The sequence below is a fragment of the Vanellus vanellus genome (assembly GCF_965231255.1).
Source record: "Vanellus vanellus genome assembly, chromosome: 3".
In the NCBI taxonomy this organism is placed as follows: Eukaryota; Metazoa; Chordata; class Aves; order Charadriiformes; family Charadriidae; genus Vanellus; species Vanellus vanellus.
In genome coordinates this window covers 65,943,712-66,014,279 of record NC_138907.1, presented here as the reverse complement: position 1 = coordinate 66,014,279, position 70,568 = coordinate 65,943,712, and the positions used below count along the sequence as shown (strand labels likewise).

Below are 70,568 nucleotides of genomic sequence, written 5' to 3'. Positions count from 1 at the left end.
GAGAAATGCTGCCAACGCCAGGGAGAGGGCGAGGATGAGGGTCCTTAGCAAAGCATTCTCCAGGCTTAAGACCACCCTGCCCTGGGTGCCCCCAGACACCAAGCTTTCCAAACTGGACACCTTGAGGTTGGCCTCCAGCTACATCGCTCACCTGAGGCAGATCCTGGCCAATGACAAGTACGAAAACGGCTACATCCATCCAGTCAACCTGGTAAGTCACAGCCCGCCCGGGCCAGGCACTCTGTGTGGCGTGCATGGGGAGAGGTGGGTGAGAAGCCGGGATGGGTCATGTGCAGGGAGAAACTTTTGCTGTGCTTCTCACGGAAAGTCTGGTGGCAGTGGGGTGGCAAGGGGTACTGTGTGAGGGGACAGGCTCCCAGCTGCCCTCCCGCCCTGCGCCCCGACAGCGGAGGCTCCCGGGCCCCATCCGCTGCTCCTGGCAATCCCCTTCAGGGGACAGGCAGGGGCCACGCTGGCCACAAACAGGCAGGGACAAGGCTTTACTGCCCCAGAAATGCCTGAGAAACCTCAGCAGGTTGGTGGCAGCTTTCTACCTGCAAGCGGGCGGAGACAGGAATTTGGGTAGAGAAAGGTATGTTTTAGGAAGGACCAAAGCCAAGGACCCAATATTCTTCTTATCCCTCCTCTCTATCCCAACATTTCCTGCCATAATAATCCTCAAGCCCTCGCTTTTTAAAGACAGAGCTCTTGGGGCTCTACGCTCAGCCGCTCAGATTTTCTGGGTCCGGGACATTTCTCCTATCCGTGTAAACTGGCAAAGGAGAACTAAATACCAGTGCAGACTCCCCAAGGAGGGTGTCTGCCCCAGGCACACTCCACAAAGCCTCCCTGGGCTGCACAGTGTTCCTCCTGCGGCTCCCACCACCCACAGAAAGTTTTCCCGAGCAGTCCAGGGTCTCCCCGCCATACCCAGCCGCCAGAAACATCCAGCTTCCACCTCTAAAAATATGTGCAACTGATGCAAACCAGGGGTGGGCAAGATCTGCCTGGGCTCTTTTTAGACATACAACCTTTACATTGCGCATACATGCGGACCCTGCCGGATAAAGGGATGGCAGAGGGGGTCTGGCAATGTTTCCCTGGGGTCCGGCTCTGCCTTTTGAGCTCTGGACTCTGGGGGAAAAGTACATTACCCACTGAGTCAGCTGATAGGGACCTGGGAGATATTTTTTTTGCTAAAACCAAAATCCTCAGCACAACAACACGGGAAAAAAAAAATAAAGTAAACCAATACCAACACTCAATCCAACTATAACCTCCTCCCCTCACACAGGGACACCAAAATTTGCCCCCCGAGCAGCGGGACACCGGGGGCAGGGGGGCGGCCAAGGGCGCCGGATGGCGGCGACGGGCCCGCGACAGGCCGTGGGGCGGCTCCCGCGGGGAAGAGCCCCCCACACCGGTCACGACCGAAGGCGGGGGGCGGCGCGGCTGCAGCCGGGGTGCCCGCGGCGGCCGCGCCAGTGGGACGCGGATGCGCCGGAGTAGCCGCGGTTCCCTTCGCCCTCCCTCCCGCCGCGGATCAGACGGGCTCCGCCGCCCCCGGGGACGTCCCGGGGGGAGCCCGCCGCGGCCGGGAGGCGAAAGGCAAAAGGGTCCTCGCCGAAAGCAGCGGCGGCTTCCCCGGCCCCAGCCCCGCTGAGCGCGGCCAGAAGCGGGCTCCGGCGGCGGATGGCGGGCTCCATCCCCCGGGATGCTGCCGAGCCGGACCCGCTGGCGAAATAAGCGTTGCAATGTGCATTTTTTTTCCCTATGTAACCCCCTTCCCACCCGTGTCTTTTCCTGGCTACAGACTTGGCCTTTTATGGTAGCCGGCAAACCCGAGAGTGACCTGAAAGAAGTGGTGAACACAAACCGCTTGTGCGGCCCGACGGCATCCTGAGCCCCGGCGGCCGGGCCAGCAGCCTCCCGGCGGGGGCGAGCAGCGGGCGGCGGGGCGGGCAGGGACACGCCGCGGCCCCGCCGCTGCCCCGGGCCCCGGGGAGAGCCACGGGGAGAGCCGCTCTCCCGGCGCAGAGGAGACCAAAGGTGCCCTAGCAAAGACTCCACCCCGAGAGATCCCGACTCTATTTAACTTTATTAAATGCGTGTACAGTCGAGTGTCCTGCAACAAGAGCCTTGCTGGTTCAAGCGCTACTAGAGAAAAGACAGAGATCAAACAAAACCTACCACGCGTGTATCTTTTGTCTGAGACCTGTGAAATATGTAGATGCCTAGAAAAACTGACTTTGACAGTCATCTCTATGAAGTAATTCACCCTAAAGATATATAGATATATTTTCTTCAAGCAGGTTCTGCTCTATTTCTGTGAATAAACCTTCCTTTCCACTGAACACGGAGCGGTGTAATGTTCGTTTCTGACTCTCGGGCTCGGCGGGGGAAGGACCGCGCCTCCGCCGGCCTCCGGCCGCGCTCGCCCAGAGCGCTGCGGGGAGCCCGCCTCTCCGCCCCGGGCCACGGCGAAGGCTGCTTCCCCCGGAGCAAACCCCTGGGGGACGGGGGGTGGCTGGCCCCGCAGCCGGTCCTCGCCAGGGGAGCCCGGGCCAGCCCCGCAGCCCGGCTCCCGGGCGCTGCGGCAGCCGCCCCCGCCGCCCCGCACCGCCTCGCCCCGCACCGCGCCGCCGGGACGGGACGGGACGGGACGGGAGCAGTTAGCTATTGATGAAGTACAGTCGGGACGGAGGATGCCCCTCTGGCCTCGGTCCTCGATGCCGGGAATTTTTAACTTAAACATCTCCCCTCTATCGATCAGCGCGCCCGTGGGAGATGGGGCTGAGATAAACAGGAGTGCGGGGCGCTCGCCCGGCACCGGCAGCGGCCGCCGGCAGCTGATGCGCCAGATCCCACCGCGCTGTTTAATGTTTCAGGGTTATGACCGCACTGTTTACAAGACGTCTTCGGTTATTTATACTGTTATTATTAGCAGAGGGGCTTTAAATTTCCGCTTCACTTGCTCTTTCAATACGGTCCCCCGGTTCCGTTTGATACCTGGGTACTGTCTGGCCGAAAGCAGGAGGGAGGCAGCGGGGGCTGCAGGGCCGCCCCGGGGTCGGGGAGGCATCGCGGCCGCCCCCCGGACAAGCCCTCCGTCCCGGCCGGGCTGCGGAGGGGGCTGTGGCTCGGTGACGGCCAGCGTGGGGGCCCCGGACCCTCCTGGGAGCTGGATGCCCCCCCCCGGGCAACCCCGCGGGCGGGCGCGGAGCCGCCCCGGACAGCCGTGCAGACTGGATTATGTTTCTTCTCATACCCTCCCTTTCCCCCCGAGATAACTGGGTGAGGTAGCGCGTCCTCCAGGCGACCCAAATTCACCAGTCGGGTTCATGCGTGGGCTAGGTTTAATTAAAGCGGCTCGCTGTGAGCCGAGGGCTGTGCAAACATCTCGGCCCTCGTTATGGAAAGGGCCAGGGCCTGCTGTAACCTAATGGTTTAGACGGGGAGAGCTGTTTCATTTCACTTTTTCGCAGCTTTATCTCCATCCCGCACAATTAAAAGCAGACCTCCTCGCCTGCCCTAACCACTCACAACTTCACTGTCGTGAGCGGGGCTCCGCCACTTGAGACACGCAGTTACACACAGGGGCTTGACTGGCTTTGCTGCTAAACACATCACCTTCAACAGCCCCAGCTCTTGCTGAAGAGATGAGCAGCTCTGGTAAGCTCAGTTGAAAGGGCTGATCTCTTCACCACAGGCATTGGGAAATTCAGTGGGAATTGCTGTTCTCTTAGAGGGAGACAGAATAGAGCCCTCCTCCGACCTTAAGCTAAGTGCAAATGACTGATACAGCAAATGCACAAATACCATTTTAACCACTGAGTTTACCCAGTGAATTGAAATTAACTGTTGGATTTAACCCCCCAAGATCTCGACTTAAATCCCTACTAATGCCTGCTCAAGACTCTTGGCAAGGTGCTGTTTTCCTTCTAGAAAACAGAAATTGATAGGCTTCTGAGATACGCATAAAAGTAAGAGATAAATTCCAAATATTCTCACACGTGCTTCTTTGCCACCCTGCTTTGCAATGCTTGCTAACTGCACCCAGCATCCTTTCCACCCTTTTGAATTAGCCGTGTTCAGTGTTTATTTGCCAGCTGAAGCACAGCATGGAGAAAGAGAAGGGGGAAATGCAATATTGCCCTGTGAAATGTGAGGAACACAGCCGTAACCATGTGGCAAAAGCTGCGATGTAAGCGGAACAGTAAGAGGAGGCTGCAGGCGTTATTTCTCGTGCTGCTGTTCACTTTATCTAGCAGTCTAGATTGCAAGCCTCTTGGGAACTAAACTATTCCTCAAGCATCCTCCACCTTCCTCAGCCCTTGCCTCTGAGCAACAGCTCAGCAACAACCAAAAAGGCAAAAAGCCACAAGCAATAAAGAAAAGTGACCAGCAGCACACAGAAAGGTAAATAATGGCTTTGCTCTGACTGTAAAACAACCAGTGGCTTTATCTTCATTTTGAAGACAACGAACATATTTCCCACAGGTGTTTATGTGGCTGGGAACCCTTTGGTCCACTGACTTCTTGCATGAGGCCGCAGCCCTGACAGTATTGGCAGTTGGCTTCAACAGCCCAAGTTTCTTAGATTAATTCAGAGTCCTACCATGTATCTCAGGAGAACAATGAGTGAAATAATTCTTCCCCGCTGCGGAGTGCAATTTTACAGAAAAATATTTGCAAACAGAAAATGTATGTTTAGTCTGACTGAAGCAATTGATGATTTTGAACGGAACTCACAAATATGCTAAGGGAAAACAGGGAACCCCGTTTAAATATTAATGTCAAAGATTTTAAAGAAAATATTTTGTCTGCTTTCTTGTTTTTCTGTAATAAACTGATGCATTTTAATATTTACCAAAATGTACCCCTTCTCCATGTGGAAACAAAGCTGACTTGATTTATCTTTCTGTATCTACATGGATGTAGATGCAGCTGCATATGTTTCCTCCTAATAATGTTTGAACTCATTGCCTGATTCCAACTGAATTTGACAGAGGTCTCAAAGATAACTAAATTGCTATCTTTTTTCTTTTTTTGTGTGAAAACAGGCAGCTGAATAGAGAAAAGAAAAAAAATCTTTAAATTCTGCAAGTAAAGGAAAGGTTTCAACATGAACTCAGCCCTTATCAGATAGCAGAGCATACAGAGCAGAGTGCCAGCTGTAGGTAAAGCTTCAATCACAGGATACAAGTTCATAGAAAACCTGCTTATGGACCTATGTATTTTAAGATAAGAACTCTCTACAAATAGTTTAGTCCCTTCTGACTTTAATACTATTATTCTTTTTTTTTTTATTATTCTTTTTTTTTTTTTTTTGAAGGAAACCTGGTTCCACCCGACTACTTCATTACCATTTTTCAGTTCAGCTAGGGACTAGAAAATCCTTTATTTGGAGAGCTGCACTCAGTGCTCAGGCTCCTGGGTTTGGTGCTCATGTTGTACTGCTTAGCAGCAGTTTTCACAGTCCACAAGATCTTTAGGAGCAAGCATTTTTCTGTCCCTTACAGAAAATACATTTTCAGTTTATCCTCTCACTGGGATGGAAACCTGCCAGCCTGAAACATCGCATAGCAAGAAAGCCACTTTGCAGACACATCCACGATGCCTTGCTGTCCTGGGCGCTGCCTGGGGCAGTGAGGCCACAGGGATGGTCATGCCCCCAAGCTGCAAGGTGCACAAGGAGAACGTATGCTAGATAGCTTATCCTTCAAAGTGCCTCCAAGGTTGAAATTCCCAGCTCACCTTGGAAATGAAAAGACACAGAAAATCGGTGTGGTTTCCTCCGTAGGGAAGCTGGTTTGAATCCCGGATACAGTGACAGGATCACAAGCGCAAGTTTGTTTAAAGCATTTGTATTGGTAACCCCACAGCTGTGTCTGCCTGGAAAAACATGCTTCCCTGTATATAAATCGCATATATTTTTCAAATGGTAATCTTTCCCAAAACCCCATTGTCATTGCCATTCATTAGTGTTTGTAGTAAAAAATATGGATATATATGCAAAAGACATTAGCTAATCACGGGTAATAAGGTGTCTATAGGAGAACAAAACTTGCATATATCTGGTGTACAAGTGGAGAGTATAACCTAATAAAAGTGCAGGGTATTTCTAATTTCTGTCTGCATATCTCAATGTTGATTATCACTCATAGTCTCCTAAAAGGGGCAGGTTTTCAAATGAAATTTCAATGACATCGAAACGAAATTCAGTTTCAATGAAATTGAAATTTGTGGTGGCAAACAACAGAGCATTCTGTAATTTCCATGTATATACACACCTAGAAAATTCTCCATACAGAATTTCTCCCATCAGCCAGCGATTCAAACTGTCCCTATTCATTGCTAGCCATGGACCACTGACTATTCCTGTATTAAGACTGTGCTGCCAAATGCAGGCTCCCAGGGTAAACACAACTTTGTGCTCACTATTCAGTCACCGATTGCTTCGTGGCTCTTCAGCCCAATGTGCTTTATGGATGGGAAGTGGCACAACCAGTAATAATGGCGTTTTTTGTCCGTAGTGTTGCAAAGCTACTGGTGTGTTACGGCTTGGTGAATTTCTCCAACCCTGAGGCGATGTCGTAGGTTTGACCTAAAACTTACACTCCAGGAGGGATGGGAAAAAAAAAAAAACATGTTACCTTTGCGAGGACTGCTGCCGGCAGACTCCAAACCCAGCAAAGTTCTGCAAGTAACTGATTTTTCTTCAGTTCACTTCAGACACTGACGTATCTGAGCTAGCTGTATAAAACTGACTTCGAGTAGGCCTAGGCATACAGTCATCGCGTTTCCCAACTGCAGTGTGGACATACCCTAGGGTCACAACAGTCCTGAGATGACGCATTTTCTTTCCTTAGGGTTTTGCCCTTAGACTGAAACTTGTAAACAGATGAAATGCATTTTCAAGCTGATGCGCATGCGTGCAGAGAGCTACGCAGTCCTCGCATGGGGAGTGGAGAGATCCAAACCTCCTTGGAAGGAAAAAAAAATCATAACAGAGGCAGGAGAATAAAACCAGTGCAAATCCTCCCTTCACTTTAAATTCTAAGAGGCCATTTTCCTTAAGCAAGGAGAAAAAACCCAACCCTTATTTACATCTCAGGCTGCTGTGTAAACTGTAAGACCATATCCGACTGTAAATATGGATTATCTACACACTCAAGTTTTCTCTCGGTTGTTTACATGCTGTTAAGAAACAGGGATCAGAAACACTAGGGAAAAAAGGGAAGGGTAAAGCTACACAGCCAGGAAACAACAGGAATGGGGGAAAAAGGCATAGAGTAATTTCTCTTCCTCTGACTACTACTGCTCAATCCTTGTGAAAGGATGGGCCGGGGAAGGGAGGAACTATCAGCAGCTCCATCACAGTCGGGTGGAGCCAGACCACCGAGGAGATGGAAACTGGGAGGCTGAGAGCTGCAGCTGCCTTCTCTGGGAGGAACATCTGCAAAATCCTGGGTGGCAGCAGCCGGGGAGAAGGAGCGGGCACAAGGCAGTGAGCATTCCCAGGGATGCACTCGCACAGATAACTGTCCCACTGGATGGCTTCCAAGGCTGCTGCAGCGGCACTTCCCTCCCCCATCAGGGATGAGGCAAAGACCATCGTGTGCGACGAGCAATCCAAGTGTCAGCGCGGCCTCTTGCTTCAGCATCCTGTTTCTTGTGATATTTGGATGGCCGAGCTAACCAGAATGGGAACAGTTCTTCCTCACCGCTAACAGGTTGCTTTGTTCTTACATACGGACTTTTACACTGCTGGCACTTCAGAGTCAAAGCTGAAATTAATCAGAAGACGGCAGTTACCTTGGAGCATTTGCCGTCACCTCATGACCAAATGTTTGTCTAGAGGAGATTGCTATCATTATACAGATGGGAAGAAAAAGAGGCACTGAGGTGGCAACCGACTGGCTGAAGGTTCACACATAAGCTTGGTATAGCCTTAGGGCACCCACTCTTCTGTTGCACAAACTTCCAAGCTGTTCTCCTAGGCACACTGAAATCACCAGGGATCCTTGCTCTTTGAATTCAGTATAAAGATAGGAATGAGGAGGGCGTAGGGAAGGATCCTCTCTCTCAGGCTGTATATCTATATCTATATGTACCCTTGCTGGTATAGATAAAACCACTCTCTGGCTCCAACAGCCAGTGCTGTGGCCGGAGTCACATCCACACGTGCCTGCGTTTTATTCCACTCTCACCAAAGGGTGAGAACAGTCCCTGGCACATGCTATTCCCAAACTGTGCTTGGACACTTTCTGGGAGAAAGCTAGTCAGACAGGCCAAAGGCATGCCAAGGACCCTTGCTAACAACAAAGCACTCTGAAAAACAAACCTTGGCCCCATTTTATTTATCAGTGTGCCACTGCAGCCTCAGAAGCCAGAGTGAAAAAGGTACTTGATGCCTTTGTCTCACCCCAGCCTCGTGCTCTTCTCACTTGTTTTCTAGACCAACCTGCTGTCTTCTTTTATGGGCCAAAAAATTCTTAGTGGGACCTTCTTTGCTATTTCTATCTCATAATTAATATATATTTAGAGTAGAAGTAACCAGAAGCAAGAGGCCAAGTTCAAGAACAAACATAACACAAGATCTAAACAACATTACATCCTAAATTATGACATTGAAAACCTCTGTTCATTTGTTGCCCAACTCTACTAAGCTCTGCAGTACCTTTTCTACCTGAGTTGTGAGTTCCCCAATGCCAAAATTTGACATATGCCTTCAGAGTATCTTTCTTGCCACTGCTAAGCAGCATCATGTTAACGTCATGCCAGGATCTGGTACTGAGATATTCCCCTACTTAAGACCACAGGAAGGCTTCAGACAGTGAGTAGGTGCTGCCTCTGCACGCTGAGCATCTTTCTGCTGGGGTACGAAGCAATCTGGCAGGATGAGCCAAGGCCAGCACTCCCTCCAGGGCAGGGAGACGGCTGAAGAGACAATGTTACTATCTTCCTGATATTTTTCTCCCTGATTTTTCTCACACTTGGTCTTCTGATTTTACTACTTTGATCATGTTTCTCTATTACTGCCAAAAAAGGTCGGTATGCATAGTCTGTACATACCATTCAGTTGTAGAGGCTGAAACTACAGATATGTCTTAAATTATTGTAAAGTTTACTGAAGAAAAAACTCATCCTGATCATTTGACTTTTATTTTGGGGTGCTTCACTGCCATCTTCTTCATTTGCTTATATTAAATAATATATCTAGCTATATATATTACACAATATATACATGCACACACTATGTAATATACATACACTATATAAAAATATGGCATAAATATTTACATAATGTATAGTATCTATAGTTGGTTTTCATATAAATGCAAATATATAAAATAATATATATTATAAAATTAACGAGAATATTTGAATATTGTGGAGCTGGTTTAAGTGCCACTTACAGCAGGGAGGTAACAATTTAACAGTGCTGGCATTAGTTATCATACTGTACATCATCAGAGAAGTGTGAGAAGGCACAGTTGAGTTTACAGTTTTGCCTGATAAACTAATCCCTGGAGCCAAGGATTCCCTTCCTGACTGATCTCCTGCCACACATTTAAACTCATTCCCTGCTGCCTGCCAGCTTGGAAGATGTCTCACAATTAACGTGCAGTATCATATGCATGTAGATGACGACCAGATGACGACAATGTCATTTCTATGGAATGTGCGAGGTACAGGTTGCTCCTAGGTACCACCTCCTCAAACACAAATACTTCAATATGGTCTTCTGTACAGAGCCTGCAGTCCTTACGACACAGCTGTATAAAACTCTTTATCTAGCCTTCACTGCGGGCTGACTCAAGGGGCTGTCCAGCTTTCTCCTCTCCCCCCAACACTTTCCCACAGTCTACCTTGCACTGGATCTTTTCTGATTGAAAATCAACCTTGTAAGAATAGAAAAATACAGATAACCAAGCATTTGCTTCAGTTTGATGAGTGATTTTTTTACAGAAACCTACAGTTACAGCTGAATAACAATATAATGAAATTGCATCTTTGTGCACTCTCACTGCTGTAATTACAGAACAAAAATATGTGCAGTGTCCTAAAGTTCAGTTTTCCTTATTTTTACTGTGCTAGTACTGATGGTCCCAAGCAGCCCACAATTCCAAGCACAGGAAACAGCCTTCCCACACCTCTATCTGCTCTTTACTTCCCAAACAAAGGACTGAGAAGCAAAGGCATAGGAAAATGCAATCACATAGTAAGGAAGCGACAGTGTCAGAAATGGCCTCTGTGCCTTCCCTGTTTGATGTCAGTACAGCATCTGGTAAGTTGGAACAAATAGCAAGAGGCAGATGAGGACACAGTTCTTGCAGGTGGGAAATCCTTAGCATCATACTAGTCATACTAGTGGAGGAAGCCACGGAGCCAAGTTAGAGTTGCATGGAGGGATGGAGAGCATAAGGACAGGATTACCGGTTTTCTAACTATACAGGTGTAGAAAAAAATTGCAGGCACAACTGATAAACTTAGATGTCAAATTAGGTAGGTGCCCAATCACCTTATTTGCATTCCATGTTAATGTCATCATAACTACTTGCATACAGTTGCACATTTCCCAAATATATATTTAAAGATGCAATCTTCAGAACATGTCCTAGTCTAAACAGGAAAAGCTTGGACTGACAAAGCAGCCAAAACTTTGAAATGTGTAAGGGTTCATCTCCTCATCAGTAAAAAAAAATTTTCTTCGTGTCCAGTGATGACTGCAGATTTGTGTGGAACACCTGCTAGAAAAGTTAGATCCTAAAAAGAGCAAGCATGTGGAGATCGACAATGCATGTATATTTGATAGAAAAAATTTGCATCGAATTTATGTAGACCTTTATTAGTATGCTAGAAAAACAGAAGCTCAGTCAGAATTCAAGAAAAAACAGGGTTTATAAAGCTTCTCTTCATAACTTGCCTATGTGATCAGCTATTAAAAAAAAATTCAGCACCAACTGTGATACAGCTATATAGAACCTCAAAAGAACTGCCAGGGAGAATAACAATCAACCTCACATTGGCAGTGTTAATTGTAATGACTCGAACTATTTAGGCTGAAGCTCATAAGGAATTAAAACAGCCTTAAAGCACTCCATAAAAATGCTTGAGATCCCGTGCAGACTTACAACTGGTAACAGTTGCTTTAAATTCAGAATCCCTGTTTACAAAAACTCGCCTTGCTTGACCATCTTCACCTAAAGGCGGTGGATCTGTTTCTGTAAGAAGCCGCAGGGTGGCAGCGCTGCCGCACACTGATGTGAAGCCGGCCTGCTAACAGGAAAACAAAACCGGCATTAACAAGCCATACTGTCACTAATGTACTCGCAGCTGATTTAAAGTGAGAATCTGAAATAATTATTCTTGACAAGTGAACTTAGTAATGCATTTCAAGGATTAAAATTGCATCTAGCAGAGGAAAACATCCCAACTCTGAAGACTTCAAAATTTAAATTTCATACTGTTCCCTCTATCCTAATTAAAGCTATTCTGCTATCACTTCACACACGGAAAATACATAATTACAGAACCTCCATTTCAGAAAATTGTCAATCCAGTGAATACTCTGCACTAGACACATATAAATAGATATATATATATATTTCATGTAAAGACTGATATGTCTTTATAAGCCTATAGTCAACCTGACAACTTTTATTTCATTCTTCAGTCTGCGTGGTGTGTCTTTAATTGGCCATACTGCAGACACGCTCATTTGTTCCTTGGTTCCCAAGTGAAGCACTACAAAGAGCTCTTCCAAGAGAAAATGTAATATAGCTGAAAGTTCATCACAGGCTCTGCTCCCTACAGACACCATAGGTGGGACAGTGCCAAATTTGGAGGACTGTCCTCCACAGAGAGAACCAGTACCATCCCTGCTGTGTCCTCGTGTCCCCTTCCATCTCTCGTGTACCAGGAGCCCACTTTTCAATGATTAAACAAGCTGCATATTGGGAGACTGCAAAGCAGCACTTACTGCCATCATTTTAACATTAAAACCACCACAAAATGTTGAGGGCCACACAGTCCTCAGGGGACTTGGACATATTTCAGGCTTCGCATTCATCTGCTCATATTTTTGTTTCACTTGGGGTCAGTAGTTTGTTCACACCCCAAGGTACCAGAGTTTATGGCTGTGAACTATTCCTTCAGTACCAAACAATGTTGCTTTAAATTTAAAAAAAAAAATCTTTGAAGCATTTGTAAGACAAGAGGCAGTGACCAGAATACTGCTGCAGTGCAACATGCATGTGTACAGCAGCAACAGTAGCAGCACGTTGTTGCTGCAAGTCCTAAATAATGATTGCTGGATTGTCAAAACCAGTGCTGACCACTCGGTTTGGTCAGAGTGCACATGGAGCAGACAAGGCAGCCATCAAAGGTGTGTGTAGCAAGCTAGAGGTCTGAGGGCGACTACCCTCACAGAAGCACCAGCTACGTGCTGTGACCCTTCACGCCATCTGATCTGCAAGCTGGATAAGATCTCCAGCCAGTTTGCTGGCAAAAAGGGCTACCTCAGACGACGTGGTTGCGGTCAAGCCTGCAATCAGTTGACCAAAAGCTGCCTCCCACGGGCCCAGCGGCACCAGGTGCCCAGCCAGAGGTTGCCAGGGTGGCCCACAGCCGACCCTCCCGCTCCACAGCCAAAAAAAAATTCACCACAAAAGTTCCCCGCCTGCTGCGCATCCCCGGCAGCTCTGAAGCAAATCGGCCGCTCAGGGGCTGTTAACGACGAGGTGCCGCGGCGCAGCTGAGGCTGAGGCCTGGGGCGCCAAGCCACCGCCAACACTACCACAGGCGGCAGGCACTAGCGGGCCCCAGCTCCGGTGAACGAAGACCAGCGCGGTAAGTGCCCGACCAGGCCGCGGCGGGGCGGCCCAGAGCCACCCGTCCGCCTCCCCCGCCCCGGGCAGTGCCGCCGCCCTCAGCCCGCCGCGCCTGAGGGGGCGGCAGACGAAAGCGGAAGTACGCTGCTAGCGCGGCCCCCCCCTTTCCTCGCTTCCTCCCCTCCCGCCGCCGTGACTTCCGGCGGCCCCTCTAGCCGGCGCCGCGTCTATGCCCGCGGCGCTGCTGGGGGATGTTTATTGTCGCGGGGAGTCGGCCCAGGACCCGGACCGCCGCCGGGCGCCAGCGGCGGGGCGCCTAGCTACCGGCACCCCGCTCCGCCCCGCCCCGCCCCGACCGCCGCCAACCGCCCCACCGCCCGCACGGTAACGGCTGCCGCCCGCCGACGGGCCGCGCTCCTACTCCACCACCCCCTCGCCGCCGCCGCCACCGCCGCTGCCTCGGGGAACCGCGGCTCGGCGGGCCCGGCCCGGCGGGCCCTGCAACCCCTGCCCGGTGGGGGGGACGTGGGCCTCGAGCCCCCCTCCCGCTGCTCCCGTCCCTTCCCGGCTGAGGTGAGGGAGGCGGCGTGGGGCCTCCCCCCCGCTCCTGGCCGCGGCCCGGCCGGCTCCTCCCGCCGCGGTGCCGTTCCCTCTGGGGCGGGCGGTGCGCGGCTGGGGCCGCCGGTGGCGGGGCGGGGACGGGGGCAGAACGTCCTCCGGGGGAAGCGGCCCGTTCCCCGGCAACCGGCGAGGCTTCCGCAAGGCGCACCGGCTGCCCCGCGCCCGGTTCCCCGAAATAGCGTCCCCGGCCCTCGGGGGCTTTGTGAGAGCCGCGGCCCCCCCCCCGCCCCGAGGCGGCCGGCGCCGCTCCGGGCATAACCCGTGGCTGCCGGGCAGCGGGGACCGGCGTGGGTAGGCCGCCGCCTGCCTGCGCTTTGTTTGTCCTGTGCTGGCCGGAGAAGTTTTTGGCTGGGGCTGAAGGGGAAGGGAGAAATAGTAATAATAATTTGTTAACCCGAGTGTTGTGGCGCTGGTACGTGTAGGGGCTTTAAGTGAGATTCCCAGCTGGTGAATGGGAAGAGTACTGCTGTGTCCTCAGTCGAGATGCAAATGGTAAATGTTTGACTGGGAGGGGGTATGAGGGGCTTACCTGTTGTATTTAAATATTTTGTAACAGCGAAACAGATTTTTGGGGGTTTTGCAATGTTTTATCGAGTTGTAATGGCCACCTAACCTGTTGGTTCAGATTTTTGTCGTACTTAGGACAATTTTCCACGTATCATAAAGACCTAAAGGATTGTTCTTAACACCTGGCATCTGACTATTGCTGGATGTTATAACGGAAAGACAGCACAAAACTGGATGCAAGTGATTCTTTGCTTTGAATATGAACAGATGTTTTTGATGAGAAAGATTTGAGGAAAATTGCCTGTTATGAATTATTTAAAAATACGCTTCCGGGTCTTGTTCTACAAGCTGTTTGGCTCTATTCCTGCAACTGGATTTGTGTTGGAAGACCCTAGGTCCATGGGGCTGCAATAGGCTTATCCAGGAGATTTGACAGCAGGATTGGGCATTCATGTCCTACTTGCTTATGGTATAGTTTCATCTTTCTGTTCATTGGTTTAATTGGACAAATCCCTACTTTGACACTGGTTTTATGCCTGTTTGGAATTTGTCTCCTTCTCCAAAATACATTCATTTCAGTTCCGTAGGAAATAGTCATGACAGTGTAAATCTCAAAAAATGAGAATATTCGCTTCAAGATGGCCTTTTGCTTTAGGGGCAATTTAACTTGCCCCTGGAGACAACAGAAAATAAAAGCATACCCCTGTAGCTCAGTGGCTGTAGCTAAGAACATTGTTTGATTTTCTATACAGACAATAGTAGCTATGTTGCTCTTGGTTCTGGGGGGTCATCCACCTACCACTGTGACTGTATGGTATCTAAGAATTCAAAAAAAAATCAGAGATCTGTCACCTGCAGTGTTTCATATGGACCTGTTTCCTGAGGTGCTGAACACAGATACTAAAAAATGTACCTTCAGTGGAAGGATGTAATCAACTGTCCTTGTTCTGGTGGGCTTTATTTTGTGCATTCTCTGTTCTCATATGGAACCCTCATATGGAAATTCCTGTTAACTTCTTCAAAAATGCTTTTCAAGCCATAGTTTGATGAATACCTATGGGCACAGTAGTGACAGCTATCCCTTCAGGTGGGCTGTTGGAACTGTTTGTGGGGTTGGTCACTTGGTGAACTGCTTTGGAGCAAGGTTAAAAATAGCCAGTAGAAGTTGCTTATACTTACGCTGCTGCTGAAAAAGGTGTTTATTAAACTGTTCTGACATTAACATAACCATTGTTAGATATCCTTCATCTACCTTTATAGCTCTGAGTTTCTCAGATCAAAGGTAACCAAAAGCTTAAAATAATACTTTGTTTATATACCCCATCCCAAGTGCCTTTCCTCTCTCTTTGATGATGATGGTGTGGTTTGGAGTTTTTCGAAGACAGAGATCACTGGCTTTTTTTAGATTGTAAGATTTCAGAGCAGGGAGTTTGTCTTCATGTGTGTTTATATAGCATCTAAAATTGTACGGCTGTGGTCCTAACTGGGGATGTATGGGTAAAGCTTTGTTTAAGAACTTGAGTGCTCATTCTTTCCTCCGAAGTATTTCTTGTTCTAGGAAGTTTCTCTAGTTTCTGTGTAGGATACTTTACTTTACAGTGTCAAATATCATTGAGTTAGCTTTTGTTGTTTTTTATTTTTATGTTCATTGTCGTGCTTTACCTATCCACTTTTTGTTCCTTCTTCTTCTTCTTTTCTTCTTGGGGTAATATTCCAGAGGTATTCCGGAAATCTAAGTTGAAAAGAAAGAACAAACTTTTAAAATTTCCTTGCTAAAATAAAACAATACAAACTTCTACAGAGATGTATTTAAACTTTTTTTTTCTCTGTCACGGTAGATTGTGTTACGCTGGTGCAAGAGAACTTGAAATCAATTTGGCTGATTTCTTGCGCTGGAGAAAGCTGAATGAACTACACAATTTAAAATAAATGCTGCACATATAGACAAGTAAATGATTTTATTTTCAATTGTGGCGTATTATTAAATTAGCATTAACTGGCAAACTATAATTTTAGAAATGAGATTTAAGCTGCTAAAATTTTGAGGTTCAGATGAGAGAAACTTTGGGCAAAATTAAGTAACAAAACCTAAGCTGAGCTCAATGAAATCAACTTAGGCATTTGCCAATCCAGAACTGGAAAGAACCAGATGTTTGGTTTCTACTCAGTCCCTCTGTTCTGCAAGAGTAACTGCATAAATATGGAATAGTAACAAGCTTATATGTAAGGCTGTTGCTTGATCTCAGAATGTCTTTGTGAAAGCATGGGAGCATTGTTTTCCCCATTTTGCAGATAGGAGACAGAAATGCAGAAACCCAGGTTTTGGGAAATAACATAATGGGTCAGAGCTACACAGCAGGGATGCAGTAGTAAGTGTCAATAGCACAGAAGACAAGGGAAAATGGGAAAGAGGAGTATCAGATGTTTAGGATTCCTCTGTTCTAGCTAGTCATGCTACTGGATATATAAATAAGAACAGCATCCACCTATCGTTCTTTTTTTCTGAGAACTTGTTAGGCATTTTTTATGAACGTGTTCTTCAGATTTCTAATTTATATATATATATAGTGAATGTATTATTTTTTTTTAAATGCTTAGCTTGCTTCTGTTCACATGGTTCCTATGAATTCAGATTTCTGACACTTCCCAAAGAAAGGTAGCAGGTTGTCTTTTCTGTAGCTTTTTTTTTTTTTTTCTTTGTTGTCAGTGTAGTGTGAGACATTAAAATGAATGCTTAAAGCAGAGGTTGTAATAGGTTATGCTTGATCACTGCTTGGACAGAGGTACCCATGTCTAGAAACGTTTTGATTTACCCAGTATTTCTAAACCATGCCTTGGAAGAGGTTGACACTGTATTTGTATACCAAACAAAACAATGAAATCCTTCTGTTAGATTAGCTAACATTAAAGTAGAATAAAGGCAGTTTTTGGTATTTTTATGCTGTATTCAGATGCTGCTTCTATTAAAAAAAAAAAAAAGTCCCTTTTTAACTGAACATCACAAAACATAGTCTAGAATATTAACTACAGCTCAAATTAAATTTGAAATTAAAAAGCTCCTCTCTCAATATCTGTTGTCTTGAACTAAAAGAATATGGCTAATGAAAATGGGGGCACATTACAGCAATGTTGTGTAATTTTTCTCCCATTAAAATCTATGCAAGTAGATTGTACTTCTAACCAAGATACGCCATAATTGCTGAAAATGTCCTTACTGACAGCTCCACAGTACGTTAATGTTCTTTTTTTTCCTGTAGATCCCCATTTAATGATAGATCTTTTCCCTTGAAATTGTAATTTTCCTCTGTTTCAAACACTTTTTCCTTTGTCCTGAATGAGCATGTGTCTTTTCAAATCATCGGTTTTATGGGGACATTATCATACAGTATTGTGGTTTGCTTAGAGGTTAGCAACCTTTCAAGGGTGTTATGCATGATGGTGTTACTCTTTCAGAATGTAGAGATTAAGGACGCCAGTAGAAACTTGCTGATAATTGGGAGACACTGCTGATTGCAGGTACCCTGTTTTCTTATACGGCAGTCGTTCCTGGGTTCCAGTAAGTGAACTCAGCGGAAGCCAGGAGTTGGAGCCAGGGTGGAAAACAAATGCCTGGCTGAAGATGCCATGGGTTCCAGCTCCCTGCTCTGTGCTCGCCCTGCCTGCATGCCATTCAAAATCTGTACATGTGCTATCTTTGGATCCAGTGCCATAAATTGCTAACCCAATCTGTAGTAGTCCATCAAAACCAGATGGGATAAGTAATTTCTAACTTTAAGGATTCATATAATTTTTTGTGTTTGTTTTTTTTTTTTTTTTTTTTAAAAAAAAAAAGGGATCTGGGAATACTAATCAGTTACTGTTTGTTCTCTTCTTCTTTGCCTGCTTTTTCCCCCCACCCCCACACATAGCCTTTGGTTTGTCTGTTTTTCTTGTGCTGTTTCTTCATCTTTTTTTGTGTTATCCACCGTCTTGCCTTTTCTTATATTGGACAAGCAAACAATTACAGAATAATTCTTTCAGCCGGGAACAAGCTGCACATTAGAAGCAGCAACCGTCGCAGTAGTTGACCCAGTACATTCTGCACATCTGCCTTATAGTTTATTACTTCTGCATTGTCAGTGAGTTGTAGCTAAAGGCGCGCCTTGAGTGAATTCTCGATTAGAGACTATGGCATGATGTGTAGAAAGTGGTAGTCAGATGAAGATACTGATGATAACATTAATTTTGTATCTTGATGATTTCTGATACGGAATGTAAGACCAAAACTTTTAAAGCGATGTAAATACTTTACTGTCTGTTATGTATATTGTTATTCTTCATGCATAGTCTCCTGCTTTTTACATGATAATGACCATGTAGAGCATTTCATTTATCTGACTATTTTTCTTTGATTTTGCTCATTGCTTTCTGTTGTGTTCGTTTTGGGTGAAATCTTGATCCATTCATCTACAATTTTAGTAGTATAATGTTACCTCTGTCTCTTTGGCTATGTTCTACTTAAGGCGCTTCTCCTGGAGTAAAACTAAGATTTTTACAGTCTTCTACAAAGTAAAATTCCTTAATGAACTACAGTATTTTGGTAGGAGTCCTTTTCACTATATACCAATGTTGTTGCTCTTTTCACCTCTCCTTTCCCCAAATACTTCATCTGAGATTTATTTGAGATATCTGCTGCCTTGTCTTTGGTATGTTTACAGAGGAGGTGCCGGGCAGTCTTGGGCTGGGCTGAGCAGTAGCCCAACTCCCCATCTCACAGTCCTCCCGCCCAGGTTGAGGTGTGCGTTAGGAGTGTCACCTTCAGTGTGCGTGGGCAGGCTGAACGCTTCCTGCCCACCTTAGGTTTTCTCTGCATGTACTGGGCGGCCCTCCTGTGCCTTCATCGTTACTCACACTTTTCCTCAGGAACAATTTTACTGTGCATGTACAATACATTCATTCTATGCGGTTCCTGTGGGCAGTGCGGAAGGGGGTGAGAGGCCACTGCGGCTCAGCCCAGGCTGTTGCTGCCACCAGGACATTTTGTATAGTTTGCATTATGCTTTTATATTGGGGGAGATAGGCCAAGAGCGGTGGATGAAGATGGGGAAGCTGTGGTAGCAGGCTGCCTACAGGCTGCAGTTTGTGTAACCCGTGTTAGTTCAGAGTTATTCAGCAGGCTTATCCATTCCAACACAAACGTCAGGCTGTTCAGAATTATCAACTTCAGCAGAGAAGTGCGTTTTCCTGAGGTGTCTAATGACATCCTCAAATGAGTTGAGGAAAGATTATCCACTGGAGCTATGGAAGAAGTTTCAGTAATCTTTACTGTGTCCTAATATAGTTGGTAAGAGTTGTGACATACGTAATGGACCAGTTTAAATATTATTTTTATATATATATGAATGTATGTATACACACTTTATTTCTGTTAAGTCTGGCAATGTGGCTTCAAACAAGTAACCTCCTATTTTCTGGCATGCAGGATGCAGACAACCCCCTCTCCCCACACACAGTTAACTTAAATGAGTCAGAGTGTAGTCACTTCTGCTTCTTGTCTTGTTTAAGGGACGGATGTATACAATGGCGTTAATAGGCAATTTTCTACTGGTATGTTTAATTTTGTCATTTTCCCTTCTCAGGATGTGATCTTCATGGTGAGCTGGTGAGAAAACTGAGTTGTAAATCACCCCAATGGATGCGGACAGTGATGTTGCATTGGACATTTTAATCACAAACGTAGTGTGTGTTTTTAGAACAAGATGTCATTTAAATTTGAGGAAGATCGCATTAGAGGGAGCAAATGTTATATACAAGCGAGATGTTGGGGTAAGGGATTCAACATACCTCAATTACCTGTTTTTATGAATGTTCCTTAAGCTAAACATTCTTGTATCTGGTATCTGTGTATGGTGGATAGAGAAAAACATAGGTTTGTTTCTTTATTTCTGTCTTGATAGGCATGTAGTCTGTCCTACACTAAACGTACAGTAAGGGGAATGGGTAAATATCGTCTCAGAAGACTGCAACTAGTGAGGTGAATATTGGGTATAATATGTGTTTTGAGACCTCTTACACCTCGTGGTCCGCTTTGCTTCCCAAAATTTGATGGTTTTATCAAGAAAATATATCCTGATAAGGAGTCAGCAATGTGGGAGTCACTGTAATAAGTAAAAAAAATTAGCACAATGCTCGTGGCTTTCAGCTTTTTATTCAGAGGAAAATACTGTCATTTAATCTGCTTTGTGAACACTGAGTCACTGGCTGAGATGCTCCACGCTTATTTTGCTCTTCTCAGGAGCTGATTTTTTTAATTACTGAAAGAGATGAAGGAACAGTTCAAGGCTATCAAAAACAAAGGAAGTATTATTAGTGTAACAGTTGATTTTTATTTTTTTTCCAATATGAAATTGAACTACCACTAATTCCCAATTCTTCCACTTCTATTTTTCTTTTTAGAAAGTATTAATGAAGCTTAGGAAACCTAGGATTACGGCCACAATTTGGTCCTCAGGAAAAGTTATTTGCACAGGAGCCACAAGGTGAGTTCATGATGATTCTTCCTCTAGCTGTAAATTCTGGTGTATTTTAAAGTATAATGTTGTAAGTGAAGAAGATGGCAAGAGGCAGTACTTGCCACTGTTAGGATTCACTCACACTGGATCACACGTAGATCCTTGCCAAGCTTCATATCTGGGGGGAAGTTTTCAATGTGAAGCGTCTGCCTCAGACTGGGTTGAAATCTTAAGCAACATCAGTTCAGCCTTCTGGGAGAGCAGCAGGGAAAACTACTTTATGAAGAAAAGCCTAGAGATTTCATTTGAGAACTCTTTAAGAATTCTGGGTTTAGCCAGAACTTGAAACTTGGGAAGAGATGAGCTTTTTTTGAGGGATATCTCGTACTGTTTCACAAAAATCCACCTGAATTTAGTCAAGTTGTACAGTGTTGAGGGACTGGAAAGAAGCAAAAGAAAAATCTTAGTTCAGATGCAGCTGAGACTTGCTAAACTCTTAACAGCTGAATTCCTTTAAGATATGCATGCATTGCGAAGTAAGGATATGGTACAATAGTATGTTTGTTTGCATACTTTCTGTATATGATCTCCCTACAATAATGGAAGATGTTCAGGATGTTAACTCCAGACTACTCGTGATCATATTTGTCTCATGTATGTATTTAGTATAATGTATGATCAAAATACATCTCCCACTTCAGCTGGAGCTGAGCGCCAAGATATTCTTTAAGCAGGGCATAAAGAACTCCATTTGAATATCTAGATAGTTAGAATGTAATACATACAGCAGGATAAAATAAAGGCTGTCCACGTGATCATGGTTCATGCATTACATGATTTAACAGTTTATTTTGTAGTCTGAGCAGCTATTGTGGTATGTGTGCACACAAATGTATACTCTATTTCTGTTAATGCTAGATTCTTTTTTTTCTCCTTTATAGTGAAGAAGAAGCTAAATTTGGTGCCAGACGATTAGCTCGTAGTCTACAGAAACTAGGTTTTCAGGTAATTGTAATGAAAAAGGACTTGCATCACTCAAGCAATGCTGGTAGTCCTTTTTTTAGAAAGAAACAAAAATGAGGGAGCAATTTAGCAGTGAGCATGTTTTCACTCGGATGCCCCTTTTGTGTCAGCATACGTTTTCCAGATGCTGGTTAAAGAGAAGCTGTTTTATTTTGTGGATTTGAGTTTCGTTTGGCAGCTTGGAGTAGTGGTTCTTCACTGGCTAATGAACAGCAAAATTTGTTTAATAAATGAACCACCCACAAATGTTTCTTGGATAGAATTTACAATATCTTGAAAGATTTATTTGGAAGAAGTGCTGAAGAGTGTAAACCCTACTGTCATTTGAACACAATTTTCCCTTGTTTCTGGTAGAATAGCAGATACATGTCCAGTTTGTTAAGGGCAAGTTTGAGCTAGTGAGGAAAAAAAATGCTTCTGCACTGTCAAGTTGCACAGCAGGGAATAAGCCAAAAAAAATACTTAGGACATGAAACCCCTCTTTTTCTGGGTTTGGGTGAACTTTACCAGTGAAAAACACCACTTGCATTTCATATTAAAGGTTGAAAAACAGCAGTGTGAATTACTTAAAATGACATGTTTTAATACTCTCAAACTTCCTGGTAGTCAGTTGTGCTGTTTACCCACAGTTTCAGTTTACGGACAGACAACTAAATAGACACAGCGGCTGTCCTTTGGCAGGGAGAGACTCCCTTTGTTTGTAATACATAAAGGCAGTGGTGACAGGCTTTCCCGATAACGCTGCGTCAGACTCAAGCAGAAGTTAGACACTCTTACTGTTACGAATGCATACATTAGACCCAGACTTTTAAAGTTGGAATGGAACATTGTATCAGTGAGGTAAGCAGTGTTTCCAGAGTGGATGCACCAAGTTGTGTTATAAAGTGACCTTTACATGGAATATATTTCGAAGATTAAATTGATAGTCGACCTGTTACAAGGATAAGGTGCCTCTACTGGTAGAATACTTCTAGAAAGTTTTGGTCACTTTAAGTTTAGGCAGTCTCGGAAAATGAACAAAAGTTTCTTCAGTGATATTGAGAACACTGACTTCTCAGCAGTGCATTTGTTTGTTTAGGAATTGTCCATTGGCTATTTTATTGTCATCTAAAATGGCTGTGGTAAAGAACAACAGAAAGTCGGTAGTATGAGCTGGGTTTCAGAAGGTAATGGAGTAGAAAAGCAGCTTGCCGTACTGGCCACTGGAGATTTGAAACAAAACAATTTTCACGTTTTTCTTGGTGGTCTAAAGCAATGGTCTAAAGCAACAAGGCATTAAAGAAGTTTTCAAATTGCATAAAGTTCTTGTAGCAATGAAATTTAAGCTTTTTCTCTGCTTATTTTGATGTTGCATAAGGTATTTCATTTAGTTTATTTTCAGTTTGGAAGTGTTTAGTACAGCAGTAAAGTTGTTTCTGTGTCTTATTCTTAAACTGTACTATAGCCATATAATACAACTGTGAAGCATCTAGATCAACGGTTATTGTATCATGGAAGGATAAAGTAAGTGATTTGAGTCTGTTAAGTACTGTTTATATTCCTATTAGAAATACATCAATCACAAGGTTTTAGTTTTGAAATCTCATCAAAATATTCTAATGCGTATTCTACTTTTTTTTTTTCAACCCATCCGTCTGCCTCACTGTAAACTGAATTTCTAATGTCTTTTTTTCCTCTCTTTTGAAAAGGTAATTTTCACAGATTTTAAAGTTGTGAATGTTTTAGCAGTGTGCAACATGCCCTTTGAGATCAGATTGCCAGAATTTACGAAGAATAACAGACCTCATGCGAGGTACAGTAGGATTTTAAAGAATTATAGTCTTGGTATATTTCTTAAGCTTTTCTTTTCCGGTTCTAGATATATCTTTTTTTACCTCTTATTTTGTTTTCTAGTTATGAACCCGAACTTCATCCTGCCGTGTGTTACAGAATAAAAACTCTCAGAGCTACCTTACAGATTTTTTCCACAGGCAGTATCACAGTTACAGGTATTTTGATGTCAAAAATAAATATTTAACTTGTTGGGAATGTTTAACTTTAGGCCCAGTAGGTTTAGGAAAGGAAGATGTTCCAAACAGTCAAAAGATATGTTGAAGGGATTTTGTTTCCCAGTGCTAGCACCTAGTTTGTTTTTGAGTGAAAGTGCTAGAAGAGTTGTAGAGAAAGTGTTGTTATTGGTAGGCTGAAAAATTACTTTGATTGAATGTACGTAGTCTGTTTTTTATAAAAGCAAAAGCGATAGGACTTGAGAATGGAGGTATTTATTTTTTTATGTGAACATTTGAATATTCTTCCTTTTTTTGGTTTTCATAGCACTGTAAACTACACTGCATGTAGCATTAACATCCCTTTAATAAATAAATGTTTCCAAACTGGAGATTTATGGAAACATACAGCATTTTGTCATAACTGAAGTTGACCAATATTTGAAGTTCTTCAGACTTGTGCTCTCTTCTGTTAAAGCTCAACTGAGAGAGAACCATCACCTGAGTTGTAGACATAAGTGATTTTTCCCATTTAATCAGACATGATTGTCTAGGGTCTTGGGGATGCCACGACATGTTTTTCCTCTCTTTTCCTAATTTTGATTTTCTATTCTTTGTTTTGTTTCTTTGTGAGGTGTTCACCACAGGTTTCCAAGGTTTCCAGATATAAGATGTCAGGGGTTTTTGTGAATACCTCCTAAAATGGTACAGAACCAAAAAACATCACTTTATATCACTTTAGCAGTTTTTTTTTAATGGGACAAGTATAAAAAGATTTAGAGTTATGTTGAGAAAAGAAAATAAAAAGAACTGATATGTAATAGGAAGAAGTATTAATCTTTCTTCCTCCAAAATGAGCAATGAGAGGGTTGTTTTGGGTTTTCTTCTTGTTGTTGTGGGGTTTATTTGTTTTGGTTTTTTTTCTTCTCTTATACTCCCTGCAATGATGATCCAGTTTTTAAATCTCTTCAACCCTCCAGGGAGTAGCATCTTTTTTACAAGAAGTATTTGCCTGCTTATACTCTTGCTTTCTGAAGGCTTTCTCTAGAACTTTTATTTCTGTAATAGCAGACAAATTGAAGGAAGGTGCAGTATCTGCCCAGAAGGCAGGTATCTTTCACCAGGTTTGATTTAGGTGAGTGCTTAACTCCACTTGAACAAGTTTGCAAATACAGGAAGAATCCTATTCCATTCCATTTTCCTTCTGACTAAGCATGTAAATTAAAACAATATTTCCTAAATTAAATAAGCAATTTATAACTTAAGTTATTTATGATTTTGGGGAACTATTTTGAACAGTTCTCTATACCTTGAAGAAACTTTTGAAGTCTAAAGTGAGGTTAAAAAAATGAGTTCACAGGCATCAAAGCACATGAGAAATTGCTGTTTTCATTTATCTGCATCACCAAATTTTTATCCAGTATTAACTTCTTCTGGCATGTTATTGCTCGCTTGTTTGCAATCTTAATTGTTGATTGCATAAAATGGTCTAGTACCATTAGAAAGCATCGCTAGTTCATTCTTCCTTTTCTTTCCCCAAATGCGCATAGATCATGTAAGATAACCTTCAAACACTTCATCCTGAGACAATAACCGTTCCCTGGCTTGCAGGTTTTGTCCAGAGAGCAATGGTGGAGCTATTTGCAAAATCCAGACTAGAAAGTAATAGTCTGTAATTTTCAAAAATAAATCAATCTTTCTTGAAACGTACTTGGCTTAAATTATTGAGCAGTAGTTTTTACTGGTAGGTTTTTAAAAGAAGAGATAAAAGTGGCTAGACTTTGAGTAATACAAATTCCTAGAAGATTAGCATAAATGAAAGTATTTCTTTTACATCTGCCACTCAGCCTCTGCCTTCTTCTCTGAGCTGACTGTTTAAGCCAGTAGATCGAAAAGCACCCAAGTTGTTATGAAATTAAACTACAGTATTATTTATTTGTAGTCTAGCCACTGACAAGTGTAGAACATCTTAGAGGTTCCATGCAGGAGTCTTTTCTTGTAAATAAAAGTGATGAGAGGAACACTTTTTTAAGTTTGGAGAAATGGGGGAGAATTTATTTTTATCTACGTTATAAAGTTGTGGTAGCTAAAAATATTAAGGTTATTTTAAAGATACTGTTGTTTTAATTTCCGATTCCCTGATTTCTCTCTTCCTACTGTTTTTTGTCTGTTTGTTTGTTTGTTTTGTTTTTTTTTAATGTGTCTCAGGGCCAAACGTAAAGGCTGTTGCCAGTGCTGTGGAACAGATTTACCCATTCGTGTTTGAAAGCAGGAAATAAATTTTATAATTCACCACTTGATGGTTAGGTTCCCTAACCAAGCACCTTTAAAGACTGCTGCACATTGGACTAAAAGCAAAAAGGAAAACTGGACCAACCATAGCAGAGGAATAAAGACTATTTTACTTGCTCATGGCCACAGTATAAACTCCAGTTCTTTTGGATTTTACTCTTAACAGTGCTGTATTGTAAAAACGGAAGTTTACAAGATATGAAATTGCTGCTTTTAAAAAGACATTCTATTTATTTTTGCAGTAATTTCTGTGTATTCATAAGCAAAGCTGTCACGATGTGCACTACCTTTAAAACATTTTTTTTTTTTTAGTTTGAGCTTGTGTTTTATTTGTGAATAGTCTTTTACATTTTTGTATGCTGAATATTGGGCACCAAAGAAGCTGTAAAAGTTATCTTTTTCACCTGATGAATGTGCACAAATAAAAGTTTGGAAAATATTTCTCTTCATACCTGTTCTGTTATATTCCTTTCCCTTTTTCTATTACAGTTAAAATTGTATAGTTGCAAATTAATTTGAAACAATGTAAGAATAGTCTTTTGCTGATACCTTCTGTTTCTATTTGTAGTATGTGTAAAACTTCGTGCGTGGGTTAGATTGAAATCAATAGTAGTTACGTATGTTTATCCAAGGATGAAATTTGGTTTGTTCCCAGTTCTCTTAACTACATGCCAGATTTCAAGTATTTTCTTGCTGTTACATGAAGAGAAGACATTTTTAAATATAAAGGTCTACAGCAAGTGTTTTCCTGTAGATGATGAGGAAATCTTATCAACTAAAGAAGCTACTGTAGAAAAACCAACTGCCTTGTCCACCTACTGGATGCAAAAGGAAAAAAGTTACTATGTGAGCTTCAGTTTTTCAGGAAAGTGTTGTTATGCTTCGACTCGAGAAGATGATACGGTCACGCTAATCCAGCCCCAGCCTATTGCTGAATGATTAACACAGACATTTTCTACGCTCTTCTTACTGTATAATATTTTCATGACAGAAGCTGCCAACAAGCAATGAAGCTTGATTCTGGCATGTATTATTATTGGTATTAATCTTGGACTTGGAAGCCAGTAGATGTTTCTCTCAATAAGTGCACATTTGAAGCAGAAGAGAGGTGAATGCTTAAAAGTAACTGCAAATGCTACTTTTAAAAAGATACAATAAATATGTATAAATGTATGTATGTCTTTTTTCACTATCTCACTGAAGAGAAATGGAACACTACTATTGTGTGCTGCAGGTAACGTACAGTCTTAGTGGGTGCTATAAATAGTAAACCGTGAGCTGTTACTATACCAGAAGTCACAGCTGTGAAAGAAAGGTAGAAGAACATCATGAAGGAGCAAATGCCTAGCATGACATATTTAATCTGTCTGAGGGGATGGTATAGACGTTGGGGCTGTCCGTAGTGACTTCATGCAGAAATTATGGAAAGGAAGGAATAGTATGGGAAATGCTCAACCAAACCAAACCCTTCAGAACAAAAAGAGAGACGCAACAATTTGCCACGAGCCTTAAGTGATATATGCATAAAAGCCCCTTTAAGCTCAGTGTAGGTAGGAAAGAGAGGACTTAGATCTGTGAAATTACTGAGTTGAGTTCAACAGTTACGGAACTCATGATAAAGAGCAGGGAAAGGGATGCTTGCTATATGCAAACTTTCCCGTTTGTATAGAAAATAACGTGGACCTCAGCACTCCTAACACTAATGAGGATTTTGTGAAAAGTCAGAGGGAGCAATGGACAAACCACCGTTAGGGAACACTAGTGTATTATTGCTACAATTTTAAAAAAGGAAAACCAGAAGGTATTTGAACAATGAACAAAATTTTAATGGGTTTTCTGGGAACGAAGTGTAGTCCTAAACTGATGAATGAAGATTTGGCCATTATAACTACAATAGCTGTCTTAGATTAGGCTTGCCTTTTTTTTCTTTGGGATCCAATTACAAAGTACTTGAGTGCTCCCAGCGAAATTCTGGAGCTTTTATCAAGTGTGTGCGTCTGCTAAATTTGTCTATGTAGAAAGAGGAACATTTTGCTTTTTTGTTAGCGGTGTCATGTAGTATGAAATCTGCCTGTTAGACCAAAAATGAAAGGTAATAATAAGCTGCAAGGTATTAAAATGGGAACTGTTTCTTTTGAAGTGCTGCTTAGATCCATGCGAGTGGTTTCAGGCCTTCGTAACGATCCCTAAGGGAGCCGAAAAAGCACGCTACTAAATTTGCAGGGTGGTATTGAGAAAGAGAATAATAGCAAATAAAAGATTCCTTGAAATGTGTGCTCACCTATCCTAGCTCCAAGGGAGCCTCAAACTGTTTGTGACAAACGCGCTTTAAATCCTCTGATGATGAAGGGCAGTTGGCAGTGGACGCTTACGCTCCGGGATGTCACTCTGTTTCCTTCCCAGCGACCGCTCTAAATCAGTAGGTCCCCTCCTCGGTCTGGAATAAGCCTTGCTGCTGCTTATTTCTACATGCGTGCACACACACACCTGCCCCCATCTTCACCGCTTGTTCTTCGTTTCCTTTGCTGCCTCCACCGAGGCTCCCGCTGTTGACTCCTGCAGTCGTGATGCGGACCCCCGGCCGCCAGCATGCCCCGGGCCCGGGCCGCTAGCTCTCGCCTCCACCGGGAGGAGTGGTGCTTCAAATTAAACTTACCTGTCAATCAATCAGCTCTCCCTCAATGGCCGTGTTTTCTAGAGCACTGTTCACCTGTCCCTGGATTCTCCAGGTGGATCCCATGCAAAACTCCGCACAGTGTTCAGCTGTGGCACCAGCAGCGCTATAAAAAGTTTATTTCACGTTCCTTAGAGAGAAGGGTTGGTTCTATTTATACGACCTACTGAGGGCTCCTTTTTGCAGTAGAATGATAACTCTGACTCATTGCCAGCTTGCGAGTTGTCATAGCCACTAGATCTTTTCCTGCAGTTTCTAATTCCATTTTATCATTCTCTCACTTGCAATTAGCCTTACCAGAGAAATTTGCACTTAACGCTTTCAGAATTTTATCCTGCTTTTATCAGACCCTTCTCACGGATTTGCGAAGCTCTGAATTCCAACTCAGTCTCTCCTGGTTTAGTATTGCCTGCAAATTTAAGAAGCATATTCTGTTCTGTCCATTAATGAAGGTACTGAACAATTTTAGATCTGGGACAATTTTTTTGTGGAGTGCTTTGGAGATCCAGGGATGTGATTTGTAAGACGTGTCCCTTTTTTCCCTTGTATTTCCATGGTGGACGATGTCGTGACTGCCAGTTCTGTGTCATCAGACGTGCAGGCTTGGTTACAAAAGACCAGTACAATTAGGGCTACGTGTATAGGGCTATATAGGGCTAAGTCTGCAGGAACATAGTTAAGATTGTAGCTATAATGATTTAAGAACTACAACAGCATCACCTTTCAGAGGTATCTGAAGCTATTAGGGTCTCTGCAGTTATATCAGTGTTGAAATGGCGTCTTCTTCAGAAGGATGGTATTTTTACTTATTTGTTTCTGCACTAAATAGGTGTGCATGGGGAAAGTTTAGCAGAGCTCACAGTGAACCCAAAATCTGCAAGGTGGGGAGGCAATTTCTGTGGTATTTTCAGGGTTAAATTTATTTTTGTGAGAACGCGCCCACAATTTATCACGGCAGAGCTTTGTTCGGGAAGCTGCGACGCTAAGAAAATTTTGCAGAAGCTCCTTTCACCAAGTATAATAGAAACTGTAAGCCAGTATGGGCCTGGATTGCATGTGCAAAGGTCTGCTGTCTAGAGACAACTATGAAAAAATTGTACCAAGCAGAGCAAATGGGGATGCCGTTGGAAGCGCAGGTAATCCACTACCTGGGAAAGTCACAGATCAGGAAATGGATGAATTTCCTGCAATACGATCTTACTAGAAAATATGTTCTATTACTTGATTTAATCTCAGACATTTGTTAGTACAAGAATGATGCTGATAAACAACTATTTGGAAAGCTACCCAGAGTCACCTTAACATTTCTTGTTCTGAAGCTGATTTAGTAGAACACGTGATACTGATAACAGCTCTCCAGCCTGAACATGAAGCAGGTGGAGAGGTCTCAGTAGACATCAATGCTAAAAAATTGAGGAAGGTACTAACCTGCAAAACCCCAGAAAATGGTGGGTTCAGACTCTGTTTTTTGACAAGATAATTTTACAAGTATTCAGAACTGGTAGTGGAATTCGTAGGTTGTATAAAAAGAATGTGTCACTGTTGATGTAAGAAAAAGGCTTTACAGTATCAGCATGTCCAGCCTGCAGCCCTTTGCTGGGGCTTGAGAAGTTCTTCTACATCTTTTCCTTTTCTTCAATAAATGCTTTCCAGGCTTCCATACTCATTAGGCAACGTATGGCGCCAACAATATATCCCATATTTTATTATTCTTTCCATTTCAGTAATAGAATGTGGTGTTTTCTCTAGCGAGAAGGCACTGATATTTTTCTAAACTATTATTTGCTTGCAGACGCTATGGTTAAAAAAATTAAATTCAGGCTGTGTATCACAATGTGAGCTGATCCCAAAAGTGCAAAAACCAGGATGCTGAACTGAGCATTCCAAATAAAAAAGAAAAATTGAAGCAAACAAACAAACAAAAACCAAAACCAAAACAAATCCCCCACCAAATCTTGTAGGTTTTGGCCACATTCTGGTTCTTGAATTCCTCACACCTCCAAGTTAAGTGTGAAAATTAAAGGTAAAAAATTCAACCTTCTATGCATGAAACATCTACACTTAAAATCTTGAGTTGCCCCTTTACCTCCCACCGCCAGAGTCAATCTCTGACTTCACCTCCCCTTGCATTTTGTGTGCCTTCTTCATCCGTGGCTCCAAACCCAGCTCTCCCTGTTTCACACTGCTGTGAGACTTGTACGTGGCTGAGCTCTAATGCATTTTGCATCTTTTTTTTCCGACTGTTTGTAAAAGTTAGAGGAATACTCTTACCTTTGCCGGCTCCTTCTGCTGCAGCGTGAAGTAAACTGTTACTGCTGAGGTCAGGGAAGCGCAAGGAGACTCTTTGCTATGGGCTCTCTCCCACGCAGGGGCAGAGGGAGGTCTTCTCCTAGCCTCTTGTGGTCGATACTAGAGCTGTAGACCTCAAACAAAATTCTAAGCAGGTCTTCAGTTTTTACTGGAAAATTCAAAAAGAAACCAAAGTTTTCCACATCTGTGGAAAAGGTGGAAGCACCTGAGATCCAGGGTGGAATTTTAGCTTGGCATGGGAACCTGCAGATACCCCATAGGGAATGAGCGCAAAAGGCTTTTGAGCTAACTGCTTCTGAGGGGGCCTTCGGTCCGAGTCACCTACATCTTAGGTGCACAGCCTCACTGTCTGTCCGTGTGGCCTGGGTGTGCTTGGTCTCTTGTCGCTTCCTATAGACTATGTTGAACGGGCTCACACGTATCCTTATCAGAAGATTCTACTTAATCTTTGACACATTGTATATGCCAAAAATTGTATGTGGCTGAGCCTTATGCATATTACCATAAGCATTCTTAAAAGCAGCCCAGGCTCGTGGCACCCATGAGGTTATTGTGAGGACTGCTGGCTCTAGGATCAGGAGGGAGAAAAAATAAGGCAGCCATAAGGCAACCAGCTAGCCAGTGGCTAGTGGAAAAGCTTCTTCCAGAGTCTTGCTTGTTTTACCTGACATGGGTTCTGCATGGTTTAAAATCCTGCGTTGTGATAACTACTTACCTGACCTTTGTACCAAAAGTCCAACAGGGTTTTTTAATTGGTTCGCTGAAAGCTTATAATGCAGGAAAGTTGTGGTACAGATTTGGCTGGTAGGATCCCATCCCGAGGTAGTTGCATTTCCAGTGACATCTGGCAAATCGTGTCCTGGACTTCAACAGTTTCTTTCCAGGTTTTGAACACATGCTCACTGTCTGAATAGACATATACCTATAAATTTACCATGTCAGTATCTAGAAGTGTGACAATGTGAGAATCTGGTCAGAACTGATCCGCGCTGCTCCGAAGTAAAGCTTTACTTAGATCAGTAAGTTCCTGTTCCTTCAGTGCAGGACACAGTCAGGTGGTTTTAATGCTATGAGACAGCAAATAAAGTGGGATCATGTGCTTAGTTCGAAGTAGCATCTGCACTCCAGCTGACAGTGTCAGTCTTGCTTCCTCAATTAAATGCTGGAAGAAATGCTGCTGTGTGGCTGCTGAGACAGCCAGCATGCTTTTAAAGCATGCTTTTTTCTTTAAACAAAGAACCATTTCTTTATCTGTTAATAAATATTTATCTACTGATCATTCCAACAAAATCTATTAACTTCTAAGTAAAAAAGACCTAAGTTCTTCCATGGGAGCCATACAGATAACCCTTTGTAAAGGCTTGTTGAGTACTTCAGATATACTTCCTAAGCAATAACCAAGAATTTGGCGTAATTCATGATTTGCAGTGATTATGGTTTCTGAGCTGCCTTTGTGCTGCCCTGTACCACACAATTTTCGCTTTCTGAATCCAAGAGTCAAAGTCTAGTGTGCCCTGTGTTGAGAAATAAAATTATTTTGGCATCAACTCTGGTACCTCCAGCTTCCAACTTTCCTGGGACTGGAAAGCCAAAGAAATCCCATCTCCTCTTCTGTAAGGCCGTCCTCAATCTAGAGTAATCGATTATGCAGATGTCCCCCCATTAAACAGTTTGACTATGTTTTCTGAGGAATATTTCCCAGGTCACTGAATCCTGACCCTCCCAGGAAACTTTATGTAAAGTTCCTCTTATAAGCTCAGTGTGTTCTGTGTTATAAATAATTAAGTTCTGATGAACAAGATCCTTTTCCAAGTCTTCTTAAGCTGAAGCCTAAATTAATTTGTAAACAGTTCATACCCACTTGTTCTGCACTAACATCATCCTTTACTCTCCATAGTTGTCCATTTTAGCCCCATAGTGTTGTCTTCCCCAACGTGCTGACAGAGAGTTGTTAACCCTTTTCAGCCCCATTTTGCTAGGCTAAACAGACCTGTCTTTGGTGGGCTCCTCTGAGAGACGGGTTCTTCCTTCTCCTTGGCACCCCAGTTGTTCTTTGCATCTCTTCCGGGCTGAACGCTTGTTGAATACAGATAGCTAGAACGGTGTGGAATATTCCAGTTTCCATTCGCCTCCTGTATGTAAGAGGCGAGTAACCTCAGGGGAGATGAGGGATGGTGGTTTCAAACAGACGGAGCCTAGGGTTCCAGTAAGTTATAAACTACAACAATCTTTAATGTTGGCTGTAAACTGCCACTGAAAGAAGCTCTACTAAGAAATGAAAGAGAGAATATCTTGTGTATAATAAAGATACCATGTGTCCCATCAGAGTGTGAGCATCGCTGAACATTATTATTATTATTATTTCTATTAGTCTTTTGCTGAAGGCTGCTTTGGTTGCCCCAGGTCTAGTAGAGCTGCTTTTTCTCTCTCTTGGCAAGTTCCACCGGCACCAGTTTCTCCCTGCGCTGGCTCACCCAGCACAGCGGGGTCTTCACGTATTTCCTGCAGAACCAAAACACCCATGAGCGTTCCCCACGGCACGCAGCCGGCACAGCCCCTCTCCCTGCTACCCACCCCTGCCGCTGAGGCCAGGGCTCTCCGCCAGCTCCGCACCCCGCCAAACCACCACGAACACCCCCGGGGATGCTCCGCCGGCCCCGCCGCTTCCCTGCCGGACCGCGCGGGGGCGGCCCCGCCGCACGCTCCGCCCGCCGCCGCCCTCCCGCTCCGGCTCCGGCTCCGGCTCCGGCTCCGGTTCCTTCTCCCTTCTCCGGCTCCGGCTCCCTCTCCCTTCTCCGGCTCCGGTCCCTCTGGCTCCGGCTTCCCCCTTCGTCTCCTTCTCCGCCTTCCCCCCGCCTTCGGCTCCAGCTCCGCTCGCTCCGCCTGGGGTTCCCCCACTCCGGCTCCGGTTCCCCCCGCTCCGGCTCCCCGGGGGTTTGGGTGTCTCTTCAAAGAGGAGGGAGGAGCGGGTTGGCCGGGGAGAGGCAGCGCATACCGGACCAGAAACGTCAATTTCTCGGTCCCGGCAGCAGTGACCGCTGCGAGGGAGAGCCCGGGGGCTCCGGCAGCGCGATTAGCTCCCGGCTTTCGGCGCTGGGATAATTGCTCTTTCCTAAGCCATAAACGAACTCCTTCAGGCCCGGCTGAGTTGCAGCGTACCTTTTCGTTTGTTTGTTTGTTTGTTTGTTTAAAATATTCTCTGGTAGTCTGAAAACCCCCAAATATAGGAAGACCCATCGCACTGGGGTGTTCACACATTACTTCCACCGTCAAAAAGTATGTGTCTTATTTTCAGTTTGGATATTTCTACCTGTGCCTTCATGCCTCTTTTCTCTGGCTGTCCCTGGTCTTGTGGATGGGCAGCAGCCCGTCAGCAGGGAGAGGGTGAAGGAGTCTGCCTTGCCCCATCGAGCCTGGGTGTGAGGATGAGCCGGGGGATGCTGCCTCACCTGGAGAAGCATGCCACCAGCCCTGCAAAAGTTTTATCTGCTAAATTGTTTCCCCTATCATTTCTTTATCCTTTTATTCATTATGCTGATAACTTCTGAGACGAGACCAAAAAAGCGAGTGGCTGCCATCCGGCAGCTCTTTGAACATATCAGGAGATGCTGCATTTTAAAAACCAGGGCTGCTTAGTTTTTTCTAAAACTTTTTATGGCCAAAACCAACTGAAAAGAATGGGGGTGATCGCAAATTGATAGTAAAAATTGCCAGTTAATTTATGGTGAATGACACCTGCATTTGGAAATTGTAAGTAAACAGCATGTGTGTCAGCAGACTGTTTAATTCTGTTCTCCAAATTGACGTGCTACTTTTGTTGGACATATGTAATTGAAAGGGCCACTCTGCTTCTGAAGGATGAGAAAAAAACAGTCAAAAGACACAAAACCAGTCAGAATGGGTCATATTAAAGGAGCAGGCACGTAGCATTCACTCTTGCCCTCTCTTCGCTCTTCTACCCTTTTTATGTGGTGAGGTGGGGACACAAAACTCACGCTGGAAGAACCTTTTTTTTTTGGTGTCAGCCACAGGACTCAGCAAATGCACAAAAAAATGCCATCAAGGAGAGCTATGAAAACTCATATGGAGACTTGAAGTATTTGAGATAGGGCCTCTCTCCTTCGCTTTTCCTGCCTGCAAGCTGAGACACAAATGTGGGAAGACAGTCGTTCTCCCCTCTGGGAACACCACTCAGCAAAAGTTCTGGGGAGCCGAGCCTGGCTGCAGGCAGTCCTCACAGGGGTGCTGGAAACCACCATCCCTTTAGGGTCAGTCCTTCAGCACCAACAAAATGTTTGCTTGGCCACTGAGATAAACATGTACAAGCTCAAGCCTTGAGAGAATCTGATTTTTCCAGAAAAAAAACCCACACAGTTTCCTTTTCTTTAGCATGTGGCATTGAAATGCTTTGTCCCTCTGGCACCCAGGGGATGCAGTACTTACTGTTTAGCCAGTTCCATGGATATTTGCTCCAAAGAACATCCTTTTGTCTCTGGTATAAACACAATAACAAAAGCCAGGGATGCTAGGCTCATTATTGTGTAAATGAAGCACACCCAGGACAAGCCAATGAGCTCTACAAAGGAAGAAAACATGTCTTTTTTGATTTTCAAATATTATCTTTTTTTTTTTTTCTGTTGTTAGGTGCCCCTAATGCACAGGATAAGTTAAAAAGAAGCTAGGCTGTTATTCTTGGCTCACTTGTTTGTGCCTGGCTATAATTTGAAAAAGAAGAGTGGTTTTGCTTTTTCTAATAGTCCTTATGAAAGAAAACTGGAGAACCCATATTGACCCATTTGGCATAAACCTATTGATTTATTTTGTTTGTGGTCACTCTGGATGAAAACAATGAGTAGCCATTGTTACTGGTTCGTGCAAAGGCACTGGGGGTCACAAGCGCCTTGAATTTCCACCCGTGTCTGGTTTTGATGCACGTTCTTTCATGGAGCAAACCCAAGCATTTCTCAACACTGTTGCAGTTGTCTCCAGCTAATCCTCTCCGTCTGTCAGTTCGCAGCGTTTCCGCTGCAAGTCATGGGTCCTGCGCCAGAAAGGGACCCAAGAGTGAACTCCTAATGGGACCAGCCAAGAACTAGTGGTTTTCGGAGCCTACAGACAAGGATCAGGTGGGTCCTCAGGCTGAGGGATGCAGCCCCTGGAAAGTAAAGCATACACAAACCCAACAGGCTGCTGCAGCCCCCTTAGCACTTTTCCCTGCTAAAACTAAGCCAGACAGTTGAGACATTTGCCAGTCGTGTCGTGAGCTAAAAATTACGGCTGAAGCTGCCAATGCAGCTGGTATCTTCTGCCTCAGATACCTAAGTGTAGGTGCTGCTGGCCACCGTGACCCACCCCCACAAGTATTCATTTGAAGACAGAATCTCCAATTCTGCCTTTCTGCCATAAGCTAGGAACGCAGATTTGCTGTAGTTACACTTTCACAAATCCAGATTAGACCCAGCTAAGCCAATCGAGTTACTGCGGCTTTACATTCATTGAAACTGAGAGCACAATAAGGGCTAAGCGTGCATTAACAAGTAATGCTGCATGATAGGAGGGGGCCTTTAGGTGAAACGGTTGATGCTGAAGACCTGAGGTCTGCACTATCTGTTACGGGGGGACATTTCCTTAGGAGTAGCTCTAGTCTGGTCCAAAGAAGGAGCAAGTGCTGGCAGCTGGAGTGCATTCACTGTGCGTTTTCTGATTAGGTTTTGTCCAAGAGCTTCTGTAGTTCAGGAGTGAGGTTCTGTGGTGCAAACCAAAGTGCAGTGAGTGGGGGCAACCGGATGATTTGCTTCTGAAGAGGGGCCTTGATCTAACTAAAGTGCTAGTGTGGACACACAAAGGACTTTGACCTGGCATATTTTTCCCAATTTTAAGCAAGATAGTACTCAGGTTTTTTTCTGTGTCTCTCTTTTTTCTTTTTTTCTTTTTTTTTTTTAAGAAAAGAGAACACCAATGTGAAACCCATAGTCACAGATCACACTCATTTTCCCATCTGTCTCAAAATGCATCTAACAGGATGAAAAGCACCTCAGCTTTTTGTGGGTTGATTGCCTGCCTCTGGTGGAGACTAATGTATGGTTAAAGGAAACCTGGAATTTCTGTTTCCTTATGTAGAGTAAGACTGAAAACTAAAATTTGCAAAACTTCCTATGAAATGAAATTAGAAAAAAAAATATTTGTCAATTAATGAATTTCAACATCGGCATTTAACCTTTTCCCTTGTTTATCATCACATTATAAGTTACTATACTGTAGTCTACTTTCTTGCCTTAAAACATGAAACATTTTAACCGTAAGAAGACACCTTTTTCTAAAGGCAATTTTCTGGAAGTCAGGATGTTCCTGTGAAAATGAATTATTTCAATGGGATGGTCTTTAAAAATGTTTGATCTGAAAAGCTGCATTCTAATCTAGAGCAGAACTTCCATTGACTTCAGAAGGTGCAGGACTAAATCCTAAGTATTATGTGTTTTCAAATTTCACAGCCCATGGAGCTGATGCCCAAGGTGCTCTGAGAGCCAGCACTGTGAGGCTGTAATTACTAGCACAAACTTAGGAAGATGTAGTCGAAACAGTGAAGTTACACTAGCAAACAGCACCTAGACAGAGATCTGAATTTGGCTTCTGGCACATCGTGACTGCAATTTTAGCAATGCTGTTTATTAATTTTGCCCAGGAGGAGAGTATCAGCTTGAAGGACACAGAGAAATCTTACCAGTTACAGTCAAAAATGTCAAGGAGATGAGGAGATTTATACCCCAGTTCATGCTAGATGTCAAAGCCATGGCCCGTCCTCTAATCCCACCAGGGAAAATTTCACTCAGGACCAGCCAGGACACTGAAATAGAAGAAGAAATTAAAAAAAAAGATGTTGTTTTTTGAAAGGATTGCTTTTCTTGCTGTAAATTTAGGTAGTCCATGAATTCAGGTGAGGCCACCTGAAAGAATAAGGTGGAATTTTCAGAATTTCAGGAGTTAGGTTTGCATGGGCCCAAAGCCCAGAGGACCACCCTTGTGCAGCAGTCAGCATCACCCTGGGGCATCATCACTGCCCGGCGCCGTGCGATCGAGCGAGTAAACGAGCAAGCGAGCAAGCGAGCAAGCGAGCAAGCGAGCAAGCGGCACACGGAACCGGGGAAACATGGAAGGCCTCGGGCAGGTGAGCTCTGACTGCACATCTGCGTATGAAAGGGAGCTCTGACTAAATAACTCTCAAGTGACCTAACACTAATGGAAGTGGGGCAGCAAATCAAAGTAATCTTCAGCCTTGGAGCAGCACTCTGTGTTTATGCCACCTTATAAATCAACCTTCCACACCAAAGCAGGTTTGCTATTCCAGCTCTCCACTCCATACAAATGAGGTTGCTGAGGTACAAATGAAGAGAGAGCGCCTGATTTTTGGCTCCTTCATATCACACCATGCCACAGCTGATCTAAATGCTGGTGTTGCTAGCCCACAAAAAACAAATTCAGGCATGAAGAACTGGCTGTGTAACCACCTTGATAGCAAGAGAAAAAAAACCCCAAAAGTAGAAAAGACACCACATTTCTGCATCACTCCTGGTTATTAGAAAGCAAAAAACCAACCAAATTAAAAAACCCTCCGCCCTCCTTTTGTTCATAGGCAAGATGCATTAGCAAGAGGTTGCTGCATGGAAAGGTTGTGGGTTAGCAGATGACCCGCACAAGAGCAGAGCGTTACACATGGATGAACTGTGTCTTCAGCCCCTTGGACTTGGCCGTTACAAATTCCTCCTCTGTGACGTTGTTTCTGCAAAACAACAGATGGGAGTTTTCTCAGGACACTTACAGTCTTAAAGTTACATTTAAAATATACGCTCCTGTTATGTGCAAGTGTGTGTCACCCTGCAATATCCCTTCGGATGCTTGTAGGATTCCTGTGTGACAGTACTGGCAAAGGTAGAAAAGATAAAAGTGCTGTGGAAGGACACTAGAAAGGACCAACTGAAAGAGGGGGAAAAAAAAAACCTTGAGCCTTGAGTCAACAGAGTATATTCAAGCAAACTCTAGATTTCTTTGTACCACAGATTTGAATTCAATGTTTTCTGGAGCTGGCCCCATTTTGGTTGGGGCTTTTTGTTGGTTTGTTGTTGTGTTGTTTTTTTTTTTTAAGGAAAAGCGTAAAGAGCTTCAGTCCCACAGTGGGAGTGTCCTGGCGGAGCGGTGATTTTATTCTAGAGAATCAGGACGGCACTGCATTGGGGCCTAACACAGTTACATAGTCAAGTGGCACAGGGTCATACCACAGCCACTGCCTCTAACAGCAGCCGTAGAGAGGCTTTTTTTTTTTGCTGACTTGGATCACAGCGAAGTTTAATCCACTTGCTGTTGACAAGACAAATGTTGCTCTAAAGTAATGCCCTGGGCATGTTCTGGGGGGGGGTTCTACATATGAGAGGGAAGCAAAGAAGAAGAGAAGTGGTGTCTCAAGCAGGTGTTTTTCCCTGTCAGGCCAGCTAGCCCTGCGCCCCAGCAAAACCGGGTGCTGCCAGCGCACGGGGATCTCATCACTGTATTTTGACCCTCCCCGGCAGCAAGGCTGTTGACATACATATCGTTATTCACAGCCAATACAACATGTCACAACAGGGATTGCCAGCCGAAATGCAAAGCAGCAAGTAAGCAAGATGCAAAGGAGCCCTTCTCAGCAGTGTGTGCACGGACCCTGGAGTTTGTCTCCATGGGATGCCCTGGCAGCCAGCAGCCGAGCTCAGCTGGAAAAACGATGATACACCAAGAGTGGCAAAGGAGGCATGCATAGTCACGTTAGACAGGATTAAAATAAAGTTTGTAAGAATTCAAACCGGCTTTCGGCTGGGCATAAACCAACCTTCAGGAATAAGCCTGTTCTGTGGGTACTTTGGTCTGTATTTGCTTCTTTGAGAATCTTCTTGCGGCCAAGCAACTTGCAGTGGCTGCTGCGAGAGGCACTGAGCGAGGAGGGTGAAGTCCCACGCGCTGCCGTGGCAGCCCCACCAGGCTGGGCCAGCCCTGAGCTAGATGAGCTTCAGCAGCGCTACGGGCACCGAGGGACGGCTCATGCCACAGCTGAAACGTGTGGCACTGCGGCAGCTCCAATGCCGTCCATTTTTCCAAGGACAGACCGGCCCTTTCAGGCTGACTGCAATCTGTCTGGTGGTTTGAAACGTATTGTTTTCCTGTTAAGAAACCCAAATACTCGAGCATCTGCATCAGCCACGCTAGTGCATAGCTACTCTTATTTCAACCAGTTATTTGGTTCAGACAGATCCCACCGACATACCAGATCTGTTCTTCGTGTCTGCTAATGGTAGCTACTTCCTCTGGCATGGCCCCGACCTCTGCTTAGCTGGTGAGGAGTGGTTAGGATTATTCCCCGCGGAGAAAGATCCATCGTAGAAATCTGAGACTTATTACATTTTGTTTATCCCTTTCCCCAAGCTGAGGCAGCGATAACGATCGATGCTTTGCTTTTAGCACCTCTCTGGGATTGTTTTTGCTCTTTGTACCCGTGCCAAAAAGCAGCAGCTGCTGTAGGTACGGCGGGGATGTGGCTTTCTCTTGGGGAGCCATTAACTCGGTTTGGGCCCCCATTCATAGTGACTGCTGCTACCTTGCACGCTGTCTGCACGCAGCGCTGATGAAATTTAACCTGCACGTTCCCAAAGTCAGCCGTGTGCTCTGCCTTCACCAGCCTGAGCAGTGGCATTTTACAGGGGAAATCAGCCTATGCCTGAAAAGAGCGTCCAAATACCCAGCCCAGCTCCCCCCCCCCCGCCCCCACCCCAAATAATTCCTTATCAATGCATGCAAAATAATACATAGGGAGAAAATCAGCCACCGGTACCCACACCAGCATGCCACCACTGCTCAGGGCAGGAGTGCTGGAGCCTCTGGGGGCAGTTCAGGGACAGCATCAGCTCCCCCGAGGAAGGGGTCGTGGATGCAAACAGACTTGGCAGTTATTAGGAAGGGAATACTGAATGTGCCACCAAGCGTGCCTCTTGCGCCTCTGTGTTTGTCACGTTGCATGCAGATTTGGTCAACTCAGAACCAGTTGAGCCATGGAGAAAGGTGCGTAATGGGCTCTGCAAAGAGCAATTAAACAGATGAGGACTCTTCGGCTTAGATGATGTACAGTGGAAGGCAACAGTTGAAGTGGAGGCAAAGAGAGGAGAGGCTTTTATTATATTTTTAAAGACACAAACCAAAAGAATCCCAGTGAAATGACCAGGGACAGAAGTTAGACGAGGCGGGAGGATGTGCTTTTTCAGACGGTGAGTATTTCAACTATGGAACTCACTTTCACAAGATACTTGAGATGTGAAAGGTATTAGTGGGTTAAAATGATTAAATGCTGGGTGTTACAACAATATTTCTCTGTATGTGTGGAAAAAGATCCATCAGAAACTGTTGTTCACAGTAGTAAAAATAAATGCCCAACATTTTTCTTGACGTTCCCTCATCTACAGATAGGCAGAAGGACAGACTGTGCATGCTGCATGGGCCTTTTCTTATGTATTTTCCCTCAGCATCTGCTACTGGCTATTGTTGGAGGCAGGGTAAAAGACTGATTGAGTGGCCCTTTTGTTTGAGCCAACATGGCCATCTTAATGAGCTTTATATTTGGGCAAAGAGATGTCTCAAACCCTCGCGTGATTTCTTCCTTACTTCCTTACTTTACAGCTATGCAGTAAATGAAAAATAATTTAAAAAAAAAAACGAACAGACTTACATCAGAGAAGCAGAAACATCTGAGAACATCGGAGAAATACTGTGAGCTTGAGGGTGCTCAACATTCAAGTGAGGTACATGAATGAAAAATGTCCTTGTTTTGACCTTACTCCTACCAGAAGGCAGAAGCAAATTGGAAGCTGCTCAGCAGCTCTCATTAATGAAATATTAGATTCCCTTGGTGTTCCTTTGCTGCTTAGCATTTTTTCCTTTCCTATACCTGTATTTTGTGAGATCAAGTTCTTTATGGTGAGATTTAGAAAGGGGCCTTGAAAGAATTCAAGTTTCTGAGGTATAAACTCTGGAAAGAGATTAAAGGGGCTTACAGCTTAGGCGGGAAGTAGGCAGAAGTATGTAAGACTTTGAAAGGGAGGACTGGGTTGTTAGCAACATGACGTCCAAGGGAAGATAAGGAAGGGATTATCCCCACCAGTAATGCAGGCAGACCATCGAAGAACGTGTAACGAATGATCAGGGTCGGAGAAGGATGCAAGCAAGCCACTGCGAAGCTGCTGTGAGAAGAAGAAAGTCAAGGACACGGCTGGTGACTGGCTTTGCCAAGACCAGTGTTTTTTTCCAGGCTTATGAAACCCTGCAGGTTTTTCATTTACCTGGTTTCTGGCTCTGTTGGGTATTAATACAAATAGCCAGATGGCCAACTACATCTCACAAAAGGCCAGCTCCAGCGCTGGTTCGCCTTGATTTCAAAAGGCCCATCTCAGGGGGCGGCACAAGCCTTCGCAGTGTGCATGGTAATGAGGTGTGTACCCATGAGGACACGCAGCACTGGGGCAGAGCTGGGATTTGAGACCAGGACAACCTGCTGCTGTGACGCACCAGCAGTGCCCCGGCACTGCGCCCAGCACCCACGCAAGGCAACCTCTGCAAAGGCTTTTGCAGCAGCTCCGGTGAAGGAGATTTGTGGGGCTGGCAAAAGTGAGGGAGGCTTAGGCTGGAAAGAAGAGAAGGCGAGAGGGAGTTTGTCCTTTTCCAAAGCAGGTAAAAGAGATATGACGCAAGAAAAGTGGATTGAAACTCGGCCCGTGGTTTTGGGCCAAAGCAGACGATCATGACCAGCGTTAAAAATCAGTGACTCTGCTTAATGAGAGCTATTTGTATCTCTGGCTCTGCCCCGTAATATGAGACTAAATTGGCTGCTCAAAATTAATAGTGGGCAGACATGGAGCAAATGAGCAGCTATTTTGCTTTGGAGAGCGTGTAAGCTGCCAGCGGAGTGCCAGCCTGCCAAGGGTCAAGTCAAACCCGGTGTGCGCACATCAAAAGGAGTGGAATTGCTCTATCGATGAGAGAGAGGGGAGTCAGGAGAAGCCTCAGCTAATCTCATGCCTCTGGCTGCATCCTGGTCTCTGCAGGCGAAGGCAATATGTACTTTATTCGATGGCTTCCGAGCAGCTTTATGTCTACTGCTTGCAGGATACCTGGTACCACTGATGATCCAAAAGGAGCTGACGTGGTGTGGCAAACCTTAAATTATTTTTCTTTTCTTTTGGTACACTACATTTCTGTTTCTAATGGTTAATCCCTTAGGCTAAAGCCTTGAAGTAACATGTGTTAGGACAAGTGGGATTTAATCCTTTTTTCTCTGAGGCTGTATCAGAGTACATAAAAATTGTTGTCCAGTGTTTGTACTGTTTGCATCGCTATCACATCACTAGACAGGCTGAACACTCGCATGTGCTTTTTTAAGGAACCTTGCAGCGGACCACAGAAATCACCCTTCGCTCCGCGCCCCCTCCAGTTTACGTTAGAGCAGCATGAGGGATTTTGGGGAAGAGACTGTGAGACAAATGCATTACCACCTTCCCCTGTTTTCTGGGCCACTTGAGAAGGAGGATAGTGAGATGCACTTCACTTCCGATTTTCCCCAGCCATCCTTCTTCCCCTAACCTTCTCACCACTGTGAGCCTGCATTTTAACGCTTGGGATTTTTACTATTGGAATTTTCATCATCATGAACTTGAAAAAAATTGCAATGCCTCGTATGATTTTTCCTGTTTCATGCAAGCTGTTCAATATATTCTTAAATCTGCTTTCAGTGATCTTCAGTTACTGTCCATTTTCAGCTTGCAAGAACAGTCACAAACAAGAACTTTCTTATAGACAGTGATTCCCATCTGAAGGATTACTGGGCAAGAAGGCATAGATGAATAAGGATCTAGGAATGGTAAAATTGTCTTAGTTAATGTGATTTGTGGCCCATCTTGCTCAATAACAGTACTGAGCAGCAAATACATAAGTAGGATGCATCATAGCTTAACTGTAGATAGGCATGGAATAGTCTGTACCTCTTTTCAGGTCCCCTAATAGAAGTTGATTTGAACTGATGTACGAGATGATGTTTGCAACTGGATTTCACAGCCACTGTTTCTCACTCATCTTTTGTTATATAGACACTTCTATTGTCCCATCAAGATAGAACAACTTGCAGGGCAAGCAGAAAGAAAAAAAGAGAGAGAAAAAGAAAAAATGAAAACAAGCTTTCAAGGGAGAATTTGCTTATTATAATAAATCAAATACCATCATCCAAAAAAAAAAGGCCTTTTAATTAAAACTTGAAATGTGTATTCCTGTTTGTAGGTGTTTATTTGTTCAGAATATTGAATCCAGGATAATCCTCTGAGGCATTTGCAGAGGAATGACTGCAGAAGCCAGAGGCTCTAATTCATGAGGAAGTTGTGCGTGAATTAGTTCAGATTATCACATATTTCACTTCTAAAAAGTATGAAGAGGAGAAACTACCCAGCTGGGTGGAGTGAATGAACCTGTTTTTCCAGTATCTGAGGGCCAATGTTGGTCCTTAGGAGGGTGCACAGCAGAAAAGAGCTGTTAGGACACAGCAGTTAGGAGCAATTTAAGCCTTTGCTCTTGCAAAACAGAGATTTGTGTGTGTACTTTAGAAAACTTCCAGTGGAAAGGATAAGCAACCTTTTACAACAGTGACTTTTTTGGTGAGAGGCCTGCAATGATCCATTTTTTAAGTCCCTCACTAGCCACTGCTGCTCATTCTTTACTTCAGTTGCTGCTGGAGGGGGGCGGCGAGGAGGAAAGTGTGAAGTCTTTAGGTCCACCCACCACAAAGTGGCTTTTAGTTCTCCTTCATTCCTAACAGTTTTCTGGCTTAGGGTTGATTTTCAAAGGCAACAGAAGGTGGGTGCTCTCCTGTGTCCCCTTCCCCTGGCTTTCCTCCCAGAGCTCAATATGACTCAGAACCTCAGATGCCACGGGGAGAAACAGCCTCCTGACTTCATGCATGCACTGACTTACCATCGGGCCACCGTCTCTGCAATTTGGCTGCCAGGCTACCCTTTCCTCAGCAGTGCCAGTAAATTACGCCATTGCACATTTTTACCTTTCTGGCATAATTATTTTCTCATACTTTATAATACATGTTTTAGTTTTATAATCTTTATGAGTGAAATAAAACACTGTCTTTGCACTTGGAGTCCTATTGACAGTTCTCGTTTTTGCACAAAGCTGGCCCAAGATCAGCTTGCCTCAGGAAAATCCCTCCCAGTCCTCTCTCCCAAAGGACGCTGGATTTTATGAAGCTTGTCATATGCCCTAAAAACTTTTTCACAGATTTCACTCTCACAATGATCTTCTCTCCCAGAACACGGTCAAGGAAATGAACGTAAAATCTTTCATTGTCTTTGATATGATTATCAAAGGCCACTATTATTTACTGAATGCTTAAATGCAACACTTGACCGACACAGTAAAAGAAGGGCAAATCCGGCTAACGATAGTCAGCCTTGATTATCATATGCAAGTTTGTACGAGATGTTATGCTACCCACTGGACAGTGCACCGCTTTACAGAAGATAATGTCCCTGTGGAACAAAAGTGGATTGTTAGGCCCAGTTATTAGTTAGAATCACAACAATGTTCAGTCTCTAGATTTTTTTATAAAGTGGGTCTGGAGGTAAAATGCTTCATTTTGGCCAGTGGACGCTAACTAACCTGAGTTGAGCTTTAAAACTATGCCTAATTTTATGCAGAGGAGCCATTCCCCTTGAGCAGTGCCTTTGTATCAATAGTTTTATTAACAGACAACTATTAGTGAAGAGATATTTGTATAATACAGAGAACCAGAATATTGACTCAAATCGCTGTTCAAGTGGAGCACAGTATGCCAAAACACAGGTAGTCCCCTGCCTTTTCTAGGTAGTTCTTGGAGGGCCAAATTTTGTGCTCGGCAAAAGCAGATTGAGCCACCGTCATTGCAGAGACACAGCAATATTGGCTGGGGCATGGCGTTCTCACTCCTCCTTTTCACAGTACAAGGGCTCTGTCTTTCAGAAGGGAAAGCCCTTGGTCTGATCTGCCAACGCTTTCCCTCATTCACATACTTAAAAGTAAAGTTACAAACAGGAACACAGAAGTCAGTGAAAATGATGTCCCAGATTATAGGTGTGCACCTCAGAATATAGTTTAAGTTCAGTCTCAGGGTTGAACAAGGCTATTCTGCTCTTTGCAGAATGAAGTCCTAAAATCATTAAGAAGCTCCCACTGACCTTGCCATGTCTCATTACAGCAAAAGCATTTTTTTCCTTATTCTGACCTTTTTCACGCCTAAAAAAGCCTCCCAAACTTGTAGTTTCTATCAAGTTAGATAAGATTAAGTTATTTGGCTAGTAGTTTAGAGAACACCTCCTGCAATTTGAAATCCTGTAATTCAGCATCCAACTGTCCAAAAATATCTTAAATTTGTTTGCACTTCACTACTCCCAGTCAGCCTGTGAAAAGGCAAACCGATTCCTGGGTTAGCTGATGGGTTAACAAGGGGCTTCAAATAAACCTTGTCTGGGGCAAGGGAATAGGGAGAAGCGGGCAATTCATAGTTCTTGCTTTATTTTTCGTTTTGGCATGCCTTGTCTTTCTACTGCGGCTTGGCAGTACAGACACAGAGCGAAATAAAGGCCACATGAGGCACTATTTCAATAGCACAGGAATAATGAACTAGATAAATACTAGGAGTGTCATATTCCAACCACATGGATGCATGCATTAAAAGGTGATTCAGTACAAATGAACAGTGCTAGGAATCTTGTCATAAAAGAAAGAATCCAAGATCATTTTTTAATTAACTAAAATTAGACTTTCTGTACTGATCCTCAGCAAAACATGCACTTTTCCAAGGCTTATTATCCTGGTTCAGATCCAACAAAGCATTTAAGCACTTGTTTATTTTTGATCACTTGATTTAATCCCCACCACTATCTTCTTTTCCAGACTAAACCACAAAACAACATAAAATTGATGCTGCTCATTTCTGTGAAATTGAAGGCCAGGCCACAGCGGCTCTGCAAAATGTAGAAGCCCCAAAATAAAACATTGCAAACAAATGTCATGCAAGGCAATGTTGAGCATGAATGCCTGTTAACATCAAACTCATGTGCACTATAAATTAACACAATAACCACATGTTTTGTAAAAGCCTGAAATATCGCTCTAATGTCAAAGACATTGATGTGAATTCTAGACACCCCTATCTTTTATTGGTGTTTTCCAAGCTAGTGCAAGGCCACACAGCTTACAATATTTCAAAACACAGGAACAACCAGCTAAATCCATGGAGGGTCAGAACTTCCACACTGACAGTTCTCTTTCCAACAAAATTTTCCAGTTCCTGGTAGGGCATTTGGTCGCCAAGATTAAGTCCAAGAGCATTTTGGGGGAAGAGAAAAAGCAGCCCTGTGCAATCTGGATCATAAGTGTGGCAAGAGATATGACCTCTGTGATCGAGTCCCTGAGCTGTTCAGTGTCACACGTGAAAGCAGCTGTTCTGGGTTTTGTTACAGATGCATTTAGTGACTGAGGTGACAGACACAGAAAAGGTTCTGCGTTTAACCCTGCTGATGAATCATGCTTTAACTCAGGTAGCCAGTTAATCTAAGAATCACAGGACCAAAGTCAAGGGGAATAAATTTGTCTCCAGTGTAATTCTCTGGGCTTTAGAGAAATGTTCCAGCTCTGGGTTTTGGCTTGTTTAATCCAATAAAATACATAAAGAAAGACCGCCACAGGCCACGTAAGATTGCATAAGAAGGACAATGATGGATTGAAAGAGAGACGTATTTCCTTCCTCACCTCCATGGATTTCACTTTTCTTGTGAACCCTTGAGCTTTCTTCCATCCTCATTGATCCTTCTTGCCTGATCCTTCTTTTATCTTCCCCACTGTTCCCAGCATGGGTTTAAAACCGCATTTAAATGACTTCCACAACTCACAATAAGATGTAGACAAAACAACTGGGTTTTTACATGGGAATAGAAAGGAACAGAATGGAACGGAATGGAACGGGACACAATAGAATAGAATAGGATAGGATAGGATAGGATAGGATAGGATAGGATAGGATAGAATAGAATAGAATAGAATAGAATAGAATAGAATAGAATAGAATAGAATAGAATAGAATAGAATAGAATAGAATAGAATAGAATAGAATAGTTGGAAGGGACTTACAACAATCATCTAGTCCAACTGCCTGACCACTTCAGGGCTGACCAAAAGTTAAAGCATGTAATATGTGGAATGCTGTCACACAGTCTAATTTAGATTCCTGATCACCCTGAACTCCCTCAATAGCCAATGAAGAAAGGAGGGCTGTGCCAAAGGAGAGGTCAGAGAGCAGGGGTCTGAAAGGGCCCCCTTAGGTGGCGAGAATATTTCCCTTTGTCAATTTTCTGAGGAATCTGGCTCCCACATCAGTTACATTTCCAAACATGTTGAAGCATCTGTACCATTTTAGGTATAAAGTAGCTCAGTTTTAAAGCACCCATTCAAGCTGATATAAATTTAACTCTGATATACTCAATATGGCAAATCTGCTCACATTTAAACTAGAAACGGACATGTCTCATCCCAAACTTGTCTTTCATCAATAAGAGTTTGCTCCTAGGATTTGCCCTCACTGGACGCTTGTCTTCACTGACCTCCCTGCATGGGTTTCACTCCTCACAGGGCAGATGACCCCACACAGAGAGCTCCCGCAGCAGCGAGGTGGTGCATTGCGGCAGGGCTTGCTGGCAAGCATAGTCACGGCCTCTTCGTGGGGGGACCCAGCATGGGGGACGCAAAGCTGTGGTCCCAGGTCCCTCATGTGGGAGGAAATTCACCAGTGTGAAACCGGTAACCCAAGGGCGGCTTGGTGGCCTGCCACTCTTCCCTGTGCTAGGGTCATATGGGTGCTCAAACCTGGGACCCACGCATCCAGGTTAAAGCTGAATGCAAAGCAGAGACAAAAAAGTCTTTAGCAGCACGTAACTCAGAAGGGAAGCCATTCCCCTTCTGTGCCTTGGCTGTGCGATCATCTTTCCTGCTGAAGAAAGTGACTGTAGTGACCACAAGATGCTGGTTTGTTAATCTGTGTGGACGCAGGTGGGGATTTGTCTGTCCCTCTCTTGTTCCTGCCTCCATCAGCTTTGAATCTGCTTGCTACCTTCAGCCAGGCAGTTGTATGTGCCTCTGCACCCACACACAGAGAGCAGGGAGACCTTAGGGGTCCCCAAATGCAGCAGGAGCTTCAGTCCGAGGTGGCTGTGAGTCAGTGGCTGATAGTCCATTGGGAAGATACCCTGGGAGGGGATCGCTGTCCCCAAAACTGCCCCTCATGTTGTGGGTGCTGTGCTCGCCCTCCCCTAGTACACGATCCTCAGGCGTGCATCCACTGCGGGTCTGGATTTCACAGCCCTGGGAACTGGCGAGGTGGTCCCACACCCAGTTGGCCCCCTGGTTTGTGGGTAACGCTCTCACTTCAGAAGCTAAAAGGAAGCACTGCTGTGAACGGAGCGCAATGCGATGTGGAACGGAATGAGCATGCAATTTTTTTTCCAGTTTTCCAATCAGAAATATTCAGCTGATAGCTGAGGTTAGCAGATGGCAACAGAGGGCATAGCATCCCAGTCTGAGACGGCCTCCCATGGGTATTTAATTCCTCTATTTCACAGGTTTTAATCAACACCAAAGTACTGCCAGTCCTACAAACACCCACTCATGGGAGCTGTGCTTCGATGGGACTGCGACAGATATGTGGCAAAGCAGGGTTTGCAGTTAGTTCTAAATCCCTCCTCTAAGACCTTGTCAGGCACTTATTTGTTGGCCACAAATGTGTTAAAAATATTTTTTAGGTTTTATATCTACGTCAATGGGTATAGGTGGTATTTTTTTGTGCCAAGCCCTGAAACCCAGAAGACATTTCTCCAGCTGCAGACATCGATCTGTCTCGGGTGTGTTGTGGCCACAGCTGTGTGTGTGCCAAGTGGGTTCTGAGTGCTTGGGGCCCAGGCATCCCTGAAGCTGTAAGAAGCCCCCTGGAAGAGGAGCCTGTGATGGCCTCCAAGAGAAGAGCTCTGAGAGTTTGGTCTTTGGCTTTGGAGAGCAGTACAAAGCTGGTGGCTGCTCTGGGACGTGCAGTAATAGAACAGCTTCAGTCCCAGGTTGGCAAAGACATAAATACCTTCAGACTTTATACATCTAAATGGTTTTGAAAAGGATTCACATCATGAATCAGCACCTCAGTCCCACTTGTAGGTGCTTTTGATGATTTGCATTGGCACATTCAGCATGAACTGCTGTGACATGGGCAGAGCTGATGTGATTTGCACCAGCAGATTATTCCGAAGTTCATTGATCAACTGCCTGAACACCTTTGCAGTTATACAGAAGCATGTTTAAAGGACTGTCAGAGGAGGAAGAGCTCTTTTGCGCAAGGCACCTGCCCTGGTGCACCAATGCCGTACACGCAGTCCAAATGCACACATTCCACATCCCCCTCTCAATAAAAGCGTTCCTCACTCCACAGCAAAAAATCCCTGTGATGTGCATGGATCCCCTTGAACTGCACTCCCACAACATGTGTAAAGAGGTACTGCTCAAGTCCTGTTTTGCTCATGTGCTTTTTATTTGCTAGAACAAATTCAGACTGAGAAAACAGATGTACTGTTGGGTCCAGACTGAGTCTGCACTACTTGCTTCTCAGCCTAGGACTTGTTGGAGCCCCTCTGATTTTTGTTCGATAGAGAGAATTACCTCCAGACCACACTGCATCCCTGTATTAATGTATATGGTGCTACTGTCTCTCTTTTGTCTACTTATTGGTGAGATCACCCAGTGAGACCTCCTCACTCAGGAGATATACAGGAAAATATGGAAGGAAGTTGCTCCTATTTAGTCTTTGATCCTAAATGGTGCAAAAGGAGATGATCAGGACAGAGATGCAGATCTTTGATAACGGGTGCCAGCTGGCACCTGAATCTAAATTTCTGTTTGTCAGCTCCATGAGGAAAGCAGCAGGGCTCTGGGCACCCACTCTGTTTCAGAAAGGCTAGAGCTGCCCTACGGTTATTAAACAAGAGAACTGGCACATGCTCCATCCAGCCCCAAGAGTCTCACATTTACAGCCTTATTTTCAAAAATAAGTCTGATACCCCAGCAGTTTGGCTTTCCTGGTTCCTGCATCTCAACATGGTGTACCACACAACAGTGATGAGCGAAGGAGGTGACATCTCTTTGTAAGAGAGGACCACTGTTTTTTGCCCCTCAAGGGGTTTGAGCAGAGCATCTGGCAAATGGGATGCTCTGCAACTATTTCACTTAACTCTGTGTCATTTAGTAAGTGGTCATGCGGGGTTGTGGCCCTGACTAGAATTTCTCTGTGTGTCCTTCGTGTTAAATTAATTTCCAGGGTCACACTGAGCTTTTAGCTTGGGTGACGAGTTGGTGATCTACCTCCACGCTGCACTCATTAGCCAGCACTCACTGCTCCCTGTGCAAGGCACAGCAGTGTTCCTGCGAGGCTCAGATTTCTCCTGTCCCCCTCCTCCATATACAGCAGGTTCAAATGCCTCTCCTTGCAAACACGCACCGAAAACATTGAAGAACCCCTCTCGCACTCTTCGCCCTTCATGTGGCAGCCAGAGAGAGGTTTGTCTTGGGCTCTGTAACCATCTTTCCCTGGTGAGAACAGTTGATCCTCATTTGACTTTTCTGATATACAGACAAAGGTAAGTCAAGACAAAGATGGGCGTCAAGTAAGTCCCCTTAGCTAATAACTGCCTTGAAACGCCTCTGCAAACACCCCTGGAGAGACGGCATGTACTGTTCTGCGACGTGATGCAACACTGATTTGTTGCACCTACAAAACGTCCTTGTAATTGTGTGAAATTGAGTGTGAACAAGCAGTTGAATCGCAATTCATCCAACATAATTAATCCGAAACAGAGCAGCAGAAATACTCCTTTTATCTTGGCTAAGGGTTCATGATATAAATACAGAGCACACCGGAATCAAAAAAGTGACTAAGCAGATGCATGATAGTCTGTGAATCCTTTTATAATGCAAAAATGGCTTTTAGCTCTTACTGTCTATTTTTGAGTGCTCATCACTGTGCTGCCTGGGTGCTTTGATAAATGGCAATAAATATATTTAGCATATGTTTAGTTGATTAAAAAATCCATCTACTTCATGTAATTTGGAAACAAAAGAGAAATCATGGAAAAATACAACCTTTACAAATGTCTGCTATGCAAATCTGGACTGTAACTAGCTCTTTGACAAAATCCTGAAAAAGGAAGGGAAAAAAAGAAAGGACAAAGTAATTAAAAAAAAAGATGATAGAGCTCAGGTTGTGTGATCTGCCCTATGAAGAGTGTGCCCTTTTCCTAATGGTGCTACATAGACTCTCCTTTGTCCCCACAGAATGTAACGAGTTCCAAAAATGGCCTTGTGGGGTGGAGGGAAAAAAGCAAGATTCTCTCTGCTTTTTTTTGTCCAAAAGAGGCTGATTTGATGGGTTAGGTTACAAACAGACACATCCCCAGCACTGCCTTCACCTTAGCCAGTGGGACGGGCAGGACATGGTGAGGAGCATGAGATTTTTGCATCGAAAATATAGCGGTGTGGAGGTTACAGTGCTTCTGTCCCCGGGTGCCCGGGCATCGCCTGGCCGCAGCAGCCAGCGAATGCAGCCTTGATTCCTCCCTCCTGTTGCGCAGGGGACAATGGGTAACGGTCTGGTCCAGATCGCAGACCAGATTTAGAGATGAATAACATGAACATGTTAAAACTGTTTACTTTATCTAAGCAGAGGGGCTCTTTTTTTTTTTTTTTTCTTTACACTAAGAAAGGCTCACTGAGGATAAGAAAGCCAGCCTTTTAAAATACACTCGAGGATTTGGACTCCAAGTAGCAGATGTTGAAGGCTGCATATGAAACACAAATCAACCTTACATCCCAGCCCAGATTTTTTAACCACAATAGATCCTTTGCAGATTCCAACGATCTCTTGATTCTCTGACCCTTGCATTTTCTATACATTGTCAATTTTAACCAAACATTGTATTTTTAAAGGTACAGATGTGTCTTGAAAGTACTTACCTGCATTTTGAAATACTTGTGTTTTGGTACGATATTTAATACCTGGACCTGGCCTTCACTTGCTATGCAAACACATCTGTCAGTTTAAATTGCCTCACTATGGCTTTATCAGACACGATTTCAGTATTCTGGAGCTGAGACGGTGCCTGTTCCTTCCCATTTGCTGTTTGAGAGTATTTGTGCTCTTATTGAAAGAAAGAGGTCAGAAAACAAGCACGGGTCTCAAAGACTTCTCAGATTAGCCTGGCAAACACACCTTGGTTTCTGTAGCCCTCAAGGAAGTAGACATCGTTATCATTAACGTCACATCAGGCCAACTCAAATGGATCCAGGAACCCATTTATAGCCAGGTCAACAGGAAAGCAGCTTTCAACAGGAGGCCAAGCCTGAACACGCGCCCCTGCCTCGAGGATCATTAAATGTGGGTTTGAAACACCCAAGTAAAAGCTGAAGTAACATTTTCTTTTCAAGGCTGCACCCCTGGTTTTGATCCTGTGTCATCGAAAGCAGAATCCAGCCCCAAGGTGGTCTGCAAGGGAGGGAATAATGCTGCAATAACACAGTCAAGCTCGCTGCCCTGGCAATGAATGCTTATCTCACGCTGCTCTCCCAGAGAGTAATGTTTAAAATAAATAAATACTGCAGGGGAGTTGCTGTTAGTGCAATTGTTGAGTTGTATTCTTGTGGCAAGCTTTTTATCATAATAGTGCAGCAGGAGTACAGAGTGTTTGCAAGGCAAGTTTGAGCCAGGGCGCAAAAGCACATAAAATCTGTTAATAAATAATGGACTCTGTGCATACAGGTTTTGCAGTGCGGCTTAAAAAATCAACCCCTTCAAAGTACAATAATATGCAAGTGCTATTAAAACAAAACAAAACAAAACAAAACAAAACAAAATGGAGATATTTAATTGCTGGTCCCTGGGAATGGCAGATGTTCTCTGGAGAAAGTGGGAACCATGCAAGTGTGATGGCAGCTGCAGCAGTACCTCGGTTGTACAGCGACGCATCTTTGTGTTCTTCCACTTGTGCTGCTCAGCACAGGTAGTGGCGATGATACTACAGTTTGCCCGTGAACTACGATACCTTGAATGTCTTTCCTATATCTGAAGACTATGATATAGTCAGGGGGCCAGATCCTCAGTGGGACTCAGGCATGTTGGCATTTCATGGATTTGATGGTGTCAGACCATACAGCGGTCCAGAGCTTGTAATTATCTTGGGTTTGTGAGTTAACAGCAGCAAATGCCTACATCTCAAACTTTCCAATGTAAGAACACAACAGACTAGGAAGAGGAAAGATAGCCAGGGGCCCCATAATTTTGCTGTACAAATCTCACTCACAGCAGTTCTTAACTCCACTGAAGAGGAGCAGTTACATTTCACTGAATTGAAGGGAGATTAGGCCACTGACCTTAATGGGCATGACCTCTTCCTGAAAAGTACACCCCAGTCCCACCAGGATGGTATACCAGCGCGTGTTAGCAGAAAATATTGCTTTGCCCAACTTGGGAAAGGCCTGATGCCAAACTGGGCATGTCAACCCAGCACTTAATCCACTTGTAAGTAAAACATTACAAAGAGTTAGAAAAACGAAACACTTACTTGGTCCAAGACCTATGGAAAATGCAGCAACATAAACAAGCAGGCTGGCCAGTGAAAGCCATTTCAGGACAACAGGAACCTCCTCACTTTCCGTGTGAGACCCTGTCATGCTTTTGCCTCCTGCCAGGGCAGTCCTGTTCAGTTCTCCTGTCCTGGCAACATCTGGGCTTCTCTGTGCATCAAATGACAATCTTTCTGGTGAAGCCATGCTAGCAAAAAGGTCCTTGAGACTCCCATTGGTGATACCAGTGAGGTTTCCTGGTCTCTGAAGAAAGAAATCCTCTGGAGACTGGCTTCTACAGACGTTGGTTATATTCACATGTATGTTACGGTTCACTAGGCCCATAGTGACCAACGATACTGCCATAACAGAAGACCCAATACACAGAAAAGTTTTACTTCCAACTTGATCCACAAAAACTGTGGCTGGGACTGTGCTGACCACTTTAACCACTCCAACTCCAGTGGAAGCCAAGCTGGCAGCTTCGTTGCTCTGGAACCCAACTGACTTCAAAACGGTGGATGCGTAAAATAAAATGTTGGGTTGCCCAGTTGTTTGCACAAAAAAGACTAGAGTGAGTCCTACCAACATTCGGGCTCTCATGTTGTTTTTTGAACGAAACAGGTCCAAGAAACTATACTGATGTTCATCCTTCAGGGAAGACTTGATCACAGTAAGTTCTTTTGTAGCATCTGATGTTTCCCGTAGCCTCTCCAGTACTTTTCTTGCAGCTTCATCATTATTTTTCATTACAAGAAACCGAGGACTTGGAGGAAGGAAATACATGGCAATAGCCTGCAAAGCACCTAATGGAATCACGAGGCCAAACATGTACTTCCAGCCGTGAGATACTCTGGCGAATGCATAATTTGAAATATAGGCAAAGAGAATGCCTATCACAATCATGAGTTCATTTAACGATACGAGGAGACCTCTTCTGTGCTGTGGGGCGATCTCAGCAATGTACACACACGTTGCAATTGATGATAATGATATGGAAATGCCTATGGCAATCCGTCCCACAATAAGCATCCCATATGACTCATAGGGCAGTAAAATCAGACTCCCCAACACAAGTAAAGAAGATGCAATAATAATAGCAAGTCTCCTTCCAAATCGGTCTATCAGGAATCCACCAGTAAGGGATGCAAATAAGGCCCCAAAAAGCAGGGAACTTACAACAATTTCCTGCTCTTTGCAAGAAAGTGCTAATATGCTGCTCATCTGAAGAAGAGCTCCAGAGATAAGGCCCAACTCATAACCCATCAGAAGTCCACTTACAGCAGCAATGGTGGAAGATAGAAAAGTAAATGTTCCACAGCCTGAAATAAGAGAAAAAACACAAAAACTTGAAAGTGTGACTTCTGCAACATTCTGAAAACTAATAATAACTTTATTTGATACGCCAGTCCAAAATATCTTTTTGTAACTTTTAGGCAAAGCAGTTAGGTGCACAGAAACACAGCAGAAGTGGTGACATAAAAGACTATCTTTTAAAAGAAAAAAAACAACCATATTTTTAATTCATATAAAAACCTCTTTAATTTTAATGCTTCGGGTTTCCTTATCTTACTGATCAGATGTCAATAAGGTTTTGATCAGTCCCTAAATAAACAAACCCTCTGCCTCAGAATATTGTTGCAAAAGGCAACACTGACAATGCAACCTTTTGGTAAGAAAGCAATTTTTGCCTTGAGATCATAGAATCATCATAGAATCATAGAATGGTTTAGGGTGGAAGGGACCTTGAAGATCATCAAGTTCCAACCCCCCTGCCATAGGCAGGGACATCTCCCAAACCTCTCCCACTGAGATGTTCTCAGCGTTTTTCCTGTACTGAATTGAGGAAGTCCTGTCAACCCAACTAGTGTACCATGGGCAAGGAAAGCAGCAATTTCCCAGCCGAATTGCTTCAACCTTTACTTGAATAAGTAACAGTTTAAGTTTTCCCTTACCACTTACTAATTCCTTTGCTTCGCCTGAGGATGCCATGAAGGCTGCTGGTACCAGAGTTTGTATTTTGCCAAACGGAAACTTATCCACTGAGCACCAGGCTGATCCAGGTAGCTGGGATATTCTGGGGAAACCAAGCTTTGAGGTACAAATTCATGGACTTTCTGGGCTTTGCTCATCACTAATCTCAGATTCTTCGGAATATCAGGATCAAATATTTTGCATAGTTTATGACAGCCACAATGTCAGCAATAAAAACCAGATGGTGAAAACATAAACCAAATGCAGATTACATGCCTTTGAACATCCACTTTAAAACAAACTCATTTTATACAACTGCGACTCATTGTTTATTGTTACAAGATAGATTTAGCTGATCATATTCTACTAACTGTGAAGCCTTTTGCACCCTAAACCTTGACGAATACATCAGTTTGTTATTGTTGGTCTTGTTCTTTCTCCCAGCATGATTTTCCTCTCATCATGATGTTGGCTGCGACACAACTAGGAAAAGAGTAAACTGACTTCTGATTTTCCGGTTAGTTGGAGAGATAGGACGTGTCTGAGGAGAGGTAGCTTTTGCAGCATGACAGAGTCCGTATTTCAGTTAATTCTCCTGGAACAAGTACTTTGCGGCTTGGCTGGAAAGTGGTATATGCTCTAATTGAAAATGATACATAGACTTTGTTTATTTTTAGCTTATTTTTCTAAGGCATTAAGGCTCTTTGATCACGCTGACTGCCTGGAGTTCCATGTCAGTAACATTTGAGCACATAGGCGAGGATCATTCCCATTTGACAGAGGATATTACATTTCTAAAGCAAATCGTGAAAAGAGAGGAGGAGGGCAGCCCTAGCAGTACGTCTGCACTACTGAAATAAACAGTGCCTGAGCCCAGACCGGGACCCTGGCACATGGCCACATATCCTACTAAATTGCTGGCATGGTCCCTGGCGTGGTTGTGCCCCATGCCGCCTCGCGCTTTCCTAACAATTCCCAGCATGAGCCCACCATCACACCCTGCAGCCACTCCACAGGAGGGTAGCAGAGTATAGCTGTGTGAATACGAGCTGTTCCTCCAGGGTCAGGGGAGATGTGTAAGCCGATTAAGTCTATTAAGATAAGTATCAACTATTAGTTCTCCTACCTGGCTCTGGGTTTGCTCCCTTTGAGCCAAGCAGAAGCCAAGCGGCAGCAGCCCCGAGCTATTGAGTGCACCCAACACGCTTCAGCCCACTCTGCCTCTGGGCTCAGGTGGCTGGCAAACCAGAGATAGACAAGAAATGGGCGAAAAGCACATAGTTTTGTTAAGATAGACCATAAGGGCATGAGGGAAATGGGAGTATCGTGAGAAGTTCTTTCAGAAGGTAGAGGTGGGCGGTAGATTTATTGTGATGGAGGTGGGACAGCTTGAAGAAAATGTCGGGGAAAAAAATTGCAAAATGCTCCAGTGATGTAACAATCTTCTTTTCTATATTATTGTTGTCCATGTCTGTATTATGTCTGAAGGCTTTTCTTCCTTTATGTCTGCAGTATCTGAGATCATTGCACTTATTTTAACCAGAGGTTAGTGCACAGGTTAGGGCAAGGTCCTGCTGTATTTCCTTCGCATACTCAACAGCACTTCAGTGGAAGTACTACTGACTCCAGTTAAGCTGCTTTGTGCTACGTGTGCTCCATCCTTCAATGTACACATCCAAAATAGATTTTACCACTGCAAAACTTAATTTCTCCCTCCCCTTTACACTTTTGACTTGCCTGCTTGCTGTATATTGCTAGATCTGGAAAATACACCCTCCCAAGGAATCCTGGCTGGAAATCAGGGCTGGTATCAACACAGTGTTGTACTAAATGAATGAGTTCGGGTATCAGAAGCTACACTGCTAATTTGAGCACAGTGCTCTGCCCAAACTACTGCTCAGTGCTGATGTTTGTGCTTTCTTGGATATCTTTGTATTTTACATCTTTGAGACATGAATATTTAATCTAATATTTTGGTTTAATATATATATTACGAAGTGAAAAGAGACCATTGTGATCATCCAGTCCGACACTCATGAACAACCCAGCATAACTCTTCAGACACCTATAAATGACACCTTATTTGAACTAAAATATTCAGCTTTGATTTAAAAATTGCTAGTGGTTGAAAGCCAATGACTTTAAGTCATAAATTGTCCCAATGGTTAATTGCTTTCGCTGTGAATTACCTGTAAATTGTTGCTAGACTTAATTTCTGCAACTTCAGTTTCCAACCACCAGATCCCATTCTCCCTTTGCCTGCATTTAGCTGTGTTCACTAAGTACAAAATTATACCCTGTCATCAAGTCATCCCACAGACCATTCCTTGATAAGCTACTTAGCTTGTGAGGCTTTACAAGTTTACTGGTCCGTTAAGTATTCAAAGCCCTGCTCTCTGAACTCTATCCAGATTATCAACTTCTTCAATAACTTGTGGGCCAGACCCAGTGCTCCTACAGTGGTTGCACAGTGCCAGATAGGAACTTCACATAATTGTCCCTCTCCTGGTGGACATTTCACCCCCTACTTGTCTAAAGATTGTCACAGCTGTGTACAGGAGCTCATCTTCTGCTGGTTATCCTCCAGGACAACCAACTTCTTTTCTGACTGGGTTCTTTCCAAGGCACTGCCTTTCCTTTAAGTGTGGCCTGCCTTCTTGCATCCTAGCTAGGAACGCAAATCACTTTACATTTGCCTGTATTAAAACACATAGGATGGGTTGAACTTACCCAACTGCGAGAGATCTACAGCATTTCTAGTTTTCTTCTGTAACCACTTGCAAAAAATAGGCACTTCTAGATGTCTGAAGTAGGTCAGATGCCTATTTCTCTCCACTGCCTATAAAAGGAATCTCTGCCGCTTGCTCAGATGCAGATGTCTAAAGTTAGCAGAGAGGAACCCCAGACAGCACATTCACTCGCAGTAAGCAGGCCAGGCCACCCGAATTGCATTCAGCCAGTGACATACACCATTTACTAGTCACCTATCACCTTTATCACCCACAAATAATCTGTTATTGTCTTCTTCCAGGCAATTGAGAAAAAATGCTAAGTAGCAGAGTGACAAAACCCGAGTTTAAGATTCTCCAGCAGAAACACAGCAGCGTGGGCAGTGTCTCTTATTGATACTTTGAGGTCTGTGTCCTGTGCAGCTTTTAATTCTTTAAATGTGTGTCTGTCAGTTTTGTATGGTTCCAGTTTCTGATACAAAATGACAGTGACAGGTCAAATATCTTGATGGAGTCCACCGCCAGCACTGTTCTTTACAATCCAGACTGTGGTCTCCTCAGCCTGTGGTCCTCAGGTCAGAGCAACCGAGGTGATTATTTATTTTTAATCCCAGAGGCTGTACAAGCTGGGTGTAGAGCTTGCACACCTGGGAAGTTGCTAGGGAAGCACTCAAGCCCATATATTTCTTGCTTCTCCAAGTACAGCAGCTTGACTGATGTCTTAATATTTCTTTGGTATGTTTTTACTGGGTCAACTGGCATCCTTGTTCATGTGTCCAGTGACACACACCCACAGTTGGATAGAAATAGCGGAGGGCTGTAACTAAAGCAGACCCCTGAATGAAAAGCAGATTCTGATGCGATGCAGAGGGAGACACATTATCTTTCTGCCTTAGCAGCAGCAAACTCAGCAGTTAACTCAGGGTCTTTTGTCCCTCACAGGCACTTTTCTGCTGAGAAACATCCTTATGTCACTATGGAGTTTTGTTTTAAGTGGTGTACCTAGACTTGCCTGCTTAGAACTGCCCGCCTAGTTAAACCCCAAAATCTCTGCTCTGTTTCCTTCATGGTCTTCCTCCAGACAAAATTCCCTCTGACTTCAGCATATGTTTTTCTTTAACATTTCCAGATAAAGCGGTAGTTGTACTCATAATCCTTTTAAGTGTCAGTTTTAATGATGTTGCTGGCAGTTCTTAGGCATTCCTTTTTTAAAAAAAAAGCTTCTTAAAATGTATATTCCTCTTATTTTTATGAGATGCCTGCAAAATACATGGCAGAGTGCAGCCCAGGGAATAAAATATTTTAATGATGGCTTCCAGAGAAATTTCTCCTTCAGCCTGCAACAAACACCATGGCTAATGAGTGTGTGGCTGGTATGTGACAAGTGATTGGAAAGTCTATTCTCTAGTTTCCCCATGTAAACAAAATGGTTTCTCACAACAGTTACTCAGGTCAAAAGCAGCACTACTTGGCAAACAAGCTTATATTTAAGAACATTTGCTGGAAATGTTTATGCTTGGTTCCTGAAAAGGAGACCAAACGCAGTTGTAGTATAGCAGAGTGTACTGCTGATGAGACTGGATGGGGCCAAGTAGTAAGGGTGTGCCCCTTTCCTTATTTTCAGGCACATACTTGGGAAAATACAGTCCTTCCAAAGAAAAAATATTTGATCTGTGCATGTATTTTATTGGCATTATGGATAAATCATCTGTGCCAGGGAAGATCTGCAAGCGGTCCAAGCTGGGAAACACCGCTCTTCCCCTGCTTCATGTGCAGCAGTGCTATGGGGAAGGCGCCTGGGAGCCCTTTCCAGCTCACCTTGGCAGTACCACGCTCCACATTAGTCCAGACACTGAGATTTTTGTGATGCAGTTTTTCTTTCTGTTCTCCCAAGAGAACGTGCAGTGTGCATACAGAAAACTAGTGGGATGGGGGAGGCGGGGGGGAGAGATTACTTCTTTATATGACCTGTGCAAATACATCTATTTTGACAGGAGGGGGCTCGAAAATCTCTTCCAACATGGTGCTTTCTTCTGTTGACTTTGATTTAATCTGCAGTGAGAAATGTCTCAATTTGGGAGGGAAGGAATGTATTTTACCAGAAGGTCAAATATATGTTCTTTAAATCCTTGGGGATTCTTTCATCTATTTAGAGATTTGGAACATGAAATCAAGCTCTGTCAACCCTTAGTTAATCAACACAGGTTAGAAAATCATGATGAGTTGAGTGCATTGCATAGATATGAATCCACAGCATGGAATGTCCCTTTTTCAGTAGAACAAGGCATCTACTTTTACCCATGATAAATCTTAAAACTACATCATCTGTATCTGAAAATTTTAAGTTACCGTTAACAACATATTTCTTCTCCATCTGAGAGCTGTCTTACATACAAAAACTTTTCCCTTACAGGGAAATAGTGTTTAAAATTCCACAAATTTGTCTTTAGAGGAGCCCTTTGCTAAATTGTATAGCATGTGGACCACATGGGTTTGTAGGATAAATATTTAATGGCATGTGTTGGGAATTGCTACATAATTAAATCATGGTTTTGCTTCTTGTAAAAGGTGATTACCCATTTTTATGCCATCATGATCTTTGCTGCACTGTCACAGTCATCTTCTCTGTCTCATCCAGCTGCCTGGTATAGAGATATATGTTACCCTGTTGATCTATTCCAATGCCTGAGGTTTCTTTAGATCCAGTAGCTGCTCAAGATGTGCATTTCTCCTATTAGCAGGGATACATCTGATTTAACTGTCCGTCTAGAAGTCTGGCATGGGATCTAAAATGGTTACCCAAAAGGACCCCACAGGATGAAATAAATGGTGGCTTCGGGACAAAGTTATGTTGCAAGTAGAGCTGGAAATTCTCAGAAAATATGAAATTCACCCAGAAATAGTGTCAGGGCCATGTGGGATCATGGCCATTTGACAAGTGTGACTCCTCCTACCCAAGTGTGAAAGGCAAAACCAAAACAAATATTTTGTAAATTGAACTAAAAAAGAAGGCAGAAGGAAGCTAATGTATCACACATTTTCACACATCTGCATTCCTGCCACGGTGGGAAGCATTGCGTACTTTGTACAGCGTAAGCCTGATGAATACAATGTGCGAGTAATATTCGAATTTCGTGAACAAAAACCTGCTGGCACTGATGGAAAGATAGGGAATGCAGATCCTGGACAGACCCACCCTGGCCATCTCTCCATCTCTCTTAGTGCTCTGCCATGTATTTTCGTTATGTCAACGGGCAGCCTGGCCCTTCGTTACATTAAATGGGATTCGGGTTTTGTTTTGTTGTTTTCCAGTAAGAATCAACAAGTTCTTTTAATTCCTGGCTAGGTAATTATAAATTCCTCTCTAGGTAATTACTAATTCCTCAGGTTACTGCTTTAGTTTCTGAGGATAAGGCCAAGTGTGTAATTTGCATGTACTCTTCTAACCATAGCCCTTGTGCTGCACTAACTTCGCTGCCTGTTTATTGTAACTGCCGTGCTTGCCTTTGGTAGCGCTATCCTATAGCCATCTGCATCGCTCCCCCCATACCCTAAGGTAATGTTAAATATGTCTGTGCACTGACTGGCTTTCTGTTCTTGATTAACCTCTGCTTCCTCTGCTTCCAGGTATCAGTAGATGTTGCCGGACTGATCGCTCTTACACTCCAATAAAGCATTTGTGCCCGTGGTATCTGAACGTTCACGGGTTAGTCAGTTCATTCATTTTTAAGCGAACAAAAGCTGCTCGGGACATCATCATTTCTGGCTTACGGTCGTGCTTTCCTGTTTGGGTAAAGCTGCCGAGTGGGTGAGAAATGTCACAGTCGTGGGTCATATTCCCTTTGGTCTTACCATCAGTGAAAGAGACTCAAGATGCAAACCCATGCAGTAACTTAGAAAACTGCCTGGGTAGGACAGCAAAGGTGAGGAGCTATGAAAATCAGCTTCAGCACTCAAATATCCTTGCCGAACTAATCATACAGCGGATTTTTCAGGGCGTCAGCGCAGGAACCCTGTTTCTTCATGAAGCGCTAGGGGAGAAATGAGAGGAGGGAGTCCCCGTCCCCCCACCCTGCGCTCTGCCCCCGGCAGGAGCAGGTGCAGCGCTTGCCGGGCCTCCCGCCGCTGCGCTGGAAAGGGCCGAATCGCTCCCGAGCACGCAAGGACTGGAGCACCGTTGTTATCTTAGACGGCAGCGGGTTCTCCGATTTTGCAGGTGACTGATCTTCATAAAGGAAAGGGATTTACACAGCAGACAGCGCACGCACGAGCAGTAGGACCGAGGCCTTTTGGGAAAAGTATCCCTGGAGTAAACCTTCATTCAAAACTCGAGCTGGCGTTTCCCTTCCTTACCCACAGTTTTCCCCCCTGGCGCCGTCGGAAACGGAGGCAGCGTGCCCCGGGAGCCCCGTGGCTTCGTGGGGCTGTTTCCCCCCCCCCTCTCCCCCCCATCCCCGAGCGGTGGCTACGCTGCTGCTGGCTGGCAGCGGGCGCCTTCGGCTCCTGCCGCTTTACCTGCTGCAGCCGGGAGCTTGCGGAGGTGGCGGCGGCTGCCGCGGCGGCTGCCCCGGCTGCTCTCCTCGTCCTCCCCTGCTCTCACGGGCCGGCTCGGCTGGCCGAGGTCCTCCGTGCTCTGCCCAGGTACCATCGCCACCTTCTTTGCACCTTGGGGCGGGAGCGCTTCAGAGGGCAGCGGTCCTTCCCCGGCCGGCGAGGAGAGCGCAGGTTGTTTTCCTCATGGCGACAAGTTGCTGGAGCCGGCTGAAACCAAATGCAAACCACAAAGTGGTTTGTGAACAACTTTGTTGCTATTTCAGAAGGCTTTGCCCTTTGCGGTGACACAGGCTGTTGCTATTCTTGGGAGCCTATTGCAGGCGAGGGGAGGGCCGTCTGTCGGAAGTATCGCTTTTGCCTTTTAACAAATAGTTGGAGACATCGGCCGTCCACGCGCAGCCCGATGCACATTCCTTACCCATTAGCTTAAAGGGTCTCTCTCTTCCCGGCGCTCTCTTCTCTCGGGTTTTCGTACGCCCAGGATTTTAACTGAGAAGGCAAGGATTTGAAGCGTTAGTCGTGTCAGCTGAAGTTAGGGCACCGAGCACACGCACCCGGCATCGCTTCGGCATATGCTTCTCGTAAATTATGAGCAAGTTGTGGTGAGAAATAGCAGAGAAGAAAAAAAGAGCCGTGGCAGCCCCTCGCAGCCTGCGACAGTAGGAGTCAGGATTTTTCAGGGCATAGATGCACGTGCTGTTTTACAAGGAAATGAAAGGGAAGCCACCCTCTCTCCCCTGACAATTACTTGTGGGAAAACTGAGACTGTATCAGGTACATTGAGTCAAAGGCTTGGTTTTGAGAGCTGCTAAAAGTCACTCTGTCGCTACTAGCTTCGGTGGAAGCAGTGGTCAGAGGCTGGACCGCAGTGGGGCTATCTACAGGGGCTTCCTGCCCCATCCTGGTCCTGGTCCTGGTCCTGGTCCTGGTCCTGGTGCGGGAGCCTGCGGGTGCTCTCAGCATACGCACTGGCCTCAGTGGAGCAAGTTGCCCAAACTATCCACAGTGGGAATCGCTGTTGTATAATTTGGCAGTGCTGCAGGCTTCGTTTGTGCTCTTTCTCTCTGTCATTACTTGATGTTTTGTCTTGATTGTTTTTGTTTTAATACACTAATGCCTGCAGATAGCGGGAGAGGGAAGGCAGAAGTGAAAAGTTGGTAGCTTTTACGTTATTTCCAGGAAGGAGAATTCCTAAACAGTTTTTCCTTAAGTAGAGCAGGCATGATACAGCCTTGATCGGTGTTTGCTTAACAAGAAAATTTGACAAAAGGCACCGTCGCTGCCCCATTTGACAGCTGTGTCGCTGTCAGCTTCAGAAGCTGGAGCACCAGGGATGACACAGGGGCACCGGTTCCAGTGGGGAGTTTGGTTTTGGCAATGCCTTTGGTGTGAAGATGAATGAGTCAGCCTAGCTCTGCTCTCATGTGTAACATATTTTCCATGTAAAATGTCCACCTGTCAGGCGGTACGAGACGCTGTCAGGGCTGTTAACAATTTCTTGCCACAGCCAGAGAGGTGGTGTTTCCTCATGGGGTACGTGCAAAAAGTAAAGTCAACTTTTAAAGAAATTATTCTGATGTTTTGGGAAAAAAGGAGAGGCTGTTCAGGCTGGGGAGGGAGAGGAAATTTTTCAAAGATTCAACTCAGCTGTGATAAGATTCCTCTGTTATAATGCGGTGTGTAACCGATCTCCTTTAATGACCCCCACCTCATATAACCCACAGCTCTGCTCAGGTGCCTGCTTCCTGGAAACTCAGCTAGCTCCATAGCTATGCACTTGTTCCCACCTCCCAAATGCCTTTACACTTAATGGTCCTGGAGAAGTCAGAGATACCCATGGCAGCTCACCAGGCAGCAAAGCCGTGCTCCCAGATGTGTGGCCCTGCAGGATGCTCTGGGGTTCTCTCCTCCCACCCAGAGCTGCTGCCTGCAGAGTGCCGCCCCCAGGGCAGTGACCCCACTGCCGGCTGAGGAGCCGAGAGAAAAAGAGAGTTCGGTTCAGCTTTCAGTTGAAGGGCAGGCTCAGCTTCAAAGAGAATTGATGAGAGGCTCTCTGGGCTTTTGGTGAGGTTCGGCAGAAAGGGGGGGTGTTTTTAAGGGGGAATGCCCAGTGGGAAGTGAGGCATCTTGAACGGCCTGAACAGATGATGGGCTTCCCCCATCTCGTGCTCTCTTTGCACCAGGGTTACTCAGATATTCTCAATTTTTAAGTTTGTAGTTACAGAAGCTTTCATGTAGAAAATCTGTTCCATCCTTAGCTAATCAGGTATGCAAGAATTGTCTACTTAATTTTACTGTTGGCTTTTGCCATCCAGCTGATAGGAGGCTGCTTTGCTGAAATAGGGGCTGCTGTGTGAAATTATGGAGGCAAGCCTACAGCACAACATTGGTGGAAGTATCCATCTCTCCTTCTTGCGTTTGTGAAGAACTTTTGCAGCCTGTCTTTGTCCCCTCGTTACCCCAGTTCCACCTAAAACTGATGCTGCAGATCTCTCTGAAGACAGCCTGGGCAGGCATCTCCACTCCTGTCACACCTGTAGAGTGTCCTTCTTCAGCTGTGAGCTGAATTGGACTCATCAGCCATAGGGTATTGCCAATTTTGACAGAAGTGAGAGGTGTAATGCAACTGCAGCCCTTTATGTTCAAAACCTTCACTCTAAATGTAGTCCTTCAACTAAATATACTGATTATGTGTAGCTGCTGGCACCTATATACTTTGGGAGAACTTAAAAGCTTGTCAGGAATTGCACCTTTCCCTGAACAAGCAGCACACTACCCTCGGGAGTAAGCAATAAAAAGAAAAGGCTGCTTTTCATCAAGTTCCCAAATCCGATGATGAATAGAGTTTAAGTGATGAATGTTAAGGGAATACACCAGTGAATTTAATTCTTTTTTTTTTTTTTTTAATAGGAAAAAAGAGATATTTTAGACAAACAGTGGGGTGTCTTTTAACTGTTTAAACGTGGACTTCAGTGCTACCTACATTCCCCTCAGAAGCCAGAGCTTAGACCAATTTTTTAAATGTTTACCTACTTGTTTACTCAGAAATCCAGCAGAGCAATCTTCTGAAAATAAAGGCCGAACAACCCGTTTTTCCTCCCTAGTTCTGCCTTTATTTCACGGTATCTATGCCAGCTGCAACACAGCAATGGCTTAACTTTGTCCCCTGTTGTGACCTCAGGAGGTACCCAGCTTTCACAGATGGTAAAGCAGCCAGTACACAGCACAAACCGTAACGGCCAGACAAAAAATTAAGGAAGAAGTTGTTATTCTGAGGACTTGTGTTTGAGCTACCCAGAGGGCAGTACACCCTTGCCGTGCTGAGCTGTGGGTCTGCAGAGGAACCGGGGAGCTTCCTGGGCTTCAACCTGCTCCCAAAGCTACACCCCATGCTAAAAACACTGCATCAGGATAGTAAATATTTCTTTACGCAAGGTCTTGGGGAAAAAAATCCCCACAAATAAGAACGTGAAATATTTTATGCTGAGACTGGTTGCTCGGCACAGCATCGGTATGAGGGATGTTTTGCGGCACCATCGGTAGCCAGATGATACTGGAAAGTCACAGCTCAGCAGGTGCGAATATCTCTTTTCACAACTGTGGGTGAAAAGCTGTGGCATCAATGTTATTAGTGTTAACTGGTGCTAACTGGCGTCCCAGAAAAGGAAGGAACTGGAAAAAGGCCGATTCCAGCCAATGAAAGCAAACAGAGGGAGGGAAAGCAAACAGCCTGTGCTGGTTCTGCAGCCAAGGCGGTCGTAAAGGCATCTCGTGAAACGCAGTGACTGTGAACACTTGCTGGTGGCCACGGGGTCCTGGTCCCAGAGCCCCCTATCAGTTTCCCAGCAGAAATAAACAAGCAAGCAAACAAGCAAAACTCAAGTACAACAGACACGAATGGGATAGGAAGGAAAAAAGGGAAAGTGCTTCGCTACTTTTCAGTTCTCTGTTCTTCTCCTGTGGCTGCCTTGACCGTGTGTGCTGTTACAACAACCGCTTGGCCGGCGCCGCGCGCCCGAGAGTGAGAGGTGTCAGTCCTAGCAGGGGCAGGGGGGCTGCCGGAGGGTTTGCAGGGTGGGAAAGGATTGCACCCCCTCTGCCCCTCTCCCTGCTGCCTGGGAAGGGAGTCCGGCTAAAACCCCGGGGGGAGGATGGGAAGAGATGTTCCATAAAGCAAAAAATCCCAAACCCCAGGATAGGCAAACAACTTATTGATGCTGCGAAGAGGAGGAGGAGCCCCAGCTCCACAACTGCGCCGTTTGAGACTGGGCAGAGGGTCACGCACCTCAGGGAAAAGAAGAATGGAAAAGATAAAAAAGCCAAAAGCAAGAGAGGGTCAGAAGACAAGCCAGGGGTATGAGCGTAACACTGTCATGAGATTCCCCTGTTGGTTTTGTCCAAGTGCAGTTGGCAAGAAATTATCTTTTCCGATATTTTTTCAATTCCTTGCTTTCAAAACTGACCAGACAGTTTATAATTAGATGGATGATTAGGCTAGAAAAAGCAGATAAATAAGATATTCATATTAAATTGCTGAATAATCTGCCTGGAAAATCTGTGAGGCTGGGGTGAGCATTTCTACTAAATTCTCTGGTCCTGATTTATATTTGTCTGTGCTTCCAGCGACCTAATAACTCAAATTTGGGACTGTGGAGAGACAGGAAATTTGGCATTAAGCCAATAGGAATGAATCAAGAGCTGAAGAGCTTTCTGAATCAGTTTTCATCAGTTTTATCAGAGTTGGAGTTTTCCTGTAGATTTTATGACTCTCAGAAAGAAGATGGTGGAACTCTCCCGATTAATTTCTTCTGAAATATGGAAATAAAGCTTTGCAGAAAAACTATGGAGAGGATTTTCTTGATATACCAGCTGAAGTTATGTTGCCTGCACCTGTGATCGCTGAGCTTTACTCTTAGAACTAATAGTTCACTGCAGAAGAGGTTCATAAGACAAGAGCACAGGACAACGTGAGGAGAACTGGGAGGATGAGAGAAGGAAAAAGACGTGGAGAGAAAAGAAAGAACCAGAGCAAAACCCCTGAGAAAAATTTACCATTTATTCCAGAAAAAAAGTACCGATCTAAAAAATCATAAGTAGCCTTTCCTGTTAGTGTTGACACATTGACACCCACACACAAGGGGGAAAATGTGCCAAAATTCCAGTCACAGAGCCATGAAAACTGGATAAAAAAGACAGAGAGCACTGTCTCAAGAAATTGAAATGATCCATCCTTGAGGAACTGTGAATATAGAGAAGGTAATTATTGTTACTGTTGTGCAGCAAATGAATTGTAATTTAGGAGTCAGCTCTGCAAAGATGCTTTTTATAAATGTAAGATAAATGTAATTAATGCAATATTTAAGCTATGCCATTTGTGTCACTTTGCAAATGAATAAACTGTAAATACATCAATAAATGGATAATACTAAGTAAGTAAATAAATAATATAGCCTGATGTCATATAGCAAGTACGTGACAGAATTGAGAACACAAGTTTCTTCATTCTGAGTTCTGTGGTTTCTTACTAAGTCATTCTCTTTGCATTTTGTTCTTATTCTTTGAGAGGCACTGATTTATACCAATGTATTTTTCTCTGACCATAAAAAAAGTCTTTTAGAAAAGTTCTTGACCTCTTTTGATAGAACGAATAATTGATACAGTCCAGAGTTCATCGCACTTTGCAACTCCCTCTAGGGCCTGAAAAACACCTACTGACTCACTGCACAACTCTTTATTCCTGCTGCTCTTCTGTCAGCATCTTCTTAAAAAGTACTCTTTAAAAACACCATGTGGCCAGGCTCAGCAACTTGATGTTTTGAAAATCAAACTGAAGTTGAGAATGGGAGGTTGGAAAGTACAAAACAGAAAGAACTGATCTCAGAAAACGCGATACAACATGAATTTTACTTCAGATTTTTACTTTTATGGCAGTATAGCCTTTCCATCAAATAAAAGGAAAGATTTTCTAGCTTCTGGGTAACCAGAAGGGCCACTTGTAGTATTAACTGAATACTGTGTGTGGTTTGCCATCACACGCTCTTCTTTCCTGTTTGCGTCAGATATTTCAAACATACCTTTTTTTACAAAGCCATAGAAAACACAAGCCCCATACATTTGAAAAAAAGTTGTCTACCTGAAATAAAATCAGGAGGCAGTGATGAATAAAAGCCAGGAAGTCTAGTAAAAATGCCTCAAATTTTGTCCAGTTCATCATCTTGTGGGAAACGGCAAGCCAATTTCTCTACTCAAACGGAATTTTTTATGGGCTTGATTTCTTTCTTACCTGCTTTTGTTATAACTTTCTGGGATCAGTGGAGAAAAAAACAGTACGAACCAGTAAGAGGTATATCAGAGCTACATTTCAAATGTCTTTATTAGTATCCAGGACACTGCTTTGCGTGATTGGAGTAATTTCAACCAGCTACTTCACTGGCAGGGGCTGAACTCGAGCCTGAACTCAGAGGAAGCATCTTAGAAAGACGTATGGGGGGGAACAGCAAGTGCGTGGCCCTGATTTCTGGCTTTGCTTCCACTGTAAGTGCACTGTCACTTATGTGGTGCAGTGCCTGCCGGTGCGCAGTCCCATGGCAAGGGCTGGGCCTGGAGCAGCCACTTGAGTAATGTCACCCACTGCCTGAAATCAGGCGGTTTTTAGGAATTTCCAAACTAGGTGCCAAAAATGGAAGCCCTTTAGATCGCTGCTCAGTGGAAAAATGGGGTTTGCTCTTTCCTCATGTAATGAATTCTTAAAAATACGTAAGCTGAAATTCCCTTTGCCTGTTCCAATAAAGGAAAGGGGTGTACATTGCTAAGAAAAATGTAAG

General features: G+C 44.3%; 3 protein-coding genes across 7 annotated transcripts in view; 2 read left to right on the top strand and 1 right to left on the bottom strand.

Annotated features, from left to right (window-relative positions):
* The window catches only part of TCF21 (transcription factor 21), a gene marked incomplete at both ends in the record, with an annotated part of 2,142 nt that extends 239 nt beyond the window's left edge, over positions 1-1,903 (top strand). Inside the window, 2 exons of the mRNA XM_082480671.1 lie at positions 1-211; positions 1,814-1,903. The exon at positions 1-211 is cut by the window's left edge and continues 239 nt beyond it. Coding sequence (XP_082336797.1) covers positions 1-211; positions 1,814-1,903 — 301 coding nt within the window. The remainder of the gene's footprint in view (positions 212-1,813) is intronic.
* An 11,145-nt stretch (positions 1,904-13,048) lies between these two features.
* On the top strand, positions 13,049-26,925 carry TBPL1 (TATA-box binding protein like 1). Of its 4 annotated transcripts, none has more exons than XM_082480293.1 (7): positions 13,049-13,223; positions 19,586-19,772; positions 20,403-20,485; positions 21,400-21,463; positions 23,170-23,273; positions 23,375-23,469; positions 25,675-26,925. In XM_082480293.1, the coding sequence occupies exons 2-7, from the start codon at positions 19,638-19,640 to the stop codon at positions 25,743-25,745; spliced, it is 552 nt and encodes a 183-aa protein (XP_082336419.1). In that variant the 5' UTR covers positions 13,049-13,223; positions 19,586-19,637; the 3' UTR covers positions 25,746-26,925. The 4 variants fall into 4 exon arrangements, with proteins under 4 accessions (XP_082336419.1, XP_082336418.1, XP_082336416.1 ...); XM_082480292.1 differs by lacking the exon at positions 13,049-13,223 and adding an exon at positions 13,356-13,412; XM_082480290.1 differs by lacking the exon at positions 13,049-13,223 and adding an exon at positions 13,837-13,952.
* Positions 26,926-32,952: 6,027 nt separating this feature from the next.
* Positions 32,953-63,930, bottom strand: SLC2A12 (solute carrier family 2 member 12). 2 transcript variants are annotated; one of them, XM_082481566.1, is made up of 5 exons: positions 63,706-63,930; positions 54,487-55,809; positions 37,464-37,586; positions 35,186-35,318; positions 32,953-33,244 (listed from the first exon to the last, which is right to left on the bottom strand). In XM_082481566.1, the coding sequence occupies exons 1-5, from the start codon at positions 63,836-63,838 to the stop codon at positions 33,148-33,150; spliced, it is 1,809 nt and encodes a 602-aa protein (XP_082337692.1). In that variant the 5' UTR covers positions 63,839-63,930; the 3' UTR covers positions 32,953-33,147. The 2 variants fall into 2 exon arrangements, with proteins under 2 accessions (XP_082337692.1, XP_082337693.1); XM_082481567.1 differs by lacking the exons at positions 32,953-33,244; positions 35,186-35,318 and adding an exon at positions 35,741-35,783.
* Positions 63,931-70,568: the final 6,638 nt, after the last annotated feature.

Excerpts from the sequence above, each read along its gene's own strand:
- TBPL1 (XM_082480293.1), top strand. The coding sequence starts at position 19,638 with ATGGATGCGGACAGTGATGTTGCATTGGACATTTTAATCACAAACGTA. Across the intron at positions 19,773-20,402 it reads TATACAAGCGAGATGTTGGG|AAAGTATTAATGAAGCTTAG; the intron begins GTAAGGGATTCA and ends TTTTCTTTTTAG. Across the intron at positions 23,274-23,374 it reads AATAACAGACCTCATGCGAG|TTATGAACCCGAACTTCATC; the intron begins GTACAGTAGGAT and ends TTTGTTTTCTAG.
- SLC2A12 (XM_082481566.1), bottom strand. The coding sequence starts at position 63,838 with ATGGTACCTGGGCAGAGCACGGAGGACCTCGGCCAGCCGAGCCGGCCC. Across the intron at positions 37,587-54,486 it reads TTCCATAGGTCTTGGACCAA|TGTCCTGGCTGGTCCTGAGT; the intron begins GTAAGTGTTTCG and ends CTTCTATTTCAG. Across the intron at positions 35,319-37,463 it reads GACATTTTTGACTGTAACTG|AGCTCATTGGCTTGTCCTGG; the intron begins GTAAGATTTCTC and ends CTTCCTTTGTAG.